This window comes from Coloeus monedula, assembly GCF_965178545.1.
Source record: "Coloeus monedula genome assembly, chromosome: 10".
Lineage (NCBI taxonomy): Eukaryota > Metazoa > Chordata > Aves > Passeriformes > Corvidae > Coloeus > Coloeus monedula.
In genome coordinates, this window is record NC_138790.1 from 25,717,355 (window position 1) to 25,788,597 (window position 71,243).

A 71,243-nucleotide genomic window follows, 5' to 3' on the forward strand; every position below is an offset into this window, starting at 1 on the left:
GTTAACAGCTTGGGTTCCTCCTGTATTTTCGACTCCTACTAGTTTTGTTTTTTTTCTGTAGTTGTCATTCCAAGTTAGCTAATACAATAGAACAGTGTGTGAAATGAGTTGTTTGACAGCATTTTGGTTATATTGTGTGTAGCTGAGCTCCAACTGTAGTGCCAAGTGAACACAGAATAATTTAGATTTTAACCCCACAAAGCTCAAGTGTCAGAGCAAAATGAAATTTTAATAATGACCTTTCCATTGTAAGCACACTTTACTCTCTCTAAGGAGAAAAGGCAGTTCATAAAAATGCATTTTATATGTGTTGTCATTTTTTATTTATTTCACTTAAATTTACAGCTGTAGCTGTGGTGTGTGCTGTGTGCACAGTTACTCAGGTAACACTTGTAAAGGGAACTTTTTAATATGTCTTCTTAGCTACGTTCAAAGTTTTTAAGGACTTATCTCCTGTTTTTTTTCACCATTGACTCTGGTATCTAGGGAGAGTGAGTTTTGCTAAGGTACAACAGGATGCTGAACACTGTTTATTTATCTGAGTTTTCATTGATAGCCCCAGAAATTACCCTGATACTGGGTTAAACTGGAGCTCCCATTACAAGCCCCCATAGTCAGTAGCCTCAGCAGCATCAGCAGAGCTCTGACAAACCCCTCGGTGCAGCCCAGCAGAGCCCAGCCCTGTGTTTGTGATTAGACCTTTGGAGAAATGGCAAGTCCAGGGAAATGATCCCCAGCAGCTTCACTGTACACAGTGTCAAAGCAGTAGCTGTTTCTAAATGAAACACATGAGGGACTCCCCTGGGGCAAGAGGACACCCAGTTTCAGGGCAGGATTTGTTTGCTGTGTGGTTGTTAATGTTTTTAATGTTTTCATGGCAGCACATGCAGATCTCTCTCTGTGCTCTCCCTCCCCCTCTGGCAGACACACTGTGCAGTGTCATGGTGAGACAGGTTTGCTGAGCTTTAGAAGAACAAGGTGGCAATCCTTAAATTATTAAGCTTCCCTCCGAGTCTGCCTGCTTGATCTAAACTGTGCAAGGTGTTGTGAATTGTTTTACATAATTTATTAATCCCTTCAAAAACCATTAACTGTGTAAAGATGTGCTGTAAGAGGCTGTAATATATTGGTAAGTAATAGGATCTCAAAGGTTGTTATTCTGCTTTCTGGCAAGAGTCTGCTGTTTGCTGGAAACTGATAGAAGGGTCTCTAAAATTCTGATGTTGCATGGAGATTTATTTATGTAAAGCCAGTCCTGCTTCCCTTGTGCTCCATAGAGAACCATGGCCTGCGCTGGGCTCCACTGAGCAGCCTGAACAGGGGTGGTGGCTCAGCCACCCTGGGACATCCCCACTGCAAACTTGTGGTATTTTCCTTCTGGAAAGGAGGGAACACCTTTGCAGTGGGTAATTACCTCAACCTGAGCTACCCCATAACACCGTGGAGGCAGGATAGGAGAGGGCTATGGTGGGCAGAGAGATGAGCTGTGAACCCCTGGTGTGCAGCCGCTGCCAGCCTCCCTTTGGGATGTGGGAGCCCATCCAGCCTCTCCTCACTGCAGCCCCAGGCACACAGATCTGGACTGGCTGCAATGTTAAATAATCACTATTTTTGGTTTACTGTCACCAGCCCAGAGAAGCTCCTGGCAGGTGCTGCAGGTGTCAGGGCTCGGATCCAGGCTCTGCTGTCAGTAAGTCCAGTGAGGATGTTCTCCTGTGGAGCTGAAGGGCAGCCCTGTGCTCATCTCCTCCCTGTCCCCTCTGGGCTTTGGATTCTCACTGGAAGGCCCCAGGACACGGTGACTGTGCTGGAAACAGCCTGTGTGGCCTGAGCTGCCGGGTGTCCCTTTGCTCTGTGACAGTCCTGGGTTGGGTGGGATTCATTTAGCGAGTTCCCTGTCAGTGTAACGTGACCCCCTCTTTTCTGTGCCAGCCCAGGCCCCGCTGTCCCGCCTGGTGGTCCCCGTGCTGCTGGCGCTCGGCTGGATCGTGGGCTGTGCCCTCATGGTCTACATTGTCTTCTCCTGATGCAGGAAGGGATGGCAGAGTCACACAGCAGCCCTGCAGTAAGTGAGGCCAGTGGCACACAGCAGCCTCCCCTGCCCTGCTTGGCACTGCCACCCTTTTACATGGAATTTTCTGTGTCTTACAGGTCAGAAGAACCTACAATGATGTTGATTAGAAGAACATGGAAGTTTATTTGAGATTTCTAACGACTAAAAGAAGTATAAACTGAGTTATTTTTAATATCAATAATGTAAAGGTCGTGCACACTTTTTATCCACAGCATTAGGAAGAATCACCAAACCAATTTCCCTGTTCTCAGATTATTTGCAGTTGAGGGGGTGGTTTTTGGAATCTTGTGGTAGGTCAGATACCTGCCTGCTTGCTGAACAGCAAACTTTTAAAATAGCTGCTATCAGCTAAGGAACTATAAGCTTGCTAGAAACAGGCAAGGGTTAATTTCTCATGGGGCCTGGGCAAGTATTTTTAGCCTTATTATGGGGAAAATCTCTTGGAATCTATTGTTATGAAACAGAAACATGCATGTCCTTCGAAAAGAAAACCTCAGGCTTATTTGGGGCTGGGAGGGTCGTACAGCTGAGTGTGTCTGCAATCTCAAGCTCACTGAGGGCCCTGAGTCTCTTGTACTGGGGGGTTTGCTTTCTTTAATTGTAATTGGAGATAATTATATTCCCCCCGTCAGTAATAAGCCTTGTGAACTTCCAGTGACTTTGCCAATTAAATCACAGCTGAGCATCAGATCACTGCATTTTCACAGACAGCTTTGGGTTTTTGAGCATGAAGATTTTTATACTGAAGAACTGCCGTTCTCAGAAGATGAAATCATTAATAATTGAACGCCCAGTTAAAGCAGAGAATTGATTGAGAGAGGCATGTCTGGAAGATCCCAGCAAGATGTATGCTTAAGGGAATGTGAAAAAATCGTAATGATCCCTGATGGGGTTAAATAGAGAAGGAAGCTATTTTTTTGACTCCTGCTCACACAATTTGTATAATTTTGAGAATGTGAGGAAGGCACATCAGTCCGACATCCTGTCTCCATCTGTGGGCACTGTCTGTTGAGCTTTAGGAATGGAAACACAAATAGATTTGACCATAGTGCAGCCATGAACATTCCTGGGCCACTCCAGCAGTCAGCAGGAGCACTGAAGTGTGGCATTCTGTTTGGGAATTGTCTTAACACCAGGTTTCTTCACCTGTGAACGAACTGAGGGCAGAGGGAGGATCCAGTCTCATCTGATGCCTTGAAAGAGAGGGGCTAAGTCCTGGAGATTGCCGATCCCTGCACAGCTGCAGTGTCCCTGAGCAGCACATCAGGGAGTCCCCGCAGGTGGGAACACCCCCCTCCCTGCAGGGGCTGGCTGAGCTCGGAGCCCACCCTGAGCTCCACCTCAGGGTCTCCCCTCAGGACCAATTCCTCAGTGTCTAAGACTGAGCCCACCCAGACTGATCCAGCTGTGACTGACACAGGGCCAGCAGTGACTCCACAGTGACCATGTCCATGTTTTTACAACTCAGTTCATTTACCAGGCACAGAGGGAAATAGTTCTGAAAGATCCCGCTGGCCCAAACAGGTCTTTGGGTGCCTAACAATGCTGGAAATCGAATGTTTCCAATTAAAATGTTACAGAGCTAAAACATAAACACTACAATCTGGTTTAGCTTTACCTGACTTTTGAGATCTGATTTGGCAGAGGAAACCAAAATAACTTTGTAGGCTGGCTTCAATGTCATCGAGCTGACTTGCTGTATACAAAGGAGAAGTTTCTGCCAGTTTTATGGGGTAATAAAGAGAGGATTATTCCAAGAAAATATGCATCCCCCACGCTGTTGGAAGATCACTGAGCACTCTGCAGAGTGACCTTTTGTAACCACCTTCAGATAACCCACTCGGGTGTCTGCTCGTGGTGCAGCTGTACAGCGTGAAGCTCCCCTTACATGCAGGGGTAAAAGGGGCAGCGAAAGGTTTGGGGCTTTTCATTCCTGAAAAATCAAACGAGTGTTTCAGAGCTGGGTTCTTTTCTCTCACAGAGATGCTGGTGATTGAGGGGGAAAAAACCATGCACATTCAGATTTCTTGCAAAATGCTGGTGCTACACTATTAAAGTGAGGTGATAGCTTCAGTTTTTGTCACCATGTCAGGCCACTACAATATTGTTACAGTATAATGCCAGGCTTGCCCCACGGCCTCTGCCTGGCTTTCCCTGTTTCCCCTGAACAGCTCTTGGAGTAAATTGAGTGGGGAGGAGTCTCTGTCCCCCTGTCCTGGGATGCTGCCTGTGGCATCCTGGAAACTTTTCCACGCTCATGTTTATATTCTTTCAATGCTTGTAATCCCATCTAAGGGTGTTGGTGGACACAGAGCATGACTGCATTCCTGTCCGTGGTGCAGAGTGGTGCCGTGCGAATAACACCTGCCTGTGAACCAGGGTTTATTGTGGGACATTCCCAGTCCCACGCCAAGGACAGAGGCTGCAGGGCGCGTTGCGCTCCGGCCGTGCCTCTCCTGCCGCACAGACGGCCCCGGCCCGGGGCAGAGGCCGAGCGGCTCCGGCCGTGCCTCTCCTGCCGCACAGACGGCCCCGGCCCGGGGCAGAGGCCGAGCGGCTCCGGCCGTGCCTCTCCTGCCGCACAGACGGCCCCGGCCCGGGGCAGAGGCCGAGCGGCTCCGGCCGTGCCTCTCCTGCCGCACAGACGGCCCCGGCCCGGGGCAGAGGCCGAGCGGCTCCGGCCGCCAGCCCCCAGCGCCCCTCACCCCCGGCCGTGCGTGCGCCGCTGCCGCGGGGGGCGCTCCCTCACCTGCCCGGGGCCCTCAGGAGCCCCTCGGAGCCGCCCCGGCCCCGCTCCAGCGCGGCTGCCCCGGTGCGAGCCCCGGCCCCGGCCCCGGCCCCGGCCCCGGCACGGCACGGCACGGCACGGCACGGCACCTGGAGCCCCGGATCGCCCGGGCCCTCGGCGGGCACGGCTCAGGTAGGAGCCCCGGGCGGCGCTGGCGGCGGCGGGGCCGCAGGGCACAGCCCAGGGGAGGGCGCTCCCTCACCTGCGCAGGGTCCGCCTGGCGCTGCTCGCCCTCAGTCTCCAGCCCCGTTCCAGCATCCTCAGAGCGCTGCGGGCTTTTTTTTGTCCTTGTTCTGTGCAAAGCTGGGGGAAGTGTTGGTTTCTGTGTGAAAACAGAGGAGCTCTGGGTTTCCCCTCTCTGTGAGAGGCTCGTTCCTGCGCAAAGCCAATGCGGGGAGTTGTGTGAAGGATTTTTTTTGTTGTGGTCTGTGTTTCCTGAGCTGCGGGGCTCAGGGGCAAGTGCAGACATTCATTTGCAGAGAATTTTTGTTTTGTATTTTTATAATTCCTATGAAGAACACACACTGCATTTGGCTCATAATTTCAGTTTATTATCAAAATGTTTTGATCAGATGACAAACTCAGAAAGCTAAAAGGACATAGGTTTTTAAATAGACCTATTGTAGCAGTCATCTGAGGTATCTGGTACTTGGTTTGGGAATGTCTTTGCTTTGATAAACAAAGCAGTAAGTTCCTTTGAAATCTGCATGAGGATGTTTAATACCTATCATTGCAGATTTAAAGCCTTTTACCTTCTTACCTAAAGCTCCTTCAGACTCGTGCAATCAGCTGTGCAGCTTTCCTGATGAGAGGACTGACATTAATCAGAACATGTACAAGTTATGTGCAGGATCAGAGCCTAAGCACTGACAGAGTCAGCCTGAAAACTCCAATGTTGGTGCCCTCCATTGGAGAACTCAGTTTTGTAGGCTTTATCTTATTGCCTGATACCATGCTTTACTCCAATTTCCCAGTTCTATGCAGCCACTGATAAAATATGTTACAATACTTCAAGTCAAAAGTGTAGCTCAAGATTTAAATATAAAAACTATGATTTATACATTACTAGAAACTTTAAAAAAGAGCAACTTTAGAGAAAGCAAGAAAAAGCTTAGAAAATTGTGAAAGGGTCTTTGATCACAATCTTACAGATTATAGGTACAGAAATTAATAAATTACCTACAATTTCAGTTGGGCTGGAAAGCTGTAAATAAACTGTTGTAAATAGGGACTTCAGGTAATACACGCTGGAGTAATTAGTGACAAGTTACTTAAGTACAGCATGTCTTTGGACTCCTCTTGTGTAAATGGTTTCAAGTAAAAATGAAAACATTTGGTAGAACAGATTTCCCATAACAGCACAGGGTACAAAGTCTGACACTGGGAGATAAACCATCATCTCTCTATCATGTCATGATGGCTAAAATGTGTGTTACTGAGTATTTCCTTCCTCCCCCGATCAGAAATCTGCATTCACCGTCCGGGGGGAGATCATGTGTTATGCTTTGCCATTTTAAAATGAATCCAAAAAGCCACTGGCTGTGGGGGCAGGATTAAAACTACAGGTGAAGTGTTGCTGAGCACTGCCAGGTGAGTTGAGTCCTACAAGTTTCCGGGGAGGAGAAGCGCCTTAGTCCTTCTTCAGTGCTGTGATGGGTGATGATTTGGGGTTTGCATGTTTACCAAAAATTACAGTCATCTCTCTAGCATATTCCCCTCAGTTTTGTTCCCTCCTCCCCTTTCCAAAATCAATTGGAAAGGTCTCTTTTCCTGGAAAGGTCCTTGAGATGTGAGGTTTGCAGTCCATCACCAAACGCGGCACTTCTTAGCAGGATCCATGTTGTCTCTCGTGGTGCATGAAAAGGCTTCTGAAAACTCTGGGGAGTTCTGCAGTGATCCCAGGACCCTTTAAAACAAAGCAACATGCTGTCATTGCTGCTCGCCTTGGTTTGAAACATACAACATGACCCATATTTTGTAATTTGGTTTTTGTCACCTCACAGTAGTGTGGGGAACACCCTGTTGCTGAGCTCAGACTGTTGCTTCGTTTCACCTCAAGGGCTGGCTGTGTTTTTTTCTTCAGTTTGTCTTGCCCCTACTGCAACCCGAAAAATACAGGACCTGTCTTCTCCTCATGGCTGGCTCTCACAAGCCAGTTCTTTCACCTAGAACAGATTTCTTGCTTGTCAATAGTTGTCACTAAGGATTTTTTCAGCTACGTTTTGCTGACAAGTTTCTTGGTGAAGGGAAAACAAGACCCTGAGGTCACGGGCTGTGGTGGTAACTTGTCAGTGAATGTTCATTTACATTTTTACACCAACCAAGTTTTAACTGAGATCATACTGCTCCTCTGGGCGTTCTGCACAGATTTTCCAGTGAATGAGTTTCCTGGCAAAAAGATTCATACAAACAATGGCTTTGAACTGAACATGGGAAGTGAGTATGGGGCCATTCCAGCTAAGGCTGATTTTATATGTGTAATTGTGAACATGTGTGAGTAGATCTGCTAAGAGTCACTTGTTCCTTCAGGAACATACCTATGCAGGGAAACAGCCTCCAGTGTCAAATACAGATACTGAGGGACACTGATTGTGGCCCAGTTCTTTAAAGAACTCTTTCTTTGAGTAATTCATGGTTATTCTGAGAATTATGCTGATCATTAGAACCAGGATATGCCCACAGAAGCTGAGGTGAAGTTCAGCAGTGACACCTGCAACACTTCAATTGTTGTACAAGGCCAAAAGTGACTCCCTGGTCTTGGGAGCCAGCAGTGGAACAGGAGATGGCACAGAAAAAGGGTTATCAAAAAAGTCATGCATTTTGGTGATCTAGCTGTACTTCACTGTTCCAATGAACTAGAACTGCTAAAATGGGATGCTCTGCAATTAACAATTTTTTTAACGAGCTGCCTGTCCTACTTGTAAGGAGTGTCAGTGCAGCAGGTGTTGAAAAGGCTCATCCCACTCCCCAAATAATAATTGAAAAAGACACGTTGGGAGCCTTTGTGACCCTTGTACAGTATGTTATTAGGTGTTAATTTTGTGGGTATGTCTCATGACATGCTTTCTATTTTAGAGCTCTTAGGGGGCCTCACCCTGTAAATGAGAATTCTAAGAATTCTCATTCTAAGAATGTTGTCTGGTTTCTCATGAACACTTGCATCATTGCATATAAAGTTTATAGCCTGTCCGACCGAGGTACAGACAGCACAACACAACGTAATCTATCCAGGGTACACACAAACACAGCTTGTTACACTGAGATGCTGAACTAGTGTACTTCAAAGGCCTTGTGCCTCATCCAAATCAGATGTACCGAGGCTCTGAAGAGCTTCTGGAGCCTCATTAGCACTGAGACCAGACAGGAATGATTGTAGGATCTGGTGCACAAACTGCCTCTGGGAGAGACCCCAGATAGTACAACCCACCCGCAATGAAACCAGGCAAGGAACAGTCGCTGCTTTCACTAAATATTTGAGTGTGTGGGATAAACAAGATTTGGTGAAAGGCTGTTGAAAGAAAGATATTGAAATAATTGTAGTGGATCGTATCAGCAGAGAACTTGGCTATTATGGACATGGAGCTGGGAGATGACTCAGCCTTCCAGAGCCAGCAGATGCTGTGATGGCTGCACTACCACTGATCTCGTGGCATTGGACCAAACAGGTTTATTAGAGCACATTGTTACACTGCTGATGAATAGGCTGCTCTGACTTCAGATAAAAAGAAAAGATCCTAGTCTGGCCCAAAACCTTCCACTCTGAGCAGGCACATTTCCTGCATGGCTCTACTGAATTGAGCCCAGCTGATCTTGGGAAGGCTGGCTGAGCACACCAGACACAAAATACACATCTGCTGTTGTACCACAGCACATGGGTTTGTTAAGAGTGAGGGTCAGGGATCTCTCACTGATTTTACCTGCAACTTCAGTGGAGGACAAAACTCCATCTGTGCTGTTGGTGTAAAAGAACCTTACCAGGCGCAACTGTGGGAGCCAGGGGACTTGTGAATGAGGCCTGGATTCCAGACACAGGCACTGGGACTCTGCTGTAACAGTTGCACAGTGACAGCCGGGTGATGGTGTGTGTGTCCTGTTGAATTAAGTTGGATCTTCTCAAGGATGAGACAACTGTCCCACATCCTTACTCTGCCTGTGGAGCTTCCTGGGAAGGGCTTTGCCTGTTGGTGCAGCACAGGGCAGTGCTGGGCTGGAAGGGACAGGGACAGCCCAGCCCATCTGTCTCCTGTTAAACAGCTCCAGTGTGCTCTGCCTTTCAATGTGTGTATGTTAAACCTCCCCTGGGAAGGGCAGCCCAGCCCTTGGGCAGCATCCTTTCAGTTCCACCACAAACAGCCGTGTTACAGAGGTGTTACACTTTGGGACTGCACTGAGCATTGTTGGCTGTGCTGACCTGAATTTGCCTGGGCTGTGCACGTCTGTCTTGATGGAGTTCACTGCATATTCTGGTCTGTATGTTCCACACCAGACCTGCACAGGTAACGAAGGAAAGCATCATTAGCCCTAAGATTGTACTGGAAGAGATCTGCTGTCATTTAACTACGAAACACCTAAAGTTCATGAGAATAAATTCCACATTACAACATAGAGAAGAAAAGGTGTATTTTGTTAAAAAAAGTATGTCACTGACCTCAGACAAAGGCACTTAGGCACAAGAAACCCTACCAGGCTTATGAGTACTGAATTAATTTCTTTACGGAAGATAAAAATCATCTAACAAGACTTTATTTTCACTGCTTTGCAGTGAACACTGCTCAGCTCTGCAGCTCTGCCAGCTCTTAGTTAGCCCATGGGAGTCAGCCTGTTCTGACTTGCTGTTAAACTGTAATGTCAAGTGGTTTTCAAAGCCCTCAGACAAGAAGGATACCTGTGCAAAGTTCAGAAAAAACAGCTGTTTGTGGTTCATGTCGAGACCAGGAAGAAGTTTTTCTTTTCCATGTTTTCTCACAAAGTTTTCATAAGCCTGTAGAATGAAGTGAATAGAAATGTTATCACTTTGAGCCCAGACAGTCAAAATGAAATGATGACAAGGAGGAACATGGATTCTTTGACATAATTAATCGTTGTCTCCCTGGCCATCCATCCCACATATGCCACCTTGAAGCAGAAGACCACAGGGCCATTTCTTAGTACTGTGCTGTCAATTATCTAATGCTGCATTATGAAAAAGAGATTTTTTCCACTGTGGGTTTTTGGGGGTCTGGTTTTTTTTAAGTGAATTGCAGAAGACTTTAACACCTTGCCATAGGAAGAACAGCTGCTTTCATGTTTCTTATGGAGACGTGTCAAACGATGTGTTGTTAGTGTATCATCACTGATGAAAGATGCTGGAGAAATGCTCTGCCTGAGGTCAGTGCCAAAGTACTGCCCAAGTGCAGCTGAGGAATAAGCAGATAGCAGGTCCATGGAAAAGGCTCTGGAAGTTTCAGTGGATAACAGCTGAACGAGAGCCAACAGTGCCACAGCACTGCAAAACAGGCAAGTGTTGTATTGGGATGTGTAAACAGGAGTGGCTTATATGAAATACATGAAGTAATCCTGCTACTCCACTTGGCACTGGCCAGGCCTCAGCTGGAGCACTCTGTCCAGTTTTGGGCACTGCCCTTCAAGAAAGATGTGAACCAACTGGAGAGAGTCCAGAAGAAAGCAGCAAGAATGAGCAGAGGTCTAGCAAACATGACCTATGAGGAAAGATCGAAAGAATTGGGTTTGTTTAGTCTAAAGGAGACAAGTCTGGGCCTTGAAGCATGTAAGTCTTCAAATATGTGAAAGGTCACAGGAGAGAAAGGAGCAGATTGTTGTGTTTGCACTGTTGGAAGCAGAGCCATGGTGGCACTGGGAGTGCCACGAGGAGGCAGTGGGAATGCTCCTGTGGGAGGCTGGAAGGATACAGAAGGGGTTGATTCTACCTGCATGGAGAGAGGGGTGGAATATTGACCTCTCAAGATTCCTTTTGGACCTTTTTTACTATTTATATGATGTCATAATAATTTTTAATATTTCTGACCTAATTTTTTTGGCTACTCCCATTCCTTTCAGAAAGCATGTCCCCTTTCATGGCTTTGTACTTTGCACAAATGTTCCAGTAACTGAAGATCAGTCTAATCTAATAAGCCTGATGCCTCTTTTAGGCTTCCAAATCATTCTTTAAACTCTCATTATCAATTGTCTTTGCCCTCAAACATATCCATTTCCAGTGAGAACTTGGAGAAGAGTGAGTTGGCCCATGCATCCCAGGGGCTCTTTGTTGAGCAGTGCCAGCAGTCCATTGTCAAGTGTTGAGTATTTTGCCACAGAACAATGTGTTCAGGGAAGGAGAAGGAGGATAGTGCTGTTGAGGCTTGCAGCCATCAGATTTGTCAATAACAAGAAGAGCTGATAGAGAAGCTGACTCGCTACTCTCTTCCAGACCATGTTCACAAAAAGAACCTGTGTCTCTCTGACTGTCAGTCTCAATGGTGGCCAATCTACAGAGTCCAGCAGCTGTTTCAGGAAGAGAAGGAAAGGAAAGCCAAAAAGCATCCAGCTCCCATGGAAGGCATAGTGCAGGGAGTCCAGTGTCTCTGATGTCTTGGGATACCAGCACAGAGGACGCAAGACACCTTTACAAGATGAACAGCAAAGTTTTTGTTTATGTTTATGGGTCAGAAGAAAGTCATTCTGCTCCTCCTTCTTGCCATAAAAGAGCTGGTGAAAAAGACAGCCAGCAGCAGACAGCTGCTGGTGTCAGCACTTCAGTTAGGTCATGGTCCAAGTGTGAGCCAGTGAATGTTTCCATTCCACACATTCCTCATTCACAATGGAAAAAAAAAAAAAAAAGTTAGTTTAAGAAGAGTTCCCTAGGAACAGGTAATATGTAGCCTGACATGATTAACAGGATGAGGGAAATACTTCAGCTGGCCAAGAGCTTTAATCCATGTCTTGATGGCACAGTAGGTCTAGTCCTGTCCCTAACACAGAAACATGTTTCTTCTTCCAAGGCTCTGAAACTGATTTTCTTAATCTCTGACAGCTTCAGCTAAAACAGAAAAATGGATACTTCTTACCTTGTATGCTTGTCTCACACCCCCATTATCAGCAATGTTTTCTCCTAGTGTGTTGATTCCACTCAGCTGTAAAATAGAAAGGAAAAGTATTGGTTTCTGAAAAAAGAGCTCATCCGAGACCTACACCAAGCTTTGTGCATTTTCCACTTTCTAAAGGCAAGAATTACCTTAAAATCTGAAGATTCCTAAGTCAGTCAAATATCACTGAAGATGATGAAGCTTCGGTAATGGGAAATCTCTAATTTTATTTTTTAAAAAATATATTCTTAACCTTTAGCCCAACATACTGATTTATGATAGTCAAAGCTGCAAAATCTAGAATCATCCTTTAAATTTAACGTGTGAATAAAAGGGCAGAAAAATATGGTAAAATTTTCTTCTCTATTTTTACTGGCCTCTCTCTGAGTCCCAACACTTCAACACATTTTGGGAAAACCTCAGGGCTGGGAGTTCTATCTTTTCCCTATCCTGTGCAACGGAATACATTGTCAGGCTGTAAAAAACCAGCCAGTAGAATTGAGAGAAATAACTTCTTGTTCGTTCCATGTAGCACTGCAAGCAGTGCTGTCTCATCAAACCAGCATGGGGAGCCACACAAACAGGACCTACGTTCTGTCCACCCGCCAGGTCCCACGAGAAGTTCCCATACTGGTACACCATGCACTGGGACAGCTCCTTGAAATTCCGTGCTGATTCTTCAGTCCACCAGTCCACAAGGTCTCCATTCTCATTAAAATTCCTGCCTGTAACAGTACGTTAAACAGAATTATTTATACAGGAAAACAGGGTTTGGTGCAGTGAGGAGGGAGCAAGTAAGGCTTTGGATTGTGCTTTTGGGAGAGCAGTACTGTAATGCCTCAGAAATCCAGACTTGATCTTACATACAGAAATTCATCTCCCTTTTATGTGCTCCCTGGAAGGATTGAGCACTAAAGCATGTAAAACACCCTGTGCATTGAGTGTTTTGTCACTAGAAGCTCAGTGCCTCACCGTTGTCGTCAAAGCCGTGTGTGATCTCGTGCCCGATGACCATTCCTATGCCACCATAATTCAGAGATTTGGGCTGGGATGCACTGAAGAAAGGGGGCTGCAAAATGCCTGCAGGGAAGACTGAAAAAAAAGCCACAGCACAGTTAAGACCCTGCCTCATTATCCTGCATGTGCAGTGGGGCCAGACCACTTTTATGGCCTTCAACCAAAATCACGCTGTCCCCTCTGATCTCCCAGCAGCACTAAGTGACTGACGCATGGGACTGCTGCAGGGCAGAAGGAACAGAGCAGCAGGATCACTCCCCTCTTCAGACACTTCCAAAACCATGACCAGCATTTGCTTTGTTACTATGTTGCTCTGCGAAAAAAGCAGTTTGTTCCAATTTACATCACTCAGCATTCACAGACTTCTGTCTCATCATTAAACAAACCTCACAACATTGTGAGAAGTGGGAGGGTGTCCCCCAAGAAGAATAAATTATTTGATCATTCCATCACAAATCAATCTCGGAGACAGGAATTTATTCTTCCCCTGAAAATACAAGTAACTCCCACTAGAATCAATAAAAATAGGCCAAGCTGGCAATAAAAGAACTGGGACAAAGCAGTTCTTTTTACCCACTATTCTACTCATTTTTCTAGGCTTCTAAGAAACAATTCAGTTAAAAAGAAACCATGTTGCAGTTATGATCTTTTATAAATTAAGAGTAATAAAACACTATAAAATATTCAGTTCCACTTTAGTATCTCGTGAAGGCCTTTTCCTTTCCCCCTGCTGCCACCGTAATATAAAGTATTAATTCTCCCTGGGAAGGAGGTGGATGTAACTCTACAGCAATTGAACAGACAGGAGGAATTGGGTGACAGTTCTCACACAGCAAAAGAAAGAAGAATGATACTTCTTGAATTTCAGTATAAATCCAGTTCGGTTCTAGGGCTTTCTTTCAGGAGGAGAAAGAACCATGCAAGAACTAGAAAATAATAAACAGGTTAGAAATAACCCAGTTCCGCTGCCTGTGCAAGCTGCTGTCACAGCAATCCCAGTACAGTGCTAGTTTGCTATGGAATGAAATATCCCAATGTTCCATGCTGTTACCAGAAAGCACGGACAGGAAGAGCAGTGTAAGTGCCACGGTGTGTGCAGGGCCCCAGCAGAGGAGCTCTCTCTGGAGCTGCTGGCTGTGCAAGCGCTGCCAGCGGGATGGGGACTCGGGGCTGTGCAGCCTCAGAGCCAGCTGCTACCTGAGGGAACACACAGTGGGGCTGCCTGGGCAGCAGCAGCTCAGCTGGATTTGGGAAGCTGAGTGGCTTCCTTACAGTCTGAGCTGCTGATGGAGCAGTGCAGGTCAGACCACACTTAAAGGTAGTAACAGCTCCAAGTTCCCTACACATCATGCACAGAACTGCTCTTTAGAGGGTTTTTTTTTTAAAGTCTAGTTCTAAGCTAATTCAGACATCACTCTAAAGATCAGACTGCTTTAATTATCCTGTGCATGCCATAGTTAAAGGATGAGGTAAGAATTTATGACTCACATTAACTGCCAGTCACCAGTTTCAGTCTTCCACATCATGATTCCTTTCCTACAAATTACTGAACAAAGCTATTTTAAACAAAGCTTTCTGAAAGTTTTTGTGTTAACTGTTCCGTAAAGAGCTAAATGCTCACATCAAGAAATAATGTTTCATTTCTGTGCAGAGCCCTGCAGGACAAGGTTTTTCCATTTTTTTAGATTTGTTTTCAGGAGTTACAGGTGGATCACAATACCTCACTGATGGCCTAGAAAGGACACTGCAGTCTGTGACATTTGGATAACTAAAATTTAAATGCTATTTGCAGAATGGATGTGACAGAAATATCGAGAAGCATAATTAATGTTGTGAAATGTTTTGTGACACTTGTGAGCCTTGCAGCACTGTGAAGGGAGCTGGGATGGTTCACAATGTGAGAAACCTTGGGGCCTCCATTTGGTTCTAATTTTTAGCCAGAACAGATGGGGTTTTTTATTTCCATGGATGGTTTTGGGTAGGCTGACATTAGGAATCTTTATACTCAGATTTGTAATATCAAGATCACTCACTTCCTGGTTTTAAAAGTACATACATACATACGTATATATAAAATGGATAATTTGGACATTAAATCTGAATCACATCAGTAAATTGGTAAAACTTACCTATCTGATTCCTACTTGCTGAGTAAAAAGCATTGACAACTGCAGCTCCACTTATCCACCTGGTAACAGCAGAAGAATAAACATTAGAATTTCAGTTGTTAATGGCAAAGTTAATGATTGCAAGAATAAGCCTAGAAACTGTATAAGAGAATCACAGAATATTTGAAATTGGAAGGTACCTTCTCCTGTGCAAACTGGATGAAAGACTAGACAAAATATTAATAAATACTTACTCCTCTTTGTCCACCTTTTCTCTAAGCTTTTTCAACCTTTTCTTCTGGGTAAATACTAAATTTTGAATAATGTTTTCAAAGTATTCTTCTTCTTTATAGTTCAACTAAAAAGAAAGGGGGAAAAGGAGTTAGTGGTGGTGTTACTGATTTGGGATAAAAGACACATGGATCAGGAAAAGCTAGTCTTAAGCATGATGAGCTAAGCAACACATTTCTAAGAGTATTTTTTGATCTACAATTAGACCTTGGTTTGCAGAGCTCTGCTACATCACAGAGATGGTATTGTAGCTGGATCTATGTTAGCAGCTGGGTATTTTTTCCAGAGCTCTTCGTTCTCTCTTTCTATACATATTTTGAGTGGAGTTCAGCAATTTTTGGTGTTGACCTTAACCTCTGGAGCTTCCTGTTGCAAACCAGTAGCTGCCAGTTTGGCAAGGAGCAGTTCCACCTCTGATGAAACACACAAGTCAGCTCCGTGCCTGGGCATCCACTGCACCCAGTGTTGGATCAGTCTGTGCCACATGCAGTGCTGCACGGCACACCACTGGCTCCATGCTTATCCTCACATAATCCCTCTAGAATGTATACATGGCCTTGGAATGCCATCAGATCCTGGCACATCGGTGCTGGGTCAGCTCTACCAGGCTGGCTGGTCACACCTCCTCCCTTCCCCCTGCAGCGGGGCACACACGGGGCTGTTCTGTGCAGGTACACAACGTTTGGTGTGGTAAGGAAGGCAAATGCACATTTTTTTCTCTGAAGACCGTTTTCTAATTCTCCTGCCTATTGTGCAAACTTACCTCCTGGTACTCACTGTTGAGCTTGTTGTCATCGGTCACAATCTCATCGGGATAACCAATCCTCTCTCTAATTGCTGTTGCCTAGGGACAAGGGAATTTGATATCCATAGCAAATCCAGCCATGTTTTTAAATCATAAATTATATAAGAAAGGCAATATGGAAGCTACTGCAGAAACCACAGGATGTTAATTATATATAGGTTTTGTTTACATTTTTTATTCATTGAAAGCACTAATTTATGGGTTTTATCCTGTTGCTTCTAATACCTGGTCAAATCACCAGAAATCATTCCTTCTCATTTTCAGTACTATTTTCCTGTAGATATTAATTATCTAGCTCCTTAATCACCGATTTGCCTGAAAGGTCTTAATCTTGTATACAAGTTCCTCCTATTTTGGGTGCCTATCTCCAGAGGCCCCTTCCCACGGAATCCTAAGATGCTGTGCCTTATAAACACAACTATAACTGTGTTTGTATTATAATATAGTGATAGAAGTTACTGCTTAATTTTTGTTGGGACAAACAATTGAAATACTGATATTTATAGGACTACACATTACCAATATTTAAGACAGAACTTACTTTTTGTTCTGCTCTCTTTTTGGTCTCTGCATCCATCCAGGGAAGTTCATCTAAGGTTTTTATAAAAACATCACGTATATCTGCAATCATTTCTTCAACCTGGAAAAGACATCAGAATGTTACAAACCCAGAGAGTAAGATGGCAGGCAATGCTGTTCAGTCATTCAGGTTACCAAAACCTGACAGACATCGCCCTACTGGATGCTGTGCATCTGATGGAATCACTGTGTTTATGCCAACCCCAAAAATGGGTTCTTTCACACCAGGATTCCAGTGGTGATCGCAGTCAACTAAGGCTTCACTTCAGGTCCATTTTCAGGAATTTTCTGTGTGGCTGAAGGCAAACAGAAATAACCAATTGCCCCTGCCAGTGGCAGCAGGATGTGAATGAGTATCAGTCTCAAAGAACAGCAGTGACTGCTGGTGCCAGCGAGTGCTGCTCCTGGGATGTGAGGATTAGCTCATGCACAGCCCACCCATGGACCTGGCTCAGAGAGCCACGGGAGCAGACAGGTGCCTCTCTCCCTCCAGCTGTGCACGTGCAAGCCTCACATTTCACACTGTACTGTAATAAAAACTTGGATTTTTAAACCTTTGTAATAACCGTTATTAACACTTCAATAAAACTTAAAAATCAAACCCACTTTGATTACACTGTAATAAAAAGTGCAATCAAAGCTGTGTCAAGAAGTGCATGGTGATGATAAAGGGCCACTTTGGTGGCACTCAGGCTGAGTGGCTGAAGGCTTTACCACGTGTTTGCTGTCTCCAGCAAAGGCCTCCTCCACGTAGAGCCGGCCCACGGCATTCTCCATATTCCCGTTGACGTAGTTGGCACAGCGGCGCCACACAGCAGTCTCGGAGGTGGTGCCATAAAGGGCCTGTGGGACACAGACATCAGGGCAAGTGGGCACAGCGACTGAGTGGCAGCTGTATGATTCAGAGCAGCCTCCTCGACCTTCATACACCTAGGTCATTCATACTCCTGGTTAGGGCACTTAGGTGGACTCACTCTGTAATGGGAGGAGCATTAGCAAAATTCTTACAGAGGAAGAAGCTCTGCTGTGGACATACAAAGAACTTCCATGTCCAACTGCTGAAATTGCTCAGCATTTCCGTAAAAGCACTAAGCTATCAGCAGGATCGAATGACTGAAAACCAAGACTGGGGCCATAAAGTTTGCCTTGGAATAAATTCCTTTGGATGATGAAGAGTTTGTAACAAGTCAGTCAGAACTGTAATCCCTTGCAAATAAATGGGACTGTTCTGATACCAAAATGGGGATTCACTTAGATTCAGAAAAAACAAGAGACCAAGTACCAGAGCAGTGCTTTCAAATCCACTCAGTATCAGGCATAAATCCCATAAATTATAGATACACTCGAGCAAAGGCTCAGCAAATACATCTGGCTTTTGTGTGCAAAATCCAAAATACATTAAATATTTATATACTACACCTACATAAAAAACCTATCTTTTGTGGCTCACAAAAGCCATCATTAAAACTTATGGAGAGATGAATTTCTGCACCTTACGGAAAGCATTCCTTGTGTCCTTGTAGTCCCGGCTGAGGCTGTTGACAAGATCCATCACAAATCGCCAGGTCATGTAATTTTGAAGGTCTCTGTTTAACAAAACAACGATAATAAGCTGGTAATGTTTTGAGGCTTATTAAGTTTTCTGGAAAGAAAATGCAAATACCAGGAATACTTAACACACCTACCTGGAAGAGTATTTTACAAGAATAGACTTGAGCTTGATAAGGTAGTCAGGGTCGTAAACAATGACATGTTCCGTGTTGTCAACATTTATTTGGACAGTTGACATGATAGCATTTATGAATTCTGACCAATTGAACACCTAGAAAATCAATATGCATTATTATAACGGTTCAATCATAAACAATTTAAATATGTTTGCATGACACAAATGCCCTGCCTGTAGTTTCCCTAATATTTGCACTACTTATAGATGGGGCCATTGTAATAATAACTGGTCTGAGATCATTTACAGCTCTAAAAATGTTGTCAACAGAGGGGTATTTGGCAGTAAGGGTAGAGAAATTGCTTTAATTTCAAACTAACACAATTTTTTGTTGATTTTTAAAGTTTTGTTCTGCCTATTACTTTGAAAAGTGTTGGTGATTTTTCCCAGCCTGTATCTTTGGAAAGGTTTGTTGGAAGAGGTAATGTCTTCCGTCAGACAAATGGATGTAGCTGAGGAGAGCAGATAAGCTTTCAGGAACAGTCACTGCAGGTCTGAGAGAGAAGCAGCAAACTTCAGGCTAATCTTGGGAATAATTGCTGTTCTATCCTTAGGCATTACAATGCTACCAACTCCCATCAAGTGTCTTTTGAGCATTTTGGAATAAATTTAAATTAGTGCTGATCTGCAGCACCCCCCCAGGAACTAATAATAACCAGGGCAATGCCATTCTATGACAGGAGTTGTTGTTTTCTGACAGGATGACTGTAGTGGTAACCAACTACACCTGTGGGAGATGATGAATTATGAAACCAATTAAACCAGGCAGGAGGGAACTGTCAGAGAATTACAGTCAATAAAATTGCAGTGATTATGAAAAAGTGCCAAGAATAACAGTGTTTCATTGCACCTCACTGGCCTCAGAAACCTCAATAAAAGTCATGAGAATAAAAACTACCCATGTCTAGTATGACATAATGCTCCTGAGGAGACAGAGCTGTGTTAGCAAAGCTTGGGCTGGTTTTCAGCTGGACTCTGGTGCCATGAATTAAAGGCTGCCCTGCACAAACAGCACATGGCTCGGGGTGAGAGCAGATCTGACACATCCCAGGGGAGCTGCAGTGGGAGGGATGTGGAGAACTGTCCTGTTCCATGGGCCTGACAGCCTGGGCTCCTGTCTGCTTGCACTGGGAGCAATATTTACAGAAGGAATGTTGAACAAACAGGACTTTTGTTCTGAATCTGCAGCTCTGGATAAACAGTGGGGCTGAGTAGTCCACTACAACATCCCTGAACCAGTTGGTGGCTACAGGATGGACTTTTGTCCTGGGCCCTGAATCCATGAGGATAAGTAATAGGATCACAGAATCACAGTATGGTTTGGTTTGGAAGGGACCTTAAAGATCATCTAGTTCCAGCCCCCTACCATGAGCAGAGGCACCTTCCACTGGATATTTTTTTTCCTTTGTGCTTTCCTATGTCTTTATGTTGAGGCAGATGGGAAGATGGGCCTTCAGGTTAGGAGAAGCAGTGGGTACAGAATGTGCTTACAGTCCAGTGTCATGGGAAGAGTAGGTAAGACTGTGCACATCAGGGATCCTGTTCAATTGCAAGTATGTCATGTCTTTAACAGAAAAAAATTTCAGGCTTCATTGTTTAATCCCATCAGTGATAAATTAGAGGTTAAAATACCAGGTTATTGATCACTCACCTTATGATTGATTTCCAGTGAGAAGTTGTTTTGGAGTTGTGCCAAGGTCATTTTATTGTACAGCAGGAGTGGATCATTTCTGTCTTCAGATTTTGTTGTTGCCTGTCAGAGTTAATCAGGAGAAAATTACTAAGTACATTGAGTCAGTTCCCAGGAGTTTCGGTTCTGATCGGGATGCACTGCTGCCCTATCTGTTCTTTGTGACCTGCTGTACTGCTGGGGAGGCACAACCCACAGCTCACACAGCTCTGTGCTGCTCTGGGCACTGGGAGTTTGCACTGCTGAGTTAAACATCTGCATCCACAATAGCAGATTTTACCCTTTTAAAGTGCTTTGAAAAATCAGTTATGCCAAGCCTCCTTTTATCTCTATCCTTCTCTTCCGCTTCCTCTTTCCTATTCTATTGTGCATTCAGTGGTTTTTTTCTGTGTTTTTTTTTTAACAAATTCCGAAGAGCACAATGCCAGCTCTCTTCAGTCACATTCAAGCTGATGCTGAGTTTTGGATGAAAGATTAAAATCCCAGGCAGTGGCAGCTTCCCCAGCACCAGCTGGACTCCACCAGCAGCAACTGCTGCAAGGACATTGCAGGTGGGGGTTCCTTCCATACTCCTCTTTAAAACCTTTCTTCAGTGAATTCCTTTTTTGATAGTAATTGCCCATCTCTGATCCAAGCCCAGAGGTGTGTTTCTCAGGAAAATGAAGAAAATCAAAATCAGATAGTTTAAGTTTATACAAATGGTTTTCCCAAGTATGTGACCTTACTATCAGCGTAACTTCAAAAATAGCTGAAGCTATAAAGTATGTATTCAGCCTGTTTCATGGTCATCCTCACCTTCAGGTCCTGCTGCAATGGTTAATAATAATAAGCCATGGTTTGCTCATGAATGCCTTTGGTTTTCTCCATGCATGTTAAAACTCCCACTATTTCTCCAAAGTCAAACTCATTATATTATTTTTCCTTTGTCCTTTTCTTTTAAGGGAGAACAGTGTTTGGTTAAAAATGCCCTTGGAACAATCAGCATTGTGGAGCAGCTTGTGCAGCACAAACATGACTTTGTGTTCACAGCAGGCCAAGGGCTGGGAATCTGCTGCTCTGGGATCCAAACAGCCCACGGGGAAACAGGACAAAGGGAGGAGAGGCCCCAAAGCATCTCCCAAAACTCACACTCTAAACCACATTAAACAAAATCCAAGTCTGTCTCTCTCTGCTCTTGCAGGGCTTCTGTGAACAGATCAGGACAAAACATTTTGTTGCTTGGAAAACAGCTGGCTCAAATACTTTCCCTTGCTCCTCCCAGGACAAAGCTGTATTACTGTTTGTTCCTTCAGGTGTAGCAGGCTCCATACATTTCTGGTCCCACAAAATAGCATCAGCAAGGAAGTTAACAACTCAGTTTACAGTCAGCTCTCTTAGGTATTAAGAAAAAAGTCAGTTATTTAAAGGACAGTTTAAAGATGTTTTTCTTACATTGGCAATCTCTTTCTCCAGGTCCATAACTCTTCCCATTTGTTCAGAAATCTCACTCTCACTGACAGAAATGTTTCTTTCTTGTAGGATTAGTTTAGCTACAGAAATCATGAAATCAACGTAGGCAGAACATGCCTGCAGGAAAAAATAGGAACAGTTTAAAGACAAAACCCTTCAAAGTAGAGCATACCTTGATTATCTTCAAAATTTCATCTTCATTTTTATGAACTACAGTTCTTCATTCCTTATTGAAACAGTTCGATTTTATCGGAAATACTGTTAGATCACAACTAGAAATTAACTTTGAACATTCCCTCGCGGAGCACTACTGAGTGATTGGAGCACTGTTCAAAGCTAAACACTCCCAATGGCTGCACTGTTTTCATTATTTAGAATGAGACATTTGTATGTCCATATTTAAACCATCACCCATGTTTTTTCTAGCTCACTTTAATTACAGCTTCCAAAAATACCGCTTCCAAAGAGCCGTGTTCCCAGGAACATAACATGAGGGAATTGGCTTTGTGGGAAAAGCACTCTTAGAAGCTGTGAACCTCCTCCAGTGCTTCTTGGAACAGTTAGAACTCACGTTGCTGTATGCAAAGTTAGGTATACTATAGACAATATATATGAATTTAACATTAAAGAGTTCACTAATGGTAAGAATGTAAATACAGCAGCAAATTCTCTGAAATGTCACACTATCAAATATCTTAAGGTGTCATTATATTTTATGGAACCTCAGTATTTTTCTAATTCCATTATTATATGTAGTTCTAATTCCTCATTGGTAAGTCACACTCATTTTTCTATCAACAGCAATGCTCTTTTCAATATTCCTTTTCAATGCAAATAAAAAATATACATAGTGCTGGGTCAGCTATCAAGTAACAAATCTGGTTTATGCAATGTAATCTACCAAAGCAGTGATTAGATCTAGGATTAATAAGGTGTACATGTCATCATCTTTATTAATAGAAGGATTTTGGTACATTCAGCTCCTAAGGCAGGGAGTGCACCTCTTTAATGAATGCTCCATGTGTGCAGCCATTCCCTATCCTGGGCATCCCTCCCTGCCAGCAGGGCCAGGCTGTGCCCAGCTGGGGCTGTGGCACCGTGGGACCGGGCAGCTTGCACAGAGCTGCCAGAAGGGACAGGGACAGGGCTCACAGCAGCCCAAAGGGCTGAACTCCCAGTGCCAGTTGCAAGCAAGAGAGATCATTTCAGAATGAGAAAAGCCCATGAAGCCACTGACAGCTACAAGTCACAAAAGACAATGCATACCAACCCTGTAAAAACCATCATAAAATTCAATATAGCTATTACCTCAAACCAGTAAGTTAACAGAGATTTTTAGGTACCAATCAGTGACTTTATTTTTGTCCTAAGTGCAGCTCTTAAGTCAGGTAGCAAAGAAATAAGTCAGCTAATTTCAACTGGACTGTATAAATTATCTCAGCAATTTCAGTGGAAACTTAAGACATCGGAATTACTCCTGTCTGAGCAGAGCCATCCTGTATCTTACAAGAGAAAAAGATTTTAAATTATCTTATTGGCAGATTCCACTTGTAGCTTTGGGGTGGGAAGTCTTGATGGAGGCAGAGGCCTGGAACAAGCAGGAGGCAGAGATGGTATTTGCTGTGCACAGCTCCTGGAGTGGAATAAAAAAGCAGGAACCAGAGCCAAGAGCAGGCTCTGCCAGAGAGCAAGGATGGAAGGGGAACAGCTCTTGCTTGGAGCAGTCATGCTTGGAAGGACACTGGGAACCTGCCTGCCAGGGATAGAGCTGTTTTTCAAGAATACTTCCTCCTCTACTTTTCAGCAGTGCACAGCTGATACCCAGGTAGGGCAGAGGACAGGAACTGTCTCTCAGTGCTGCAGTCAACACAACACATGGAAGGAGCAGATTGTGCTGTGTGAGTCAGCTCCTAAAGGCCATCTCACATGGAACTGAGCAGTTCAGATGGCAATGATTGTCTTAATGAGCATGTGATCTGTAATTAAGTGTAATCACTACTAGCTGTTGGCTCATCAGCAAAATACCTACAAACCCCAAATGGTCTGTACACTTTCTCATTGCTTCTGCATTTAATTACACAGAAGGAATGTGGTTAATTAAAGGTCACTGTAGTAGCAGTTTCAGCTCCATGACTTCAGCACAGACACTTCATCTCTCAAGGACTTAAAGCACATCCAAGATTAGCAACAGGGATACAGTGTCAGTGCTAACAGGTTAACAAGACCCATAGAAGTAATGAGTAAACAAGAATTAAAGGAGACCATATGAGGTTTCAGGTATCTGAGCCATTTCTATGGCATCACATCCTTTTGCTGCTGTGTTTGTGCTCAGCAGTTGATGTACGAGAGGGTGATCTTTTCAGATCTTTCATGCAGCAAAGTGTCTCTTTGGTTCTGAATGGTTCTGGTTTTCTTTCCAAGCCTATTACTGGTAGAAGTAGTTCATCTGCAACATTTCCCAGTCCATCACAGTTCAGAAGTGGCCTCCTTTTTGCAGTGACAGAACAGGGGTGATCATGACCTCTTATATTCTGTCTTAATACAGCTCTGACAGTCAGGGAATAGTTCTTGATCCAGCTGTGAAGCCTGGCAGAGGCTGTATAACAAAGCTAAATTGTTTCATGTTTATCTCCCTCCAAAAGGTCTTAAGAAGTCAAGTAGCTGCATTGGAAATACAGGCTAAAACACAAGAACTGTCATCAGTGGTGTGTCAGCTCCCCCTCACCTCTTTGTATGCGCCAGTGCACTCATAGTAGTCCCGAGAAGGCAGGCCCAGCCCAGGCTGATCAATCTGTAAATACAAATAAAAACTGAGAAGTGCTTAAGGGAAAATGGCAGAGCATTGTACTGTTCTTTCAGTAACTACAGGTGTTGATGCTTCACTAGCCAAATTATCTGCTGGCCACAGGGGTGTTCCTCTTTCATCCTGTTGCCCACCTTTAATTATTTTCATTCTCTTTAGACTTTTTGTTTTTCTTTTCAGTCTTTTTTTTCCCTGTTGCTGAACACTGCAAGCCACTGGTAGCCAGTGTGAAAACGGGTGAAGTACAGATGACAAAACAGCTCAGAGACAAGCCAGGCAGCTCCTGCATCTCTGAAATTCCTACATGTGAAGTGCTCATGGATCTGTCTACCCACTGACAGGAGAGATTGGCCCTTTGCTCCTCTAACTGCTGCATCTCAGCAGTCACCAGACATTCTCCTGCCTTGTCTGGATGTTCAGGTTTCAGAGATGACCTTTCTGTCTCTGTCATTCCCATCTCACTGATGGTAACAGTGTATGAGTGCACAGAACAAAGATGCCAGCTTGGAGAACAGACAGGGCGCTGTGAAACCCAGAATTTCAATTGAAAATTACATGAATTCACAAATTCATCTACAAAGTACTGGGGTCAAATTCAGATCACTGATGTTTCTCCTTGTTAACATTTATGTCTGTGCTTCCAGTTATTTGCTGCACTTTTATGATCAACAAGGCCATGGCACCCAGGCAGACTTACGTGAATGATATGTGCTGTGGAATTTTTATCATCTGTGCCAACAAAAAAATTAATAAGGACCTTTTTTCCATATCTGGAGTTGAGCTGTGCAATTGCTGTCTCAGCTGTCCAAGCAGTACCTAAGCAAATGAAAGGTATAGTCAGTCTCTATCTTTGGTAAGCAATAAATTAAATAATTTAGATATTTTAACTAAAAGGAAATAAGCACAGGTTATCTTACCATAGGAAGCATCCCAGTTAGTTGTTGCTACAGGCCACTCAGACACACTTGGCAATAAACTAATTAAAGGCCTTCCACCTCTGCTATCAATGACAGCTTTTGGAAAAAAAAAAGGGAGTTACCATGACATTTTAAACCCCATAAATGTTATATATTATAATGAGTTCAGAACAATGAAGCTGAGAACTGTTTCCCCCATCACCACAGCAGCAGTTTGCTCTGATGTATGACTGTGCTTTAACATTTAATGTAAAAATGTTCCAGTCACAAACAGCATATGCAGATCCTTGAGACCATGACACAGAAGTATTGTGGGGTTTTTTTCTCTCTGCAGATAGCTTGAAATAATAGTTTTGAAAAGTATTCATAGTATTACAGAAATTATAAAAATACTCTTTAGGAAGCACTGCAAACAGTTTTACTGCTCTTTGTTCTAGTGGCAGAGCCTGATGTGCCAGGTAGCTTTCACCTCATTCCTGGTAATTTCTACAAAAAGAAGTTAACTCCCATTTAACTGAAAGGATTTGAGTTTATGTATCTGCAGCAAATTAGTAACTGAAGAGTTACCTAAAATACCCGAGGTAGTAAAGCAGGAGGTACAATACCAATTTTACTGATTACATTCTTATTGGACTCTATGAAATAGGTACATTTTAGTTTTCACAAAGGATATCTGAAAAATTATGCACAGAATAGGATCCAAGGGTAGCTGACTGAGGTGGTTGCTATTAGATATCCTGCATGCAATGGACTCAGGGGACACTTACTTTCATTTAGGCAGGACCTGTACAGAGTTTTTGCCTTCTGCACTGCTGGGATGTCATTAGTGCTGGGGGTGTCGAGGACATCTGAAACACATACAGCGAATAATGGTCATTCCTGCTCTGTCCTGGCAGGGCTCCGAGGAGCAGGGCTGGCTCAGGAGTGCTCCATGTCCATTGCTAACTCCAGGGAGGCTTTGCCTTTCAGAAGCTGAGGGGAGAAGCTCTGGAGGCGAAATGCCTTGCAATGGCTTCAGTCTGTGCTAGTATGTGGAATGTAAAGGAGTCAGTAGATACTCTGTAGGTCACCCTTGGTGAAAGACAAATGCTCTGACTTCTCAGGGACAGGTTTGAAGCAACCAGGCTATTTTGTGAAGACACAGCTTGCAAAACCAGGAGATAGGCAAAGTAAAAAAAAGGGTATTTAGCCTGGAGAGAGTGAGTTGGAGAGTGTTACATGAGTACAGACCGACTTCTTGGACTCTGTTATTTTCACCTGAAAAAAAGGATTGTGAACAATTTGATACTCTTGATGTGACAGGTAGGAAATTGGCTTGCCTGTTCTTTGGGATTTCTGATGGAACACAGATATGCAGGACATAAGGCTGCCAAAGAGCAGCTTCCAGCATTTCAGCTGATGTGGACACAGACAGACCTCCTCCTTCCCCTCCTCCTCCTCCTTTATTCCTCCTCCTTCTCCTCCTTCTCCTCCTTCTCCTCCTTCTCCTTCTCCTTCTCCTCCTCCTTCTCCTTCTCCTTCTCCTTCTCCTTCTCCTTCTCCTTCTCCTTCTCCTTCTCCTTCTCCTTCTCCTTCTCCTTCTCCTTCTCCTTCTCCTTCTCCTTCTCCTTCTCCTTCCCCTTCCCCTTCCCCTTCCCCTGCCTGGTGCTGTTGCTGGTGCAGGTTTAGGGTGGGGACTGCAGTTGGTCTGATCTGCAGATACCAGCAAGGGCAGGTCTGCTCAGCTCTACTCCAGTGTCAGACACAGCAGCACAACTCCCAGAGCCTTCTCCAAGCAAACATTTTGGGGCAAATTTGTCCTGAACCAAACACAAAAACCTGAAATATCTAGTAGTATTTTAAGCTTTGCTAGAGAACCACAACTTCTTAGGATAACAAGTAAGGCAAAGAAGAAACTTTATTTAGTCCCCAAACTCCACTGACCTTTTAAAACAACTTCTAGTTCATCTCTCAAAATGTCAAAGTTGCTATAACGGGAGCTGGTCTCGGGGATGACGTTCCTCTTGAGCCACCCCCCACAGGCGTACTGGTAAAAGTCATCGCAGGGCCTGGCACTGGGGTCCATGTTCTCCAGGATCCGGGCGGCTGCATGGACACATGGCACAAAGAGTCTTTACAGAAAGACAGGAATACACTTGTTTCCTCTGAAGAGGGAAGTTATAAATATATTTAGTTTAGAATAGGCTCAAGCTTACTTGAATGTTCTAGACCAAACAAGTTCTCATCGGTGAACAAGGAATTACTATGTGCTGACCACAACTTCCATACTTTCCAGTTGGCTGTTTACTGGTGGTAAACTGACAGATGTTCCTGCTCCCTGTGAGTGGTCACTCAGTTCTAAATAAAATGTAGGATGTTTCATTTACCCTTCACTTACCCTTCTTCATACTGAAATGTGGTGAAAAGGGACGTTAAAAGCACAAGACATAGCAGAGGTTAAGTATCCACTGTAATGTGATTTTGGTAATTAAGTATGATTTAGACTCAACTGAATCCCATCTGTTTCAATAAAATACTGACTTTTTGGACCATTTCAGTTCTTGTCAGGAAAGTTTTTTGCATTAATGCCTGCTGGAAGCCACACTCATTTTTAGACCTGCTCCACATTTTACTCTAGAACTGATACCGACTCTTGCTATCCCTTTGACCCTCTGGAAGTGGCTTGTCCAAGACTGGCCGGTCACTGACTGATAGTGCCAGGGATTCTCAGTGAAATCCAATTCCCTGATGACAGTTTCCCAACTGCTGTCCATAAACCCTCTGGGCTTTTTCCTATACCTACTCCTCTTCCACTCAGACTGCTTCTACCACCCGTATGCCAGAACAGAGTCTCACAGAAAGGAGAGATCTTAGGAGTCAGGCAAGACCTAGGGATACCTCTGAATTTCCTAGGATACTGAATATTCTTCCCATTTTCCTGACATTATTTTTAGTAAATTATGAGGCTTGTGATTTCAAGTGTTCATTTCTCCACATGGGCAAGTCAAATATTTATAGTTATTTTTCCAGTACTTTCAATATTTTCCATGTCTCTAGTGCTGGTGGAAATGAAGTGGAGAGACAGTCTGTGGTGTTTGTGTTGACTTGCCTGCCTCCATTTTTCAGTTGCCTTAGGAGTATTACATCCTAGGCCAACATCTGATGGTTTTACAATGTTCCAGTGCCTGCAAGATGGAAAAAGCCATGGACAGGTGCATTTTCAACCTCAGACTGCTTCAGCAGCATAAAACCTGCTGTGGAAATAGATACAAAGCCTCATACCTGGTGGTTTCCCTTCTGAAGTCAATGGCTTCAGGGTGACTTCTATTAAAGGGATACAGGATCATGCCAACAGCCAGAGATTGGGATATTCAGTCATGTTTTTACTAAGTGTGACACTCGCCGCAGCCCCAAGAGTTCTGGGATTGTGGAAGCTCTGGTACTGGTTTCTGTCTTTTTTGCACTGTTTAATTTAGAGGAGTGTTTTGAATGCTGCAGTTTATTCCTGTCCTAACTCCACCTATTTGCTGTGAAAGAGCAAAGTTGTTATTGTTTCTAACATCTCCTGCTGTAAGGCTATCCCTCTGAATCTCTCTGCCAGGCTGGGGCAACATCTAAATGGCATCACTGTCCCTTGGATGACCTTGGCATGTGTCAGTCCAGCAGCACAGACTTTCCTAGCCAGGAGTGGACAGCCCAGCTGGCTTATTCACAGCCCTGCCAAACAGTAACAGTAGGACAGAAACATCTTCTGCCACCAAGAAAAGATGGCCCTTATCCACTGTCTTGTCACTTCGGGGAAAACCTCACAACAAAACACCCAGGAGAAATCCACATCTTGCTTAAATCTGAGAAATCATTAACAGTCTAATATCAAACCTGGCTTGAACTGTGCAGTTGGGTTGCTCTGCTTGGAGTCAGCACCTGGATAATTGTGCCTACTTGTGTCACATCGAAATAATCATCTCTCATAACTTTCCTGCTCCAAGGTCCAGGCCAGCCAATATTAGCTATCCAAATTTTATCAGAACTTGAAGCTTAAATACTACCAGAAAGAGCTCAGTTGTGGGAGCTGTGGTCTTTCATTAGGCTTGTATGTGAAGTACATACATTAAGTATGACCATGCAGAATACTCTCCTCAAGAATGTTATTTGCACGCCTGAGCCCCAAGATAACCATTCATTATTTGCTTGATACCACAGATAGATTAAAATCAAGGAAATGTGATTATGATATGAATATTTTGTTATTTTATCTCTAATCCAGGTGAATTGATACCTATACGAATACAGGTAACACATGGTGTACTTTTCATTACTGCTCAGTGTTGCTGTGACAAACCAGTGTTTGGCTTTGTTCTTACTGTCACTTGTTTACTCAGTTCCTACCTGCCACCAAGAATGTAGAGCTTCATATCAATTACTTGTAATGATTAATCTTATTGTAGTACTCCTGATTGTCAGCTGTTGCTTTAATAGCTTACAAATAAACTAATATAGTCTGGCATAACAACCAGTGACCTGGGGAGGATTCAGGAGCAACACAATGTGCTTACCTAGGTAAGAAACAGAGATCAAAATCCCCTGTTCCATCAGGCCATGCTGCCTGAGCTCATGGAAGTTAGTAGAGTGTGTCAGCTTACCCAAAAAATGCTCAAATGTACAGATTGCATGGTATCTTCCTGTGCTACACGGCAATGGGTCTCACAAATCCATGGATAACACTGCCATGCAGTTACTGGTATCTTACCCTGGTAACCAATGACTTCTCATTACATTTTTTCTTCTTTATTTATTCATTATTTTACTATATTTTTTCTCTTCTGGTCATTTATTTGCAGCTCTTCTCTCAAATGAACAATCAATCCTGTCAGCATCTTCCTTTTATCCCTTTCCAGCGATTAAATGCTGTTAAAGCTTTTAACAGAAGCATAAAAGAGCAAAATTTTTCTGTTTCATTAATTTAGGCACTTCTTGCTACATTATGCCTCATTTCTCCGAACTTTTCCTGCTTTTTCTTTTGGAGTTCATTCATCATCACATAGTCTGTCTGAACTTCCTTCTAGCAATGTGTACTTAGCTGAAAATGAGCATCATCAGAGATTAAAAACAATCCACTAGAGAACTAATTGGATCATTTTCCAAACCACAGCATGAGCTTTCATGGTGGGAGAAGAACACCTTGGAAGTGGAATGCAAAGACAGTGACGGCCACCTGAAATAAACCTTAAGTTTGGCCCATGCTGATGACAGTATGCAGTTCCTGGGATCTGGGGCTTTCCCAGGGTGACCCCAGCAGGGCTGAGGTGTGCGGCAACGACCCAAGCTGCTAAAATGAGACCTGAAACCAGTAGTCCCATGGAAGTAAGGAAACCAATATACTGACTTTCCTGCGCTGTTTCTGGTATATCTGCAAGTCTAAATGGTGTCTACGGATCAGAACCTTTTGGGAGCCTCCCATGGGATGCTGTGTTCCTGGGATTCTTTAACAACTGCACTTAAATTCCATACACTTTTGCTTGCAAGCACATACATTTGTCTTGCATGTTGACTGTCAAATCCTTTGTGACTCCTCACCCCCTTCCCAGGGCTGAACTTTCTTAGGCTCCATAGGGGCCAGTCATGATGTAGAGAACCTACATAAGAGTTATGTGTTCCTTGTGACAAAAGATAACCCAGAGCCATTGGGATGTTTGTGATGCTTCTCATGGGAGGCTACCAAGGCTGAACAACAGGCATGGGGTTTGCTCAGGAAGCTCAGGTCACAGTGGGGTGCTGGGAAAGGAGCCATGGCATGAGCTTCTCTTTTAGGTGCCTTGGCACCCTCTGTGACCGGGCCACAGCCTTTCTGAACTCAGTTATCCTACAGGGCTGGAGAAAGCAAAAGAGGAATGAACAACTGCCCCAAGGTCACACCAAGAGAAGGATTGCTGGAGTCCCATCTTAGAAGGTTCCCAGAAAAACATAACCAAAAGAGTCCTGTTGTGGGGGTGTTCAGACACAACAGGTGATCCTCCTTTGGCAGAGTTGGGATCTCCTCCTGCATTGGAGAGGACTCTGTAAGGGCATGAAGAGCTGTCAGCTGAGGCTGGAAAGGGGCAGAAAAGGAGAAAGAAGAGCTAGCACAGAGCCCCTGTGAAATCTGTGTTGGCACAGACAGGTAAATGCTCCTTTCTTCTGAGGGCCAAGAGAGGCTGCTCCTGAGCCTAGGACTGAGGTGGAGGAAGTGTTATAAACAGGGATATTTAATGTCTCTAAGCTAAAACAGGGTAGCTTTAGACTGGGTATTGGGAAGAAATTGTTCCTGGGAGGGCGGGCAAGCCCTGGCACAGGGTGCCCAGAGCAGCTGTGGCTGCCTCTGGATCCCTGGAAGTGTCCAAGGCCAGGTTGGACAGGGCTTGGAGTAACCTGGGATAGTGGACGGTGTCCCTGCCCATGGCAGGGGGTTGAAATGAGATGAGCTTTAAGGTCCTTTCCAGGCCAAACCCTTCTGTGATTCTATCATTCCATGATTTAGAAATAAATTAGGCAAAAAAGGGAAGCAGCATTAATTGCTCTGGAAGAGAAAACAGAAAGGCCAAGAGGACCAGAGGTGAGGGGAAAGGGAAGGCAGGGATAACAACCCTTTCACCTACTCTGAGTGGATACAGAATGTGGGACTCAGCATTTCCCTGATGCTTTGTAGCAGCTTTCCAGTAGAGTTCAGATCAGGATGTAAACAAGAATTCGTATGCACTTGTTACTGAAGGATGAAGGAGCTTGTCAGACTATAACATTCGGAATCTTTTGGACATGGAGGATGACTGCAAGATTGACAATATCATAGCACAAGATTTTACTTTTGTAGAAGAACTATGCTAAGAAAATCACGTGGGGTAGCAGAGCACATGCTTCTATGTGCCATACTTGTCTGCAGTTAGATGGGAGCATTCCATGGTAATAATTTTGTTTAAAAACACATAAATGAATTTAAAACATATGTATTTTCATTCTTACCTGATTTGATACAGTCTGGTGTCTTGCAAACCCCATCTAAAAGAGAATAGTCATATTCTTAATTCTTTACTCAATGTCAATATAATAAAATCTACTGTAAATATTTTCATTGACAGTCAATTTAATTGTAGTGTACATTAAGATAAATAGGAACAGACACCTTACACTCAGTAAGGGAATATTTATAGGGTCAGGCTCTCAAAATATCATCATCTTCAACCCTTTAGGGTCATTCAGTACTAGTCACTCATCATGTGGAATTTTTGTAGTCATAAGAGGAAAATGTCCTATCAATTGGAAGTGGGCAAAATACTATTTTTATAACAAAGAAGCAATTTAGAGGAAAATAGCACAAGGACTGGAGAGAATTACAAAGCCAGTTTGAATTTAGCAATACTTTACAATGACAAAAGGACTTTCAAGGAATTATATGAAAATTCTGAGACATTCACTTTGAAGTCTTCTAATAATAAAAATACAGGATTCAGGAACATGAAAATATTTCCTTTTGAGACTTTGGAAATAAAACTCTTTTTTCCCCGCAGGGGCATTTTCCCATCCCATAAGTGAACTACACATCAGTAAAAAGCTTAAACAAAACTATTAAGTACTTCAAAATCAAACAAAGCACTTAATTCCCAATAAAGGAAACATTCTAGTTTGACCCTAGATGGAAATTTTAGCTTCTCTGTATTATCTTTTCCAAAAATTATCAGGATATTTACCCCTGAATGAAATTATCTTGCTCTGGCTGCTGAAGCACAAAACCTCTCAGGATGACTACACTCTCTGAGAGTCCTTACTGCAACAGCCTGAAATAACAGGATTTTCATACATCTACAGAAAAAACACAAAGGAGACCTGGAGTTTGGTTTTCTTCAGCAATGTTGTAATTTGTTGGGATTTTTGCCTACTGAAGCATTAATTACAAACAGAAGTATTCTGAAGTCAGAACAAGCAGATGGTTTGTGTTTACCACAACTTTGCATGAACAAATGGGTTTACCCAGTCCCAGTTGGAAACACGCAGTTTCTGAGTTTTTCCAGCAACAAGACGTGTGGATGCAGCTCCACGTTTCAGCCAACATCCTAAACCCCTTCCCTGTTCCCGTGTATCTGTGCATGCAGTCAGTCCCTGTGTACTCACCGTCATATGTGGCATACAGGGCAATCATGGTGATGGCCACAATGGCCAGCAGCACCACGACCACAGCCAGCCCTATTTCCAGGCCACTCCATCCCAGTTTCTTCTTCGGTTTTGGAGTATTCATTTCAGTTATATCCATCTGGCTTTCTGACTTGCCCATAACCCAGCGTCTGGAATGGAAAAGGGAATATTCACTGAGCACTTACCCTGAGTCATAGCTTGAAACCGGCTCCTCAATTGCACTGTAACAAAGGTGTTTTCTAGGAGAGTTTTCCAATTATTTGTAATACTACTGGGCTGTCAGTCAGGAAATGAAGAATCCTGCCCTCTGCCAGGCCTGGGCATGCACACACACACACACACACACACACGTACCATGCACTTCGTGTCATGGATGGAGAGCAGAAGAGTGGAGTTCCTTCACTTGGAGGAGCTTCCTTCACACCACACAGAAAAGGAAGGCCAACAAACCAAAACCTATTTTTAAAATGTACCCGTGAGGTTTAATCTTGTGTGGAGGTACAGGAGTTCACAAGCAGTAAAAAGCAAGTCTCTTTGCTTGAATAAAAATTAACTTAACCTGCCAATTACTTATCTAATGCCAAAGGTCAAAATATGCCATTGTGCTTCGCTGTCACTTCTAAAATATTATGTAAGCAGTTCTTGACTACAGCTTTACAGCTGGCTCTAAAAATAGAAAAAAAAAATCAGGCTCTGCTGGGAGCCTGTCAAATTCACACTGAAGACAGGGAGTCTTCACAGTAATTTTTAAAGAACTGCAAGCAGGCCTGTCTTTGGAGGTTAGAGCACTGGGAAACAGGAGTCACGCAATGCCGGTGGCAGCGAGCTCACGCTCGCTCGTGCAGCTCATGCAGTACGTTTGGAGATTGTCCCTCTGTTGCTCTTCAGAGGTAACTGGGCCACCTTTGCAGTGCTGCTGGTGGCAGCTCTGTGCTCTCCCTTCACCTGCTCCTACTTATCCAGGGCCAGACTTTCCTCCACCAACCGAGATTCCAGTCCCTACACACACACCAATGTATTTCTCAGTATTTCACAATGAAAATCCCTCACAGCATTTCCTGGGGCTCTATACATCCACAGGCAGTGCACACCCTTTCCATTTAATGGGAAAGAACATGAGAATTTCACTGGGATAAATAACGAGAACACTACATTCACCAGACCCCTCACACAAAGGTCACCCTTCCTTAAGTCAGTGAGGGACCCTTCTCAGGCTCTGCATCCAGTTAAGTCTAAGACTCGGAACTTCATGATTTTAAACTGGCTTAGCTGTATTGCTGACTTGTGTTCATCCCAACTCAAACTCTCCTCAAACTGCTGCAATCTCTCACATCTCCAGTCTTTGCTTTTCCACTGGACCTCCCTCTTCTGCCCAATTCACACTCCTTAGTTCCCAATAATCTCTTCCTCCCTCTGATGTCCACCTCCCCTAGAATGCGGACCCTCTGCTGCAAAAACAGGTCACTAAAGTGTATGTTTACCAATAAACTGAAGATGTCAAATAACCCAGTATTACAGATGTAAGTAAAGAGAGATTTTGTGTCCCATGGGTTTACCAACACTTGTCCCGGTGGCTCACTGAACATTCTCACACTGTTCCTCTACATAAACAAGAGGACATTTTATTTTTGCGTTTCTCATCTGCTCTTCTGTTGCTACTCCCGGGACTTCAAGATTCAGGAGGTGACTGGCTGTGCCAGAATTGCAGCTCTTCCGTGGCTCAGGAGGCTGGAATCCTGAGGTCGGCCCAGCCTCTGTCTTTCTGCACCTACAGGGACCATCAGAACTACTTTCACGTGCCTCATGAGCTGCTTTTTTCTCTGAAGAACAGGATTTTTGGTCAAATGAGCCAGTGGTTTCTCAGGCACAGGACTGAAATCCCACTGAACTGTGCAAAGGAATGAGAAATCTGCCCTGCATTAACTATGAGCTAAAACTTCATAGGTAATAAAAAAGCAAATTAACCATTATCCCCTTCTCACTTCCAGTCATTATAAGCAGCAAAAAAATGTTATTTATATGGGCTAAATACTGCCGAGTCTCCAGAATCCTCTGAGTACTTGGAGCCTCATTGAAGCAATGATGCTTATCTCCTGACTCTGGTGGTGACTTTGAGCACTGAAAACAGCTCCACAGAGCAGCAGGAAACACTGTACCTTTCATGTGCAAATACGTTCTTTGCAGTCATCTAAGTTTTTCCAAGCGAGCTAATCTTTCTGTTCCTGCAGGAGCGCTCCTCGTGTCTAAAGGCATCTGAGTAATTTTTACTTCTAGTTATTTAGAGAGTTGAGCCCATCTGCATTAACCACCAGGTAAAAGCTGCTTTATGTGCTACTGCAAGCACAGCGAAACTGTAGGAATAATTTCAGCAGATACAAGCCTCGGTATTGTGGTTTTCTTATGCTTCTCTTGGTGCTTATGTGATCCCCTCTGCTCTGCCTGCTGAAGCTTAGACACCACAGAGAGCTGAAGATGTTTCGACGGATCCTGGTCTAGACGGCACAGGGAGTTAATTAATGCATTGGCTTCTGGTTTTGGGATGGGTTTGTTAAAATCGGTTTGTGCTTATTTGGTTCCCAGCGTCGCCTGACAGAAAATGCAGCACGTCACGGGAATACTTTAGTATTTTTTCACTAACTCGTGCAGCCTGTCCCGTGCCGGCCGGGCGGTGCCACGGGGCATCGCCGGGCAGCCTTCGGAGGCTGAACCTCTTCCGCCGCACGGAGCCCGGCACGGTCCCGGAGCCCGGCACGGTCCCGGAGCCCGGCACGGTCCCGGAGCCCGGCACAGCCCCGCCGCCCTCCGAGCGCGCCTCCGGCCCCCGGGGAGGCGCCTTGGGCCGGGCCGGGCCGCCCTGGGCGGGGAGGGCGCTCGGCTCCCGCCGCAGCCGCTGCCCGCCGAGGGTGGCTCGGGGCGCTGCCCGCGGGGTGCTTGCCCCGGCCGAACCCGGCCCGCGGCCCCCCGAGGGTGAGCTGGCCCCAGACCCAGCGTCCCGGCTTAGGGAGCACCGCTCCCGGCTGGGAGCTCCCGGCTTAGGGAGCCGCGCGGGGTCCCGTCCGCCCGCCCGTCCGTCCCGCCCCGCTCCCGCAGCCCCGTTCCGCACTCACCCGCTGGCGCTCGCAGGGGTCCGGCCGCGGGGCCGCCTCGCACATCCCCGGGCGGCGCCGGGCGGAGGCGGCGGGGGCGCCCCGAGCCGGCGGGTCCGCGCCCGCGGGTCCCGGGGGGAGGCGGCGCAGGCTCGGCTCGGGCTCGGCTCGGGCTCAGGCTGGCGGGGCTGTGGTGGGCGGCCGCCGGCGGGGCTCAGCGCCCGCGGGCAGCGGTGGGGCCGCGGGGCGCCCGCATCGCCGGGTCATCAGAGCCCGGGGCGCTCCCCGCTGCCCGCGCCCGCCGCTCGCCGCCGCCGATCAAAGGAGCCCTTGTCCGCCGGCCGCCGGACGAGCAGTTCTCCGGCTGACCTGAAGGCTTCTTCCTCTTCGCGATCATAAAAATGGGATGGGGCAGGAAACAAACAAACAAGCCCCCCCGCCCCGCCGAAGCACGCTGTGCACCTCGCCAAGCCTCCCCCGGCGCCGGGGCAGCGGCGGGGGCAGGAGCGGCGGCGCGGGGCCGGGCGGGGCGGAGGAGCGCCGTGTCCGATGGAGCGGCCCCTGCACCTGCCCGCCCGCGCCGGCTTCTCATTTCTCCCCAGGCGGTTCAGGAGAAGGAGGGAGAGGATGCACGGGGAATGTTAGCGGCTGCATGTCTGAGTCTCGGTGCCTGCTTCCATGCACACTCATCGCCTTTGTCAAATTAATGCAGTCACATACGCTTTGCAAGATCTTACATCCTCGTTCACCGAGTGATTTCTCCTCGGGAGGGAGATAGCTGTGACTTCTTGCACGGAGAGGCAGCTCTGAGCTCTGTCAAAAGATTTCTCAGCCAACTGAGTATCAAAAGATATTTGTTTCATTTTTACAAAGTTTCATTTTAATTAAGTTTCATTTTTACTAAGAGACTGACAAACATCAACAGCAGAAATATGAGTTGCCGTCATTCCTCTCACTCAAACCAGACGCCACGCTCCTTTCTGCTGCCTTCCTTTAGAGGTTTATTACCTCTGAGGCAGACATGGCAGGAATTTCTGAAATCTTTTATTACCAGCTACACACACTAAAATGTCTGCGGCTAAAGGGGGGGTAACCTCCTCGTACCAAGAAAGGTGAAAACTGAATCCTCACTTCTTTATGGAACAGCCCAGTGAGTGATCCGCAGGGCAGATGCAATGAAGAGGGGAAAATGATAACTGGGCATTAGCTGTTAAAATGAAGCACTTTTGCAAAATGAACCTCTGAAGAAGGAGATTTTATTTACTAAAAAAGCAATAGAAGTCTCAAAAATGGGCAAGAAAATTCTGAAGATCTAGAGAACAAAAACACTGCATTTTCTTACAGAGAGGAGTGAGGGAAATGCTGATTACATCCTTTCCAGGATCAGTGTTCAAATTATCATAAATATCTCACTTTCACCCTTTCCTGCAGTAATTCTTACAGAGTTCCAGTCCGATACCTGGGACAAGCCATGTGTTCCTGCAGGTTTCTCCTGTCAGTACCTGATGCCTTAAACAATAGCAATTTTCACCAAGCAAAGTAAGAATAGAGAAGGCATTAAAAATACATGTAATTTTGTAACCAGGTGCCTATTGCAGCCTTCACTGCAACAAAGCTTGGGAAGCACATGGTGATGTGTAAACAGACTGAACTAAAATGGCATAAAAGGACTTGTTTCAAAAATTTTAGATGAACAAAAAAAGTAAAACTGCCTAATTCACCACAAAGAGAGAGAAAAGGAAGAAACTCCTCTGGCAATCTGTAAATAGCCCAAAGAGGACTAATGTACCTGACAGGCAGTGAGAGAGTTTCCGTTCTTGTAGAACCTCGTGTTTGGAAAGAGAGAGCAGACGTTGGTGACACAGGCTGTGAGAGGTGTGATCTGTGAGTCAAGCACTGAGATTCCTGTTTGGGTCTTTCTTAGGAAAAACTCCCAGCAAGTTAATAGTGTGACATGCTTCTTGAGAATAGTATCAGTGTTCCTGTGGGCACTCGGAGAAGTGAGGTTTGCAGAGGGAGACAATCGTGAGGTGGGAGTCTCATTTTGTCCCAGTTAAAAAGTGATAAGACATGAGGAAATGGCCTCAAGTTCTGCCAGGAGAGGTTTAGTTTGGATTTTAGAGAAAATTTCTTCACAGAAAGGGTTGTCCAGCCCTGGCACAGCTGCCCAGGGCAGTGGAGTCTCCATCCCTGGAGGGATTTAAAAGCTGTGTGGATGTGGCACTTGGGGATATGGTCATTGGTGGCCTTGGCAGTTGGTTAGATGGTCTTAGAGGGCTTTTCCAACCCTATCATTTTAGGGATGACAGACCTATAGCTTCATTCTGCTAATGGACATGCCCTACAGATTCCTGAAGGCAAACCCCCCATGCCAAGTTGAACCAAGGAGCACGTTGCCCTTGTATTGATTCCGGTTAAACACTATGTGTTTGCTTCCCTCTTACTCACCTTCCCCTGCTAGGACTGTGATTTCACCAAGATAAGAAACAAAAAGGCAGACCAACAACAGAAAGTTCACACCACAGCTGAAAGAAACAATTTACCCTCGAATTTAGACATAAGAGTAAATAGTTTGTCCTTACTTCTTGCTGAGATGTGCTGCTCAAGTGATCTTACTGCTTGCAGTGAGAAGGAGGAGAGGAAGAGTCTGCAGCTTCATGCTTTAGGGACAAGTTTGGAGGGGTCTGGTGCTGCTGCTCACAGTGGACTTCTCTGGACTTCTGATGGACCAGGTTGAAACAAATACATGGTAAATTCATAGAACCAAATAACATTCAACATACAATTTAGAGTCAGAATATGAAAAAAAAAGGGAGTTAATATGGAAAAGCACACTGTTAAATCCATGTCCTTGAAAAACAAAGACTGCTGCTCACTGCTAATTTGAGAGATAGCAATACTTAGCAGTACTATCCCCTAAAAGTCTGGCTAGGGAAGGAAGCTGCTCCAAAACCTGTGCTCACAAGTAGTTCAGAAAATCATACAAAAATGGATTCACTGTCCAGCCTTCAGGAAAACAAACTGCATCCCAGCAGCTCAACTGGAATTCCTCAAAGAGTGAAGAAAAGCCAATGACCCATTCAATATTGTGTTCTCCTGTTGGTCCAAATGACCACAGCAAGACCTCATTCCCAGTATGACCTCTGGGTGACATTTGGGACATTAGGACTCATTTCCGGTACTGTGAAACAACATTATTGATACTTGTATCTGTTTCCTTTTGGAAAAGCTCGTTTTTCCAAGCAGCAAAGCCAGGGTTCATGGAACAAACAACATGGATGCTGCTGTGTGAGTTTGACCACCCCGCTCAATCCTGCTGATCCCTTCCCCGTCATGTCCTCTGCTATAGGAGAGGAAAATGGGGAACCTCCTGCCTTCCCTCCTTAGCCCTGTGCATGTTCAGTGCAGTTGGACTGTGAGAATTTAGGTGGTAAAGTTTTACCACACTGAGTATTTCCTCATTTGAGTCTGGTTGTGTTTCTCTGTAGGTTTGTAATGCATCCAAGCCTGGGTAATTTCTCATTCAGGCAAGCAAACAGTGTAGGTCTCAAAATATTTGTTTCAGTGCCTAAATTATTCAGGTCTAATTGTATCGTATTACAAAGCTTTGTCTTTGTTAGGCAACAAGCTTTGCAGTGCAACTGATTTGCAGGTGTTTGCAAGCCTGATAAAACACTTGGCTGAAAAGGCTGAAAAGCTGCCTTTTTTTTTTTTTTTTTTTTTTTTTTTTGGCTGTTTTTGAGTTTGCCTAAGAGCCACACACATTGCTGCAGCTAGCACTGGCTAACATGCTCTTCAGGGTCCTGAATCTCTGCAGCCATACCAGGAACCATCGTGTTAAATGTTACTGGGACAATACTGGGTGATATTGTCAAAAGAGGTGATGTAAAACTGCACGTACCATATGCAGATGGCATGATAACTGATAATGGTGTAAACCCAGAAGAAAAAGAGAGAGGAGAGGAGAGAATTGAGATACATTAACCACAGGTTTCCTGTGCAGTGCTAATACAGTTGTGAAGGCTTAGTCACACTTTTCTGGTTAGCTTTAAAACCACAGCTTTCAGGAAAAAAAAAGAGCACAAGCACAGGGAGGCCTTTACTCCAGCAGAAACTGGAGCAGGAACTGCTAGGGACATGCAAAACCCAAGGAATCAACACCCCGCTGTGTTTCCAAGCAGCTGTCTGCACTGCGGCTCCACAGCACTGGGGCCCTGTGGCACCGGGGCTCTGCGGCGCTGGGGATCCACAGCAGAGCTTCCAAAGCACTGGGAGTCCAAAGCACTGGGAGTCCAGAACATGGAAGCCCTGTGCACTGGGCTGGGGGCTGGGGGGCTGCAAGTGGGCTGGACTCCCACAGCCCACACAGTGGGTGTTGACCTCTTGGGAATGCTGCACCCTCACAGTGCCCATGTGTTGGTGTGCCCTGGCAGCGGCCAGGTGTTGGTGAAGGGCAGGGGCCTGCAGCTCATCCCAGCACAGCCTCAGGATCCCCAGCTGGGAGCTCCTGCAGGGACGTGGATGTGGCAGGAGGAGCCTCAGGAGCCATCAGCAGTGGTGGTGTTGCCCCAGCATGACCACCAGCCCTGCTGCTCCAGCTCTGGTGTTTCCTGTCATCATGGTTCATGTTTAATTGTAGGTATTTCTCTTTTGGAAGTGTTTGCTGATGCTGTCATCTCAAAAGCCTAAACTTTGTGTTTTATTGGTGTAATCACCATCTTTATTACTGTCAGGCCTTGCATCCTGTAGTGTCCTGGTGCCTCTATTGCAGAGCTGGCATTGCCCAGGAGCCTCGTGGTTGGGCAGTGGAGTGCTGTGCCAGGGAGGGGCTGGCACAGGGGCAGTCGGATGATCCTGTGGGGTGTGTTTGGAGCTGCTTTGGCACAGGAAGTGCCAGCAAGTTAGTAGCAGCACTGACCAAAGACTGAACCAGGTGGGGGACCCTGGCTGTGGGGAGTATTTTGAATCAGGGACTTGTAAAGCGTGTGCTTGGTCTCTGTTTCTCCTGGCTCAGTGAGAGTAGCTGGATTCCACTCAGTAACAAGATTAAGGCTGATAATAGGTTGGACTGTGGTGCTGTTTGAAGCTGAATTGTAATGCCTGGTGTGTCTGTACAAAATAATTAAAGTTGACAAATAAAGAAGCACAGGTTTTTGGGTCCATGTGATAGTTTACAGATGACTTGTTGTCCAGGAGTTGTTACTTGAGCAGCTTTGCTCAGCTCTGCAGAGGCTTTGAGGCTGGAAGTCACAATCACAGTGTTACAGTCATTCCATATTCTGAGAGCATTGGAGGAGCCCAGAGTTCTGCAGCAAATATCTTTGTGATGCACTTGTAGCACTTTTATTTATTTTATATATTTATTTATTTAATTATTAAAAAGTAGAGAATATGGCAGAATCTGGAAGCTGGGGAGGAGGGGGTTGGTTATCAGCTGAAAGGATAAGGGGAACATTACAGAGTAAAACATGCTCCAAAGCTACTCCTGGCAGCGTCAGCCCTCAGGATAACAGGATTGCAGACTTACTCTGTCTTGTCTTTTCTTTATAAGATAATGAGATGAACATCACCCATTTTCTCAATGATAGAATAATCTTTTCATCATCAAGTATTAGAATAATAAGTATTTTTGCTGTTTGCTGTAAAGGTGCATTGAATGGTTGGAGAAGTCCAGTGGAGTGCCTAAACTACCTAGAGAAGTGAGGATAGTGAAAGCATCTTGGAGGATGCTCAAGGTCCACTTTCCTTCTAGTGTGATAGTCTGGCTGTGTTGAGAGACCAGGTAAAGCTGAGTTCACAGAGCTGCAGCACTTCTGAAAAACACAGGCCTCGTTCTTCCTCAGGAATGCAATGAATGTCAGTATTCAATCAAAGGTATGGGATCTCCCATCAATATTAAATCAAATACATGGCATCTACCAGATAAGTTAGTGGGAAATTAAAAGTACAGCAAAGAAGCAAAGGAAAAATGCTGATTATTTCAGTGGAGTGAAGTGGTGACCTTTTTGTATTTATATGTCTTTATTGAAGTATCCTGTCCAACAACACTCTGAATTATTGTTCAGAATATAAAATTATTCATAGCTAAATATAACTAGTAGGGCATGGCAGTGCTGTGTGAGGGCATTGTGTAAGGCACACACATCCAGCATATCTGTGCTGTGTTGGCCACATTAGATGGTTGAAGGATGAGAAGGCTGTTAGCAGGAAAGAGGAACTCTTTGAGGGACAGGTCCTGAGGTGTGTGTTTTCTCAGCAGGCTGGAAGAATGTCCAGCCTGGTACAGCCACTAATCAGGTTATCCCTGCCAAGGGCTGTGATTGTTTTCAGTGTCATAGTCTATTACTACAGCGAGCCACTGATGGACTGCAAGGCTGATAAACATACTCAGCACCACAGGCTGTGTCTGCTGGAGTCTGGAGTACAGTTACAGTCAAGAAGATTGCTAAGGCTGGGAGATATTCAAAAGAGAGGAAAGAAATGTTTAAATTTAGGATGACAGATTAAAAATATTCATTAGTAATGTCTAGGCCACTGGAAAACAATCAGCCATAATGTAACAAAGCAATGGGTAGTGACACCTTGCCTGGCCTGGTGGGAAATAAGTCCCATTTTTCTGTTCTTTCTTGCTGTTGGCACCCTGGATGAGAGTTTCTTTTCACCACCCAAATGACATAAGCAAATAGTCAGCAAGAAAAATGGGTTGTGTTTCAATGTCACAGATTATCTGGCTCCACGGCCCTGCACATGAGATCATTTGAACCAAGTCCATGACTTAAATGTCTCTTTCTGGTCTTTTTTTAATCCCAAATGACAAAGTACAAGGCTTGTATAGCACAAGTACAGTATGGAAAATGGGGAGGAAAAAGTGCTGACTCTGGACTGTCAGAACACTGAGGGAGTTGTCCTGTTCCAAGCCATCCTTCTTAGGTCACACTGTGGTAGTAGATCTGAGAGAGAAAACCAATAGGTTTTTCTAATGCTTTACATTATATTTTCTGCCTTAAAATATGAAAGGGCAAATATGCTGTATGTGTGAATGCGAAAATGGGAAAACAAATCTCTATTGTTTTTCTCAGTGAGAACTTGTCCTGCCTTCCCTTGGGCTTGTGTCAAAGCTTCTGGAAACTTCATGGGTGACATCAAGAGCCAGGACATGGCTGTGCCCTGGGAAATGGGCCCCCTCGGGTAGGTGCTCGTGCTTTGTGTATTCAGCTGCAGATGTCTGAGCATTCTTACAGTTAAGCTCAAGTATTAAAGCAAATGCCTGCTCTGCGCTCTGCTGCCAAGGCATGAGCACACCTGTGCCAGGTGGAGCTCCACAGGGATCCCTGCTCCCTGCCAAGCCATAGAGAGCTGCTCCCATTCCTTCAGTACCAGAGAGGTGTCCTGGCATTGCCAGCTCAGCACCTCCATTCCCCTCGCCCTGGCTGGGCAGCCCTTACATAATGCCAGCAGTGGTCTTTTCCCCCGCGAGCTGAAAATCTTCCCCTTTCCAGAGGGTTATTTCCCTCCCTGTTTAGTCTTTTTCCACTTCCATTTACTTGCCTCAATATTTCAGTTTGCCTACTCTCTGATCCTGCTTTTACCTCTTCTGTTGGCTCTGTCTCTTTTTGCCTGTCTCTGTTTCACTGAAGCTTTTACTGTGAGGAGGATCAAATAATTGCAGGGTTAAAGCAGACCCTTGAACTCACAGCGTTTAATGGGTTTGTAATTAGGCCATGTATCCCTGTGAGAATGGGCAGTCTGGGAATTCGCCAGGATTTACAGGGGGATTTAGTAGCCTACTAAGAGTTTCCAGACCTATTACATTCCTTAAGAAGTCTTAAAGACACCACTGATTTTGGCAGGGAACTAGGATGTCTCTAAATACACATAGAACTGAGGGATGAAAAGTAGAAAACTACTTATTTTGTTAAGAACAAGGAAAAGTTTCAAAGTTTTTATAATTTGAAATGCAGAAATAGATGTTCAACATTATCTTGGTAACACATGCCTGGCTTAGAGCGTATGATGTGTGTTTTCCCTGAGAATTCATATTTACATATTTGATAAGACATGAATATTAAAACACACTTTAACCAGGCTCTGTGTATGCATTGTAATGTAGGTATATGTGACCACTGCTGCTTTCTGATCTCGGAATATGTAATTGTGTTTAAAAAAATCATGAAGTCTTTGCTTTCCTCCATCCTACCTGTTTGCCATTTATAAGGTTCTGTGGCATCACATTTTCTGTGTGTTTTGGGGAGATCAGTGTCTGTTAAATGCCAGGTGATTTTATTATGAAGCCCTGGTTTATTTTTTACTCATAACTGAGACAAGCACAAACTTCTGTTGCTGTTTACTTTCCAGAGAGGAAGGGAAAATTACATCTAACCCAAAAATACCTTCCTCCCCCTACCCCATGTCTCGGTGCTTTGAGCTTGGGCAGGGTGGACGATAAGAAAAGGCAGAAAACAACTGGGCAGTTTTCTCATAGTAGCACGAAATTGCTGGTTTTTCTTCCAGGTTAAAGAAACCCAAGCCATAATTAACTTTCTTCTCTCTGTTCAATAATTACCCTGAAAAAGACCACAGCAATAAAAACTAGTCTGCTTACCTGTGCAGCAAAGGGAGTGTAGAACTTTCTGGAAATTTGACCTATTCAAGTTTGGTTTTGGATCAGCCCTGGGTTTGACTTATGAAAGCTCGAATTCAGATTTTCTTGTAACTGTAATGTATATCAGGATCTTTCAGAGTGGTTTGAGCCCATACCCATGTCTCCTGACTGCAGCAATCCAAGGGCACTTGTTCATGTCAAATTGATTAGCTCCTGTGAAAAGTTTGGAAGTTACAGTGAGTTTAAGTCTTGTTTAAATACAAGACTATAAATTCAGCTGTTTCTGTACCTATTACAACATAATTTCACTGATGGCATCCTGAGCACTAAAAACATGTGCTTCTAAAAATGCTGATGTTGGGAGAAGTGGGATAAAAGGAAAATACAGGAGTCTTCCTTGGGCTTAGTAGTTTGGGGTTTATCTCTATCAAGAGCTACAGTGAACTTTTATTGCTGTTCTTACACAACCTCAGAGTAGCTCTGTCACCTGTGGGCAGAGTAATTCCATGATAGTCCTTGGCATTACACTGGATTTATACCCCTGCTCTCTGACTCGAAGCAGAGTTTGGGTTTCTGTGAGTGACAGCAGCAGCAGGAACCCACAGTTCAACGTGTCACACTGTGAGCTCTTAAAATATCATCAAAACTATCAATCTGAAAAGCTGGAAAACAAATTTGCAGTTCAAACATGAAGCACAAAGTGTCCCTTCCTCTTTCTTCACTGAATTAGCTTTTGAAAAGGCCAGGAGCTGCTGCAGAGATAACAAGGGCTGAAGAATTTAGAGCAGGTGGTACCAACTGTGCAAGCCCAGCTCGCAGCCAGAAGGATCCGACCCCCAGCTGTGGAGCAGCCTGGGGGATCTGGAGTGGCTCCTGTGGGAGGACAGAGCGGTCTGGCCGGAGCACCGCGGCTGCCCCACGAGTGGGGATTTTTCTCTCTCCCTCAGAGAGATCCCCAGGGAATGCCACGGCAAAATTCAACAAGATGGCCATGAAGAAATAGCTTAGTTTAGGTCTCTGCTTCTTCACTGATGGGGGAGATGGTGGACACTGGGTCTGCATTTGCCAAGCAGAGGTCCTGTGGAAGAGCAAATCCTGATGTTTATTTTTGTAGGGGATAATAGCACTTACCTACTATGTGTGAAGGTCTAGAAAATATGGTTGGTTAAATTTCTTCATGTGAAAATTGTGACCTCCATTCTTCATTTCTGAGGACTGGAAATGGTAGTATTGGATTCTTATGAAATACAGTCATGCATTGATGTAATTTCCACATGTTTTCATAGACTTTTAAGATTTTCTGGTCTTTGACTACTGTTACAGTTACAATTTGACCTTCACTCCAGCAAGAGTTCCTCTGGAAAGTATTCAGAAATGCTCAGAACTAGTAGAATGATTTTCCTTATTTTCATACTTTAAAGAATTATTTCTGTCACAGCTGTTCTTTATTTAGGTGAGGGAATGATGCAAAACAATGGCTATAAAATACTACTCACCCCCTCTAAGTGCGCTGAGCTTGTCTCAATTCTGTTCTTTTCATCCCGTGTATGTGATTTTCCAGCACTGTGAATGCTCTGAAGTCTCTCCTTGTAGAAATCCCCCCTTGCCCTTTGGGAATGTCCTGTGCATCCTGTCCGGGGCAGCTCCTTTGGGAGCGTGTTCAGGTGGAAGGTAGAGCCCTGCTGGTGGTACTCACTGCAGGGACACGTGTTCATCCTCCTGCTCAGTGGAGGTTCTTCCCTGGTTTGCCTGGGCTTTGGTCCCCAGGAGGGTAAAATCCACCTTTCCCGTAGTGCAGGGTGGTGCCTCGGAGTCCATCGGCCCAGGCTGTGCCTCGTGGTGAGAGTGAGAGAGCGAGGAGGAGTTTCCACATCGGTGCCTTCAGCTGCCCCTGCTCCGCTGAGCCCCCAGGGCAGTGTTTGCCTGGTGTACCTGCACCGAGGGAGCCCTGTCCTGTGCCCTTTTACATTCCAGATGACTTCTTACATTGTGAGATTTCAGCTCTTTCCATTTACAGTTTACAATTTCTTCACAGAGAGGTTTTTTTTACCTTATATTTTATTCAAGCTTTTCTTGACAGTTTTAGGTAAATACTGTCTTTGCTTATGCATCATTTACAGCGGTTCTTTAGCTTTTCTATTCTTCCTTTTTCACTGACTGGCTGCTCTCATGTTTATGAGTTCTATTTGTTTCATCTGAGACAAAAATCCTCTGCCCTCAGCATATATTATCACACTGATTATTAGTTTTTGTTTACAGATAGGAGCTTGCTTTTACTATGTAAATAACATTCTGCTCTGATGGCTGATCCAAAACAAAATTCATAGGAGTGTTTATAAATATTTATTCTCACCTCTTCCCAGGTCTTGTGTACCCTATGCTCTGAAACACTCCTGGAAAACCCTGCTGTATCTTGGATAACTTAATGTCAGATATCCTGGATAATCTTTATAGTTGATATGAGGTGGTAGCAATAAAGAAAAAGTGTTTTACCTTTTATCTTACAGGTGGCTTTTTTATACTGTGTCTGATGCAGATATTGGTTTCTTAAGAAGCCTTTAACGCTGCTGGGATGATAAATGAAAATGTACTGTATCTTTATAAGATGACTGGGCAGAATGAGATTAAAATTGGAAGTGTGTGTGAGACAAGACTGAAATGTTGTTGTTGGGGTTTTTTTCGGATGACCTTGTACTCCCTGGAAAACCCTTGCTAGTGTCAGACAAGCACTGAAACATTCCTTAATCATAGTGACTTGGCTGCAGCATCCCCCTGGCCAGTAAAAAATCATCACTGATGCAGTTGCCTTGATGGCACTTATGAGATCAAAGGATGAGATTTCTCAGATGATTTTGCTAAGAGTGAGTAAAACAAAATAGTTTTTCATTATCTTTTATATGATTTAGTGAAGATTAGAGGGAATAATCCAAATTTTTTGAGGATTTAAAAACGAACCATTCTGCTTGCAGCATTTTAGGAAATTAGAAATTAGAATCTATGAAGATGTCCACAGCTTTGTTAAGATGGATTCAGAGTTCCCAGCTTTAGTTATTATAAAGATACTGACCAGTGATACTTTATTTTTAATTTTCTTCTCATCTTGTGGTGGAGAAGCACAATAATATTTTCCAACATAATAATAATTAGGTCTTTTTCTGTATCAGCCTTAATAAAAAACGATGCACCTGAAGTTCTTTTGTTTGAGCTGAGACCGACAGAAAGCTTAGAATGTGATGAAGAGGGAATACAGATCCAGGCCAATGTGACATTTCTGTACTGGTGGTAGGGCTCAGGAGGAGGGGTCAGTCAGTGGTGGTTTTCCTTTTCTCTGAGCTCAAACTCAGAAGATTTAGAAGTTCTGAAATTTCAGAAGTTCTGAAGAAGTTTTCCCTGAAGTTTTAAGGTTTACCTGGCTGGACCACTTGCTAAACTTAAAGGGTTTGGGTGCTAGGGGATTGAATTAAATAAGCACCTGAGGAGGTGACACCACTGCCTTTCCATGCCCTGGTTTTGCTAGAAGAAAGTTAATGAATGTGTTTATTACAGCTCAAACCCCCCCAGAAAATGTCAGATACAACATCTGCTTTGGTTACTGCTGTAGTGGACTCTGCCTTTGGTTAAGCTCTGACCTGCTCTGGGCCTGTGTCTCTGCTTCCATGGCAAAACCTGCTGTGAAATTACAGTTTCCTTGGGGATAATCAGACAATCTCTGGGAATAACTTAAAAATCCGGTGTTAAAAGGAGCCCCTGGTACATCCCCTTTTAAACACTAATGGCCTTCCCAGGTGACAGCCCAAGGGAGATAAAGGATGGGAGCAAAGGGAGCTTGTACGCTTTTGGAAACAGAGTCACAGTTATCCTTTGTTTTGAAACGCTGATCTTTTCCTCTTGCCACAAAAAGCCTTTCCCCACTATAACCCTTGTGGAATTGGGAAGGGCACTGACAGCAAACAGGGCACAGGGGCCAAGCTGAGCCCCCAGACACTGAGGATCAGGGAGGTGGGCAGAGATATACCTTGGGGTCCTTGGAGGCTAAGTGCCCAGAAATACTGAAAACAGCATTTCTGAGTTTGAAAACATTGTTCATGGTAGATTTCACTACACTGGCCTCCTCTTCAGCATGACTGAAAAGTCTGAAACTTGTCTGAGTCTCTCTGCCTGTGTTTCTGCCATGCTGTGTGTTGGTCCCAGATCTTCTCACTTGGGCTCTTTGCTGGTTTACAGTGAAAAGAAGCAGGACTAGAATGTTTGAAATATTACAGCAGTTTCTAGCACAGCACATACTTCCACCATTTGTTTCCAGGTGGTATTTAAGATGATGCAATTTAACATGCTAGAATTATCTTCTGCCAAAACAAAGATTAACAATTCTGGATTTTCTATTTTCTAAAGAAGAGTGCTCTGTGGTTACCTAACAAGGTATGTTCAGTGAGCATTTCAGTTTTCTAGAGCTGCAGCCATTTATAGTACAGGTCCCACCTGCTTTCCATTAGACCTTGAATTCATAAGTTATTTACATGCTTTTGGAAAAAATCTAGTCTGTCTTATAAATTCTTTCCTCCCTTTAACTGTACCAGAATAATGGGTTTTATGAGGGCCTGGTTCTGTATCAGTCAGCTGCCATTCTTACCAGGAATTTTATTTAGTTTATTCCACTTCCCATGTGAGCTGCAGAAATGAAATCTCATAACTCATTGTGAGCTGACCATATATGAGGGAACAGTGACATGTCATTGTCTGAAAGTAAATGGAAGATATTTGAAATTGTCTGAGAACAATGCCTGGGATTAAATGGATGCTCTGGCACATGGAGCACTGCCACAGTAATACAACTGTCACTTAAAGGACATCCTTGGGCGGTAACGTTCCAAGTCACCTCACAGAAGGGACATGAAGTACCCCTGGCCCCTTAATGGCTTCAAAGCGTGTCTGGGGTAAGGCCCATTAGAGGCCTGGCTTCAAAGCATGTCCAAATTGCAAGAACTTGATCTCTGAATAAAATTCTAATAAATGTTTAAGCAGGAAGGGGGGTTTGGGACAGGAGGTGTGTCATGCAGCTCCCCAGCTGAAAGAAGTCTAAGGAGTCAAGTAATACAAACTGAGGAATTCACTCCTATGTATTTGAAGTCCTCATCATAGAGGTGGAAGGGTGAGAAACTGAAGAAGCTGTTACTCTCTTGGAGTTTCAAGCACAGTTCCTGGTGTTCTCTGCAGTAATTTTTAGAAGATTTAGGATGGAAATAGGCACAGTAGAATGTGTGATAAGTTGTACCTGTATTTAACAGTTGAGAAGCTGTTTAGGATTTTCTGAATATAAACTCTAAGAGAAAACAAGGTGCAGTCTTGTGTTGCTCATGATCAAGTTTGAGGAATAGAAAGGAATACTAAACTTCATACTCTCTTTCTGTCATTCCTAATGAGCCCACTCTCCCAAATTAAAGGTGCTGTGTATGTAATTTGAATATATCTTATTATAATGGAATCTTCTCCTTACTCTTCTTAGGTTTAGCAACTGTAATTTAGATTTCATATTTCCATCTGAAGTTAATTGTTATTCCTCCTAGTTCAGGAGAAGCTGCCAGTTGTGCCTAATGAAGAGAACTCAAGGTAAATTATGCTTCTTGTCAGTTAATTTAAATTTTGTGCTGGCGTTCAGAAGAGATCCGTCTCATCCCATAAACATTATTAGCATTATAGCATTATTTATTTGGGGAAATTATTGTGTACATGAAATAAGCTTTCTGGAGTGAAGATTTCTTCTGGCCAAACCCCACAGTGCTCTGCTTTGCCCTTACTATTTTAAAATTGTGTACTTTTGGCAGCTGTTTAAATACGTGTTCCCAACATAATAATTTTCCATACACACTTTTCCCCAGAATGACAGGGATTGGGCATAAAAAGTGTTATTTTAGGACACGGTGGGGGAAGGAAAGAAATACTGACTGTGTTATACAGAGGTTAAGCAAAATCCTGGTGCAGTACAATGTGCACAGAGAACAATTCCAATCGTGATAACCAGCACTGGCACCATCAATAGAGCCCAGAGCCCTCTGGAAAGGAGCAGGGCTGTGTTTGCTCTGATAACACAAAGAGAATAAAAGCCGTCAGGCATCCACAGCACCCAGGAAAACTCCTTCTGGAGAACCAAAAAGCTGTTGTTTTCCAGCATCCTAGGTCACCTTTGGCAGATGTTGGAGCCCAGTGTTGGCCCCAGGTGGGTGGGAGCACAAAGCAGCAGTCAGGGGTTCACGGCAGTGAGAGAGATGGGATTGAAATGGAGGAGCTCAAAATTGTCTCCAGGGTTCAAATGTATCTGTTGTCAGTCACATGAGGGGGGCTCAGGGAGCTGGAAAGGGGCTCAGGCTGGAGCAAAGGAGGCTCAGGGGGGACCTTGTGGCTCTGCACAAGTCCCTGACAGGAGGGGGCAGCCGGGGGGGTCGGGCTCTGCTCGCAGGGAACAGGGACAGGAGGAGAGGAAACGGCCTCAGGCTGGGCCAGGGCAGGCTCAGGGTGGACAGCAGCAGGAATTTCCCCATGGAAAGGGTGCTCAGGCCTTGACAAGGGCTGCCCAGGGAGGTTTGGAGTGCCCATCCCTGGAGGTGGCCAAGGAAGGCCTGGATGTGGCACTCAGTGCTCTGGGCTGGTGACAAGGTGGGCATCGGGTACAGCTTGGACTCCATTGTCTTGGAGCTCTTTTCCAGCCTCAGGGGTTCTGGGATTCTGTGACAATCTGTGTTGACAGGAGAGTAAATAATAGCAAGTAAGCCCCAAATAATGAGATCCTCTGGACATTATTAATCTGATCTGACTTGTACCAGTTCCTCTCAGTCGGTTCTGTGTCAGTTTTAGCAGAAGGTCCGAGTATTGATCCTTTTTATTGTCACAGTGGCTTCATAAGGTGCGTGCATGGAAATTGGTCTGAACTGTCTGAATCAGAGTTCAGACACCTGAGGGCAGGTGTTCACTACTGGGGTGGAATGCAGAGATTTGAGAAGAATCTATGTCAGGATTCAGAAGCAATTTGAAGTCTTAACCCAAAAGAGATGTATTTGATGCTGTTACAGAAAGTCACACTTTCTCCTGATCCCTGCCATCGTTTTTCAGATTACCTCTCACTGGAGCAGGGCAAGCAGTTTACTCTTGAGGTGACAAGGTCAGGTCATCATGTCCCCTGAATAGCCAAATACAGAAGTTTTCAGAGAACTTCATCAGGAGCTTTCTTCTTTTTGATATGCAGCTGTATTATGGTTTTCTGCAGTATTCTGTTTCCATTCCTTCCATGCCTCCAGTTCTTTTTGGGCATTGCAGAGGAACTGTTCTGTACCAGCTGCTGTGGTTTGGTGGTGGTGATTATTTGGTTTGTTTGGCATTTGTACTGAAGGTACCACAGCAGCTTGTTTAGAATTGCCCTGCATATTACAGTTCAAATAAATAATAAACCCCTTTTCTCAATATCTGATAGTAAAATTTGTTGCTGCCACTCTGACTTTGTCATGTGAAAGCCAGAACAAAAGGACACAGAATAATTTTTGAGATGGATATTCCTGTGGCATTTTGTGGTTCCAGGGAGAACAACCCAGACTATAATTTTTGGCTGCTGTGGAGGGCAGGATTTAGCTGCAGTTATCAGCCCTCTGCTTTTCCCACTCTGGGCTCAGGGATATTTGGAACAGTGTATTTGTGTCATTGGAAGTAGGTGCCCCAGATACAAAACCTGCCCTGAGCTATTGTTGAGTTCATGTTCTGAGGATTATTTTGCAAATAGTGAATGGGTTGGATTCAAAGTGGGGATCTCTGCAAAGGGCCCACCTGCCCCAGTGCTGTGTCGCTGGTTGGGCATTTTGTTCCTGCTTTCACAGGGAACCCACTGGCACCTTGCACAAAGCCCTGTGAGTAAACAAAAGTTACACATCATGAGCAATGTTTGTGATTTCTGTGTGTACATAACACATAGCAGTGCTTGTGTGGGGGTCATATGGGGTGATGTATTACATTTGTCATGCACTTTGGATCAGTGCGTGTGCAAAATTAGTAACAACCCGGTCAGGCAGATGGGAACATTTTTTGAAGAGGTAATGTTCCTTTTTTCCCAATATGTGTGGATTTTCCCTTCTCATTGTGTATTTATATGAAGCCTCACAGAGATGATATTAAATGCTGGATCACTTGTATGTTTTGGTCACATATTGCCTGATCTTTCAGGCAGGAGACAGGGTTCTTGAGGGCAAGCTGCTCTGGGAGTTCCTGGGTAGTGGACTGTGCCAGCTAAAAAAAATGCTGGTGTAAAGTGAAGGTGGGATCAGCCTGCAGGTTCTGAGGGAAGGATGTGTAAACTCAGCTCCTGAGGAGAACCAAGAAAACTCTGAAGAGATGAAAAAAATCAGAAGAGAAATAGCTGAGTCACCCAGTTTTCCAAAATACGGCTGGAACTGTACCATCTGCTGTGTGTGCTGTGAGTCAGGTTCCAGTTAGTTCTTTGGAGTCAGGTTCAGTATCAGTGCAAGGTGGACATGCTTTCATTGAAGTTGACAGACTCACATTCTTTCCCACACAGCTGAATTTAATCCAGCCACTCAAGTGATTGTAGATGGTTTATGGAGTTGGTATCAGAGTCATAAATCCAGATTTAGAGCCCTGGGCTTGCTCATTCAAATTTGGTTTATGGCAGTGATGAAATGGCTCTGCCAGTGCCTTTGTAAGAGAATCCTTTTAGGGCTAATCTAAGGCAGCTGCATTCTTTGTTGGAGTTATTTTCTGATTTTGCATGCTGTAGGAACAGAGTGATTGAGTGGAGTAGCTCTTACCAGCTCTCAGTTGTATCTGTTTATGTGCTGTGGCTTCTTGCTGTGAGTCTCCCTGTGGCTGTGGCACACCTGGCAGGTACCACGCATCTGTGTGCCACCATGCCATGGCCAGTGGCCACTGCCTGGGGCACCAGGGCTGTTGAAAAAGCTGTTCTTGCATCAGCTTTATCCCCCTGGCTCTGCATGTTCTGTGTTTGGTGTCAGTGCCATGGTGCAGCTGGACTGGGATTTCAAGAGCTGAAGGACAGGGTGACCTGCAGCACAACTGCGATCCCAGCAGTTTTGCAGGAAAGAGAAGCTCAGAATCCAGACTCCCTGATGTGCTCAGTCTCCATTGCCACAACTAAGACAATGTTTTGGTGTGTAAGACCTTGAGAAGGCACTGCTGAGTTTTTGTATGAAGATCTTCTGGCATCATAAGTAAGCTGGTAATTACACCTGTCTGCTCTGCAGGCACAGGGCACAGCTCTGCACTCTGGAAAGTCTCCTGTAGTTTCTCAGCCAATAAGATAACTTCAAACAAACAAACAGAGCAAGTCAGACGAAGTCATCCTTCTTAAAATACACATATCGGTTATGTTAACTGTAATAATAATAATTAAATAAATAAATAAATACACCACTTCAAATAGAACCAAGGGGGAAATCTCACTAGTCAGAAAAAGGAAGCAAGTCAGAACTGACATTAAAAATACAAAAGAAGAAGCAGAACTGAATAAAGGGTCTGATTACCCCCCAAACATTCTGCAGGACATTTTCTAATGCAGAATTGCCCAACACTGAGCTCAAGGGGCTGCTGTTGTTACTCACTCTCTCACTCACTCACTCACTCACTCACTCACTCTTGCTGTGCAGTATGTGAAGACACCAAAATGCAGCATCAGAGCAGAGTGTCCAGGCAGTTTTCACTGGATGCCTTGTTGGGGCTGGTGTCTGACAATAGAAACACAACTCACAAACTGTGATTCTTTTGCACTTGTGTCTGACTAAATGCAGGTGTTTGGCAGCAGGAGCACCACAACCCCAAACACAGTGTCCCAACAGAGCAGCTTTTGTTGAGCAATAAGGAAACCTTATTCCCTCCCTGTGCAGCAGAGAGCAGCTGCAGCTGGTGCCGGAGCGCTGCTGACCAGGGACGTCAGGGACACAGGGACCAAATGCTCTGCCCAGGCTGTGGTGCCCCAGGCTGTGTGGCCAGGCCTGGGCACCTCTGCTCTGTGTTCATGCAGAGCCCGGAGCTCTAAGAGCTCTCAGTGCTCCATGGATGAGGGGGGAAGGGTTGGGTTCATCCAGCACTGGTACTCTCCTTTGGCTGCTCTCCTCAGGAGCCAGGGCGGTGCTCCAGCACCCAGAGTATCCGTGCTGGAAGGTCTCCTGGAGCACTTCCCACTGCCAGCATTTTAATCGAGTTGGCATTGAAATATCGGCTCACTGTGGTATTTTTGTGCTCTTAATATTCAAAACCTAAGTCTTTGCCAGTCAACTTCCCTCTGAGGGGGGTGAGGTCCGTGGGAGCTCTCACGGGGCTGGATTGGTTTTATCACTTGACCGTGAACACACAGGGGTATCACTGGTGGCCATCTGTGGACCACACAGCTGTTCTGTCCTGGACTGAGCTGGGAGAGACTGGGAAATGTTTCCAACTGGAATGAAATCTGTGGCTGGATGTCTTGTTCTGAGCTGTAGTGGCCAATGAACTCCCAATGGGGCAGAACCTCTGAACGCCTGTCCTGATGGGCCTGGCCTAGCTGTTGGTAGCAAAGTTTCATCTTGGATGGAGGTGTTCACAACTCTAACAGGCAAGTGTTCATTTCCTTGAACTATCACCAAACACACATTTTATCCCTTTCAAACGAAACATTGACAACTTTTTACTGTGTCCAGCTGACAGAAATATATTTCAATGAAATATTATATCACAACTTATGACTTCCACTGAGTGTATTAAATAACCCCAAGAATCTTGCTGCTAATTTAACATTACTATTTCACTCTGCTCTAATTTATGTTTGTCTTTAACAGTGTTTGATTTGAATCTCATCATCGTTTGTCAGGAGTTAATTTTGATGATCTTGGAATTCATCTGTTCTTTGTGGTTTGGTCTCAGTAAACACCATCATGCAGGTAAAAGGTTTGATCCCTGCTGTCTCCTTACACAAGGACACACATCAGTGCTGCAAGCATCTCAGGAAATATGTGGTGTGGGTCACATTCTATCATGCCACTGCCAGAACTGGTGAAACAGGTGTTTTCTTACACCTGATCATATATGAAAATAGAAAAGAAACCGGTCAGGTGGATGAGGTATAAAATAGAATCAGCACCAGTTCTGCAACATTTCTACAGAAGTGTGTGTTTTGATAAATCCTTCATAACTAAAACGAGCAGTGAAATGAGAGGGTCTGTGAGTGAACCTCCCAGGGTTTATAGTCCTGAGTGTTCAGTGTTGGCATAACCTGCCAAGGTCAGTGATAAAACTCCTTTGGAGTCAGAAGGGGTGGGAGAATGAACCATGATCCAAATGCTTAAAAAATCCTGTGGGTTGCAGGATTTTGTCTGTCTTAGTCCTCCACTCCTTCCGTTTTGAAAGTTTTATTACTCTTTTTTGAAACAGCAATTGTTGGTCTGGTAGAACCAATATGCCTGCAAAATACAGCCCTGAGGCACAACTGTGTGAAGTTACAGTGACTGACCCCTGAGGAAAAAGGCTTTCCCAGATTCTCATTTTGAAATATCTTGTTCCATCAGAAAGTGTACTTTGTTCATTTGAAGAACCAACCTACCAATAGGCGTTTTTGGATTTAATTCAGCCCAGGAGTGCAATTTTCTCACTCAATATGGGTCACTATTTCATGCTCGGTTTGGTCTGGAAAGCAGAAGCCTGTCTGGATTATGAACTTTGCTTGGTGACTTGCTGATTAACGTGTATGTCAACATAAGAGACTCTGCCATTGTCTTTTTCCTTTTTTCTGCTGAAAAGACAGTTATATTAATGATAAGGATATGAACTGTTAGTTTGGGGGGTTTTTTTAATAGTCAATCCAGCTAGCATGGGACAATCACATTTATTCAGTATGGGCATTTTAGTTAATAATGGGGGTTTGTTTTTCAAAGGACAAATAGGGTATAATATATTGGAGTGAATTTCCATGAAGTCAGAAGCCCAAGGCAGCACAGAAATATGCTGCATTTTCATGTGCTCACCACATTTCCATGCACAAATCAATTTAATTGTGTGCATGTTTTTTGCTTGGGGCCTTCTGCTTCTGTTTTAAAAGGAAGGAGTCTTTTATTTTGTTTTATCTTGAAGCAGCCTTTCTTAGGAATTCCTGCAGATCAGTTTGGCTCTGCAGCTCATGGTTGCTGTGGGGCAGTAGTGGAGACAGTGGGAAAAGTCAGGAATGAGTCTGTATTTATGCTTTGGGACTGTAGCAAAGCCCAAAGGTGAAATAGACACTTGGTTCCACAAATCCACAGTGCCTTAATAGCCAGGCTGAGCTCAGGCTGCCAAAAATCTCACCAGGTCAGCTTGCACCCCTTCTAAGAACAATCAGGAGAGAAGCATGCAGCAAGGGCAGATGAGAGGTGTCGAAGCAGGGATGGTGTTCCTGAGGCCAAGTTCCCCAGGAATGAAACCAGACGTTCCCAAAGCACTGAGGGGTCCCAGGGATTCCCACTCGGCTGTTGGAGGGCAGTCGGTCTCAGAATCAGCAGAGGTGCTTGTGGTTTCTTGGCTTGCCTTAAAATACCAGCAGAGTCCGTCCCAGCTCGTGTCTGAAGTACAGCCTGGGAAGCTGATCTGATCCCCTGTTCAAGGGTGAGCTGGTTCATTGTGCACATGTAGAAATGGGAGTGTAAGACTGGATATCCTGGTCGGCACCGAGTTCAGCACTGAATAGAGCAGTGAATGGAAGGACAGACCCTGGGGGGTTCTGGAACTGCAGTTTGAGTGGTGATACCTCAGCCAGGAGAGAGGGCTCCAAAAGAGCTCTGTGAGAAAGAGGCAACCTGACCTGCAGACACGTGAATGCCTTACCTGGGAGAAAAGGCAGAGACACAGATCATCCTGGCTGGGGGTCACGTTAACCCTGGGTGTCCTGCACAGTAATTCTGGGATCAAAGTTAGGCCATTTCTCTGTGCTCTCAACCCTGTTATTGGTGTTGCTATTGCAGTTCCTGACCTCCAGTGCACGGTGCCACACCACACTGCAGCATTCAGCAGGTTCAGACTTCTTTCTGCTCACCCTGCAGCTCAATGAAAGCTCAGACTCAAGGTCTCCACACTTTGGCCTTTGCTGCTGCCCTTGACCAGCTTGGAAATGACTCTAGCGGGACTTGGCTGCAGAATAGCAGGAGTTTGGAGAAGGAAGTGTTAAGTGCAAACCTGCATATCCCATTATTCTTGATGGCACATGCACAGAGAGGTGGTGCTGTGGCCAAACTCACCATGGGCTCTGTCAGTCTTTAATCCCTCCAGCTGTTCCCAGTGTTTGTTGGTGCTGGCAGACAAAGGTGGCTCCTGTGTGGGCTGTGGATTCCCAATTTACTGCCAGCTCGGCTGCTGTGCCCTGCAGTCGGTGAGTGTGGCTGAGCTCTGCCTCAGGGAAAGCAGGGCCATCCCTCGTGGCTGTTCCAGCCCCATCCTGAAAGCGGAACTTGGCAGGCACTTTCATGAACTGACAGAGGAAGGTAGAGGCTCATAAAGTGGTGCTGATGTGCAGAGTGTGTTTCAGCAGGAGAGAGACATTCTGTTCCCAAGCCTTTGAGACATTGTGGAGAAGGAAAACACACAATTGACTTCTCGTCTTCCAGCCACGTGCACCACTTATGGCAGTGCTGGGATATAAATGCCAGATCTAAAACTGAGAGCAGGAACAATCCTGGAATTGTACCTGCACAGGCTGATACAATCAATGTATTTGATCTGACAGGGAAGAACTTCATGCAGATGCTAAACCAAAACGGACTCTTTCAAGGCTCCAAGAAACTGTCCCTTGGAAGAGTCCCTGCAGCTGGAAAGCCCTGCGTCCCAAGGCCTCCCAGGTTGGGTGTCTGTGGAACAGCTCCAGTCTCACTGTTTGGTCACGAAGAACTGTTGCTGTTAGGAATGGGGTCCAGCTGGGAGTAGAGCAGCCCCCTCCCTGCCCTGGGGCTGTGCTCTGTGGGGCAGTGGTAGGATTAAGCACCTTGTCAGTGCAAACCTACCGTCCACGTTAGCTGGAGGAAGGAAAACTCTTCCCAGTTTTCTTTGACAGTTCATCATTTAGCTGCCATCTGGTTGCTGGTATCAGGAATAACATTTTTTTTTCCCTGTAATGAACCACAGTATCTTTGTAATAGGGTTCTGATTAATTGAGTGAGAAGTAAGACCTGTAGAGTTCTTGATTCTTTTTCTTTCTTCTGGTATTCAGTATTTGTACAAGAATGGCCAGTTGCCAGTTTAGCTGGTTGTACAAGAGTGAGGAACAGTTTGCATGCTGGGTGTGTACATGTTACATTTCGGGTTGGTTTTAATCCTGAATTTGCTGTTCATGGAAAGCTCATTGATGTGGCCGCTAAAATCTGCAATACGCTGAGCAGTCACCTACACCCAGTACCCACCTTGGGCTGGCAGGATTCCTGCATGGATCAACTCGGAAATGGAGGGATCCCATCAGGATTCAGGAAAGGGCCTTTGAGGGAGAGAATTGTTTAAATCATATGGGAATTGATTTGGAAAGACTGCAAGGTAATTTCTAAATTTGTTCTCAGATTGCAAAATCTAAATTCCTCTCGGAGTCCTGCAGGCGATGCCAGGTTATGCTGCTCTGTCTTCCCACTATCAGTGGGATCTCCAGTGGCTCCAGGGGGACTTTTCATAACTGGGAACTGGTGATCTTACCACATATGGCTGAGGGGAATGTTTCCCTTCCCTCCCCCGTCCTTCCCTCCCATGCTCTCTGACTCCAAAGACTTTGTTAATTCTCCTTAGCTCTCCTGTGTTCTCCTTTAGCCTCCTCCAGTGCTACTTTTCCTTGTGCTTTGCTCTCCCTTTCTCTCCATTTCCATGTCCTGAGCAAGCTCCCACCCCTTCTGCTGATCCTGTTTATACAAGCTGCTTCACGTGAAGGAAATTAAGATGTTGTTTAGCCAAACCGTCTCACTGCACATTTTAATTCTCTAGATTTATGATAGAGCAGCTGCAGCTGCATCCTATTTGAAAAGCTTTTGGGACTTTTTCCTATAAGTGTGAAATTATATAAAACCTTGGAAGGGGAGAAAGATTTTATCTAAAGCAGTAACAGTAAAATCTGTTTATGTTCAGGCTGTTTGTAATAGAAGACTGATGCATTCTTTCACCAGGGAACTTGCACCTATAAATAATTTTAAGCCCAGTTGCAATATGGATTGGGGTCTCCCTAAAAAGTCCCCACAGTGCTGTCGTTCACCAGAAATGACATCTGAATATTTTAGAATGGAGGGAGAAGCGGGGCACCATGTGCCACTTAGCCAACATGCCAAGCAGGTCCAAGTGGGTGTGAACACAGATTGCTCACATGTACAAAAGCAATCACAGTCTGATCAAACCAGTCAGTGCTGAATTCTGCCCTCAAAGGAAAAGGAAAAGAAGGAAATTCCCTGTAGATTGATTCCAGGAATGACAGTGCAGGAGGATTTGCTGTAGAGGAGAGTTTGGGTTTGTGTAGTCTTCCCTTGCCTAGGGAAGCATCCTGGTGGCATCCAAAGTAACTCAGGATACTAACTCGGAGATCTGATAAGGCATTACTTTATTATCCTCCTGTACCAGCTGCAAAATCCATATGATGTTGTCCTCTTAGGTGACAACAGACAATTCATCACTGAGTAGGATCTCAATTTGAATTTTTCTTCTAGGCTGTACTCCTCTGCTTGTCACTGTGGGGACTGAAACCACAGGGATTGAAATGGTGTCACTGATCTTTATCATCACCATACAGGGATAATCTGTCCAAGCTGAGTGTAAAAATGTACTTTTCCTTTCCTCTTTCTTTGTACCCTACAGTGGAGTTAGGGAAAGAAAAGGAAAAAGACTGTGTACAAATTAAGTGTAAAGATAGTATGAAAGTAAAACAATTTTCCATGGCTTCTTCAATGTGATTTTACAGAAAATGCAGGAATATTTTCCCAGTGGATTTGCATCTGAGGTATTTCTTCTTTCTACATAATGAAATGTTAAAAAACCCCAGAAGCTTTAAATAATAAAAGAGGAAGACATTCCTACTGGGGCTGAGCAGAGCAGCCCCAATTTAACTAATGTAACTGTACATTCACTCTGGACCTTTGTCAACACACATTAAAAATACCTCATCAGTTTAACCCATTTCCTTCTCTAGGAGAATCCTGGGAGATCATTGCTGCTGAGTGAATGAGGAGCCACAGCCAGGCTGGGAAAGGAACCTCTGAATGTTTAATTTCCCTGTTGCATAATGCCCTGTATGACTTGGGCTGTCTCAGCACACCTCTGACCAAGCAGTGGCACCCTGGCAGTGAAATGGGGGTGGTTTGGGTGCTCCTGTGCGGGTGTGGGGTCAGACTGAGTCCTGCAGGTGCTGCTGTCTGTACCTGGAATGCACCTGGGCTTGCCTTCTTCTGCTTCTGTTTAGGCATCTGAACTACTTCCAACACTGGGAGCAGAGCTTCAGCCCTTTGGTAAGGGCACTGTGGGTAAGTGTCAGATCGTTCCTAATCCTCTGCTAGTTACAGACTGAGCTTCTGGAGGAGCTGGGCTTCAGCTCCTCTGTGTTGCAGAGGGAAAACTCTTAGGAACTGCTGAAAACAAAGTGAGGCAAAGACCATCGTTTGGTTCCTGCCAGAGTCTATTTCAAAATGCTGAAATGAATATTTCATATAGCAGTAAAGCCAAATTCTTTTTATTCCCAAGAACTAAAAGGGAGTATATGCACTTGCATCAACTGGACCTTTAAGGGTTTGGATGTGCTTGGATGTGATTGACTCCTGTAGAAATGGAAGGCTAATGGGAAGAGCTAATTGTGATAGAGAGCTCTGTAAAAACTCTCAGAAAATTCCATTAATGCATTGAAGTCCTGGAGATCTGAGTAGAATCTGGCTTCCTAAATCCTGTAGAATAATGACTTGGATTTTCCAGAGTAGGACTTGAGGTCATATTCCATTGACTGATTTTTGGACTTTATCAAAAACTCAGTGTTAAATCACACTTGATAGTCGAGTTTTGTAAAGCTTTGTGAATATTTTCTGTTCTTGAGTTCTGCCCCCAGTGGGCTCCAATGAAACCCCCACTGGTTTCTCTGCCAGTGTTACTGGGAGATTTTGCACAGGAGTGAGGTGATTTTAGATTGAGTGATTGACTGAATACAGTCATCAGCTTTGGCTCTAAAGCTCAGAGTGAATGGGATGAGATTCATCTTTGCATCCACAAGACCCCCTCTGAAGTGTTTCCCAGCCTAATGCCAGAACACTCCTCTTGCTCCTGTGTCTGCCAGAGCCTTGCCCAGCTCAGAGCTGCTGTGGAGAGGAGCTCAGGGCACTCCAAGGACAACAAATGCCATACAAGTTACTGTCCTATCCTTACAGAATTTCAGACAGGACTTTTGGTCCTCTGCTATCACCAAGAGAATTAATCTTCATTTGCATCATGCTTCCAACTTCCACCATATAGAATTGTGGCTGATGAAGCTGATGCATTTGAGGTACCCCTGAACAAAGGAAAAATAAAAATTAAGTATATTTTTTTACCCTGCAGTAAGAGACTGTATTTACACTAGTTTCTATCACTGCAATGGGACATTTTAAGAGAATAACTTGGTTTAATGGGCCTTAGTTATCTCATATTGTCATTACTAAGAAGAATGGATTTTGATGAAATAGTATTTTCATGTTTACAAATCAGGCATTGTAGCAGTGGGCATGTAATGCCTCACTGTCCCATCTGCTTTTCAATAATCAAAATTCTTAATTTAGAATTGTTTGTATTGGGCTAAAATTAAGTTTGATTCCTCTAGTGCCTTTATGTTACACTTAGCAGGGTCCAGTAACATGAATGGATTTTCTTGATTCGTGATTAATTTCGGAATGTCAGATGTAAACAAATGAAGGCAGAAATCCTGGGAGGGGTGAGGCTGGAACACCAGGAAAAGGGGTGGTGTTTGTGGAAGCCCCCAAAGCAGCAGCTGATGGAAAGGCTGTGATTAAGGCGAGGCACTGCTATTGTGCCATGACTGACAGCCCCAGCCTGCACAAGGTACGTAGGAAGGGTTTATTCACAAACTCTGCACGAGATGAAGGAGAAGCCTGTTCCTTGTGCCAGGAGCTCACCCAGGTGTTGCCAGGGTGTTCTTTAGGGGCTCAGCGTGTCGCAGTGTGGGGGGACTGCCGGGGGTGCCAGGGTGAGCGCTCTGGCAGGACACCCTCTGGAAAGCCCAGCAGCCTTCGCCTGGCACAAGGAAAACACCTTGGCATGGTAAAGAGAGGAAATTACTCGGGATGCCTGGAATAGTTCTGTGTGGGGAGGTGCAGGTGCTTCCCACGAGAAGCCAGCTGAGCCTGTAGCTCTTCCCAGGAGACAGCTCAAGTCTTCTCACGGGATGTGCAAGCTGCCCCACACTAAGCCCATGGATCCTTGGGATGGAGGCTCTTGATGAGGAGTGCTAAGGGAGAAGTTTTATTGGTTTTCCTTGTCCTGTGCATCTGTATTTGATCCAGGTACCCGTGCTGGGCTTTGGGAACCATGGGTGTCCCTGAGCTGGTAAAGGTGCTGGTGACAGCGGTGACAGCAGCCTGCTGGTGACAGATGGAAGTTGTGTGGCCTCTCTGCACTCCTGTACCCACTTTCTGAAGGGAGATTGGGATGGAACCACTAAACCAATCCTGTACACAACAGTGCACTTCCAAATCAGAGATGTGTTCCCACAACTGGGAAGGCGAAGCCTGTTCCTTCTGAGTGCTCACCAGCAAGAGTTTTACAGTCAGAAGTGACACTCGAGGCTGCTTCTTACTGGTACTCCCAGCCCTGCCAGGTTTGGTGAGCTCAGCAACCATCACAGAGGGCTTGGGGTGCCAGAACTGCCCTGCCAAGCAGTGCAGGACAGGGATGAACCGCTGCCTGCACCTGCCTGCAGCTCAGACTTTGCTTCAGTCTTACATTGGAAGGGTTCCCTGAGCCAGTGGTGGGTTCTGTGCAGGCCTTGCTCTTGCATTGTCATGGTTTTCAGCTGCTTTATGGAGAGGAGAGGCTGCTTTTCACATACTTCATCCTGACGTTCCTTTCTCCTGATGGGTGTCTTTGCTGGTCTCTGTTCTTGTAGGGCACTCCCAGACAGACAGTTTGGCAGAGAGGAGCAAATCATCCATCATTGAAGTACAATAACCACTGTTTCCACAGTGATTTGTGAACTGTTTTACAGGTGTCCCCTGAGGAGAGGCCTTCTGTCAGAGGAACATCCAAACACACAGGCAGGTCCAAGGGAAGCAGGCAATGAGGAGAGCAAAAGGGAAATTCCAGGGCAAGGTAAAAGATGTGAGTAAAGCTACAGTGCTGTAACTCCACCTGTGTTGATGTAATTCCCCCAGGGTGCACATTTGCTTAGGGAGGTGCTGCACTCTCACTGAAAATAATTATCAAAGGTTGGGGAGAGTTTTAATTTCATTAAATTTCATTTAATTTAATTAAAAGAATTAGAAGCAGTGTGATTTCTGTGAACTTTAGGGAAAGTTATGATACAGTTGTGGGATTGACTCCTGAATTTGATGGATTGTCACACAAGCATCAAATCAAGCTGAAAGAAATTGAAGCTGTAGCTGTCATATGGAGTATGACAGCTGTAACTGCAGAGACGGATGATCCAAATGGCTTGCCTTGAAACCCCTTCATTTTCCTGCTCACTTGAATCTGTTTGGACAATCTCAGGTCATCTGCTCTGTTACCTGCCACAATTACCTGTCATGCAGAATCTAGAGTCGATTTTACAGAGGGAGCAGCATTCCCAAAATATCTTAGTGTTGTTCCAGTGTACGTGGAAGAATCCCCGGAAAAAAAAGATCTTTTGTTCTCTAGGCATTTCTTTTTGAAAAGTTTGAGCTTCCTCACTTACAGGGTTTAAATGATGTCTGTTTATGCAGCATTTGTATCAGAATGTCCCCAGATAGGATTGATACAAATGCCTTTTTGTGCTGTTGTTTAGACCCTTTCCTTTGAATGCTGTATCCCTGGATCCCTAACATTCCATGTCTATGGGCCAGTGTGCAGCCAGGCTCACTGTGGAGGGGAACATGCAGAATGTATCTGACATCCCCGGGAGATTAGGATTGAAGGGATGCAGCCTCTGTCACTGAGCACACACTTGAAACATTTCAGTGGAGTATTGAGATGTCTTGGAACAATCTTGGGACACTTTGCTTTCTTCCAGTATCATTCCATTCTTGTGAAGGGGGTGGCTGAAGGGGGCAGGAGGATGAAAGAGCAAGGAGAACTTTTGCAGGAACAATGTTCATACATTTAGTGGCAGAAGAGATTGTAACAGGATGTTCAAAGGCACATTTCTGCCTGATTTTCCTGTTATTAGAGAAGCTAAAATAATTATTCTAGTTTCATTTCTAATAATGGTTATAAGGAATGGACCAGATTCCTGTTATTGGGGTATTTTTATACCTCCCCAAATGGAGCTCTAAGTGGGTGCAAATTACCTCTGTAATTCACAGGTGTAAGTGTCTGCATCCCATTATTAGAAATATTTAAAAGAAGGGTTGGTGGAGAAGCACTTGCCTAAGCAGGGCTCACTGCAGATGAATTATTCCCAAACTTTTACTTTTTTCTTCTCCCTCCTTCTAGAAAACAGCAGAGAGAAACTGATGCTAAAGAAATGTTGATTTCCCAGCCATGGAGACTTGTGCTTACACCTGAATATCTTTGGTGAGTGTTTCCCTCCCAATTCAGTCCACATACCTCAGCTGGAACTGTGAGTCTGGGTGGAATCTCTGCTTACAGCCCTTAAGTCCTTATTAGCTTTTACTCAACACTTCCTCAAAAAGGTTAAGATCAAAATGAGCTGAAACTGCCTTGTTTAATGTGTGAGTGAAACCTTGGGTAGCCTGTGCTGTGACACCCGGGGTTTGTGAGCACCCAGGAGTGCTGTGCCCACGCTGGGGACCACACTGGCAGCCTTGGAGTGGCAGCTCTGCCTGGTCTGCTCAGGGGCAGCCATTCCTGGCACGCTGTCACGAGCCGGAACTCAAAGCAGAGTCAGGTCATCCTGTTTTCAAATCCACACACATTCTCCTGCTCCAGCTCCCACATGTGTACACATTCTTAAAGGCATCTCTGTCTGAAGGAGAATGACTTGGCAGCAGCATGGCTTATTTAATCCAAGGCAGTGCCACACATAAATGGGTCAGATTGCAGCTTGAGTGGCCTTCTCCTAAGCCTGACCCTTGTGCAGAGCTGTTCCCACAGAGCTGCTGGGTGCAGAGGGACAATGTGGGGTATCTCCAACCTTGTCCATGGGAGCCAGAGGGTTTCCTTTGCAAGGACTGTCTGCACAGGAGGGGAGCCAGAAGGGCACAGTGCAGTGCAGGTTTGTGTGTATTTCTAGGTGGGGTGGACTTCGTGTACTGAGCTGGAATCCCACCAAAAAGCAGCTCTGAGACATGATCAGTCTGAGGTGTCAGGTAGGGCTGGCTGAGGTCATAGAGCCTCGTGTCTGCCCCATTTGAAGCTGGTCAGAATCTGAGAACAGAAAATAACACACGATTGTCATCAGCAGTTTTCCACTCTTTGTCAACTGACAGCTCAAAATGAGGAAAGCTGACTAGCACTGCTCTCATTCTCAGTGGAAAACCTCACGTAGCCAAGATGGTCATGGGGAGGGAAAGAAAAGAGATCCCTCACAGTTCTTGTCTTCTCTATCAGCTGTATAGAAATGCACATCCAGCTGTTCCAAATGGCAATATTCCCACTTAGAAGTGTTAGCTGGCAACAGCAGTGGGGCAGTGCTAAAGAAATGATAGATTATTAAATTATAGTAAAAGGATTATAGAGCTTTCTCTTCCTTACAGGCAGGAATGAATCTGGTAAAGATACAGAACCACAGACCTTCATTAATGGTGCTGTACACAGAAGTTGCCTATTTGAACTTGTAATATCCCAGCTGGTGTGTCCATAGAGTAACAGGGAAGGGACAAACAGAGTAAATTCTGTTCTATGAAAGATGACCAGAACCTGAGGACAGTTTTCCAGATGAGCTGTGTTGCAGACAGGCTTGAAAGACAGAGTTCTAGAAACATCAGGAAGGTGAGAAAACCTACTCAAGTGAGTTAGTCCTGTGAGCTTCCACTGAAAACTGATTTCTTTTCACTCTGGAAATTAACTCTGGGATGCTACTTCTGCATCTTAAGTGTCCAGTGAACCAGGTCCCGAGGTTTTGATTCAGCCCTTGTTCATGTCTGATTCAGTCAGACTCCCACAGAATTCTGTGAGGAAAAAATGAGTGATAATTTGTCATAAAAATTCCTGAGGTGTGCAAGCACCACAGTTAGAGATCTGTTCTGTCTGAGCCAAACTGCACAAGTCCCTATAACTTTTGAGACACTCTGGAACTGTGTGAAGGGATTTCAGGGAATATTGACCATGTGGCATACATTCCTTTTATTCTTCACACACCATGGCTTGAAACTCAGAGGAAAGACAGGTAGAATCTGGCTTTGGAGGGGTCAAAAAGAGAACTGAGTCTTACTTTCTGGCTGGTGCAGCAAATGTCTGTGGAAGAGGGATTACAATTATGTCACCTGGCCATTAGGGCCTCCTGCAGGTACCCAGAAGGGCTGTGGGAATGAATGCAAGGAGTTGGATGACACTGTCCAGCCAGAGCATTTATGACTGGGTTGATTGCCACATGGAAATTCGCCTGAGTTCCTTTTTCCAAGACTGCCCTTCTGGGAAAACTCACTCAAGTGTCTGATCATGCTGACCTAATCTTCTGCAGCCTTCCTAGTGCAGCCCCTCCCGTTGTGACAGCAGTGGGAAAGGGGGCTGATACATCGTTTTCTCCTTAAGTGTCACTTCCCTGCTTTTTATCATTTCCCCTTTCTGTGGGCAATATAATATTGAGTTGCACTGGACCATGACCTTAGCGAGAAGGAGTTAAATAAGCTGGCTCCTGTTTGGAATGAGGGGTGTGCAGCTTCTCTCCCCCACGTTCTGCCTGTGCTCTTTATTTCTTATTGCAGGATTTATGCTCAGCAGCATTACTGAGTCTCCTGTGCTGGTTTCAGCTCCAGCTGCTCCCATCTGCACAAGGGGATACAATTCTGTGCTGTGCTACTTCTCCTGAAACAGCAAATTTTAGTGTAAATAAATTCCCACGTGAGAAACACACGAGAGAGAAGGACTTGGAGCAGACAAGTAGGGAGGTCTTAAGTGTTCACAAAAAATCCTGAAAGTTCTCAGGGATTGCCTTTTTACAGCAAACACTGCTGAAAACTGGGAAATACTTGACAAGGACGACTCCACAGACCCCCTGGGACTGCCCATGAACCACTACAAAGAATTCAGAGAACTTCACTGGGTGGTGATTACTGCAAATGAGGAGGAATTATCTATTACCTCAGAGTTTGGGTGAACTTTAATTACTTAGCACAGAATGCACAGTTTAAAAGAGAAGTTCTATGAGATGCTTCCCATATATACATTAACCTTGATCCAATTAGAGCAGCAATATATATTTCATATATTTGAAATTTAAGTTAGACTTAATTTAATAACACATCTTAGAATATAATTTGAGATCAAAGATGCAGTCTTTGAATCTTTTATCATACTTTTAAATATCTTTAAGCCCTTGTCAGTGCTTTAGCATTCTTTTAGGACTAGGTTGAAGCACATGCAGAAATTTCCAAGGTTTTATTCGAAATGATTGTGTGTTTCCGTAATTAAGCATAAAAAAGGTAACACAGCAGCCTAGAAGTAGGTGAGAGACTGTAAGATTCCCTGTTAAAAATAATAAACACACTGAGTCATTAAGGCCTGTGTGAGCTCATCAAGTGGAGATCATACAAGAAAAATGCTGACTGAATTCCAGTGGCAGGTACTCCAGCTCTCCAGAGGGCAGGGGTTTTTTAAAAAGAGGGGTTTTTCTTCCTTATGAAGGCCTTTGTCTGTGTTGCTGCTTCTGCTGAGTCCTTCCCATGCAGTATAGAATTATGAGGTGCTTTGGAACAAAAGGTACACAGAAAATGTGGAATTTATAGAAGCCTCTTCTACTATCCAGGCTTATTTCAGTTCTTGTTCATACCTGATTTTGCCACAGAACACCCTCTGCTCTGGGTTTCCAAGGCAAGGGAAGAGCTTCTGGCAGTTGTGCTTTGCTTTAGGAAGACACGAGAGGGCTCAGAGGCATCTCTGGGACACCTGGATTTGGATGTACATCCATCCCCTGAGCACTTGGATCTGCCATGAGAAGCTGCTTCCCTTTGTCAGAGGTCTTGGGGATGGGGAGGGAAGAGAGATCCTTCAGGACATTGTTCTTCTGAAACAAAGGGGAGTGCATTTAAAACAAACACTTTTTTATATGGCTAAACTCCCCCAACTGCCTCCAGAACTTACACAATACAGGCATCTCTGACTTGGCTGAGAGGATTTTTTAAGAATCGACTTCACAAATCAGTTTTGTTTTGCTCTTGCTGTGGGGTGAGCAGTAGGAATACCACAATGGAACAAAAGGAAACACTCCTCCAAACAGCCAAACTCTGCTCTCCAACCCCTGCAAACCCACTCAGGCCAATCCACAAGCAGCAGCAGAACTGAGATAAAATGTTTTAACTCCAGAGATCCCTGAAGTATTGATCTGTGGGCAGGGTTAGGGAGACAGAAGGTGGTTCATTGATGAAAGCACAGGTCAGTGCTCCACTTCAGGTACTGCAGTTCAAAGCACACCTGAGTGAGCAGGTTCCCAGCAATGTGTCACCCCATCCCACAGCCACAGGCACAGCGAGCCTGGCTCTGCTTCAGAAACAAGGCAAGAGAAAACATCATGAGAGCCATTACTCAACAGAACCTGCAATCCAAGTAAGTGTGTCACAACTGGCGTGTCAGAGCGTAACCTCTAATGCACAGGGGATAGGAAGGAATAGCCTTTCCTCTTGATTCCCATGGGTGAGCTGGAGCCTCAGTAAATGATCTCCTTATCTGTGGATGCAGAAAACAGGTTGAGTGTCACATTTTTACTGATAAAGTAACTGAAAGGGAAGGTATAGGCACTGTATCTTCCAGTTACTCATCCTTGCTATAAGACCATGAAAAAAAAAAGGACTTTGATTAGGCTCTTCAGCATCTGTGTGTAGTCCTTAATCTTCCCATTCCATTCTTAGGGATTTTCCCTTTACCTAACTTTGTATAATGAGGCTCTGAGGAATTAGATCATTTGTTCACCCTATACCAATCTTGTATAAGTTTGATTTTTGTTAGTTTGAATATTCAGGTACAGAAGACTTGGGGGTAAAGTTCAGTGGCCGCCTGAATGTCATTGAGGTATCAGTGAAGATACTGAGTGTACAGGGTTGTGCAAACCCCATGTGGTGGTGGCAAAACACCTCAGGGTGACCCACAGGAGAACAGCTGGAGCCAGGTGCAGAAATAGGTGTACAAGTTCTTTCCTTTGCCACTCAATCACATTTGGAGATCACGGAAGAATCTTACAGGGCAAAGAAACTATACCCTTTAAAGCAGCTTTAGTAAAGCAGCAGCAGCAGCAGCCCTGCTGAATTCAAGTTGTGTGTGTGTTGTGCTGCATGTCCCGTGTCTGTGAGGGGACCCAGCGCTGCCTGGTGTCACCGTGGAAAGGCCACTGCAGGTGCACAGGGGCCTGAGTTTAGGGAGGGTTCCGGGCTACGAGAGGGAAGGCAGAAATCTGACACAAAAGCGTGAGCTACAGAAAGTGAGCAGAATTAGGAAGGTGTCACTTTAGATGTTCGGCAATAAATAAGTGGCTGATTTCTTTATGTTTTGCCAGTTTGGTGTCCCCCGGCACCGGGCACGGCACTGCCCTGGGACACTGAGGATACCCACGGCTCACTGCCGGACTAACCTGGCCAGGAAAGACATGAGGGAGCCAACCCCCCCAGCTTTTACCTGCCTAGAGCCTCCTTCGGGTCAGAGACACAGCGCTGTCCTTGGCCTGAGTCAGCCGGCCGCTGGCACCTGCAGGCTGGGCCGGGGTGTCCCGGTGTCCCGGTGTCCCGGTGTCCCGGTGTCCCGGTGCCTGCGGCTCGCGGGGTGTAAAGGCGGGCCAGCAG

General features: G+C 44.8%; 1 protein-coding gene and 1 long non-coding RNA gene across 2 annotated transcripts in view; one reads left to right on the forward strand and one right to left on the reverse strand.

Annotated features, from left to right (window-relative positions):
• The window catches only part of LOC309576664, a 2,385-nt gene extending 217 nt beyond the window's left edge, over window positions 1–2,168 (forward strand). Inside the window, exons 2-3 of the long non-coding RNA XR_014226701.1 lie at window positions 1,933–2,065; window positions 2,152–2,168. This is a non-coding gene — a long non-coding RNA (uncharacterized lncRNA). The remainder of the gene's footprint in view (window positions 1–1,932; window positions 2,066–2,151) is intronic.
• A 3,319-nt stretch (window positions 2,169–5,487) lies between these two features.
• Window positions 5,488–36,971, reverse strand: MME (membrane metalloendopeptidase). The gene is made up of 23 exons (XM_082287734.1): window positions 36,579–36,971; window positions 33,451–33,620; window positions 32,305–32,340; window positions 27,253–27,414; window positions 26,097–26,177; window positions 25,330–25,425; window positions 25,110–25,228; window positions 24,335–24,400; window positions 21,592–21,726; window positions 20,122–20,223; window positions 18,430–18,566; window positions 18,237–18,330; window positions 17,459–17,587; window positions 16,707–16,805; window positions 16,124–16,204; window positions 15,324–15,427; window positions 15,091–15,149; window positions 12,917–13,036; window positions 12,536–12,669; window positions 11,927–11,992; window positions 9,748–9,843; window positions 9,274–9,350; window positions 5,488–6,768 (listed from the first exon to the last, which is right to left on the reverse strand). The coding sequence occupies exons 2-23, from the start codon at window positions 33,608–33,610 to the stop codon at window positions 6,669–6,671; spliced, it is 2,253 nt and encodes a 750-aa protein (XP_082143860.1). The 5' UTR covers window positions 33,611–33,620; window positions 36,579–36,971; the 3' UTR covers window positions 5,488–6,668.
• Between the last annotated feature and the right edge of the window lie 34,272 nt (window positions 36,972–71,243).

Excerpts from the sequence above, each read along its gene's own strand:
- MME (XM_082287734.1), bottom strand. The coding sequence starts at position 33,610 with ATGGGCAAGTCAGAAAGCCAGATGGATATAACTGAAATGAATACTCCA. Across the intron at positions 9,844-11,926 it reads GTGTGAGACAAGCATACAAG|GCTTATGAAAACTTTGTGAG; the intron begins GTAAGAAGTATC and ends TTCATTCTACAG. Across the intron at positions 9,351-9,747 it reads TTTTTCTGAACTTTGCACAG|GTCTGGTGTGGAACATACAG; the intron begins GTATCCTTCTTG and ends TTACCTGTGCAG.